The following is a 72,089-nucleotide window of genomic DNA, read 5'->3' on the forward strand; positions in this document are numbered from 1 at the left end:
AAATATTATTAATTTTATAAAATTAATTTCATAAATTAATTTTCTTAATAAAATTAATAAATAATTATTTAAACCATTTAAATATTCTAATTAATTTAATATCAAATATTAAATTAATTTTTAACACAATTCCACCTTCAAATATTTAAATCATATTTAAATATTATTTCTCTAAATTCATTTAGTTCTAATTTTAAAACACTTCAATTAACTTATCACGCTATATTCTAGAACTAATCCATTTACGAGCTAGTAGGGGACCTCGTGGACTTATAGATCATGGGCTCCAAATATTAGAGATTAATCGGCTAAATTCATTAGACCGATCTAACCCCCATTCGTTAACTCATGGTGATTCCACTAAAGCCCATAGCTGAACTCTCTTCACTGTAGATATATTATGTCCACTCGATATAACCATGATTAGTAAATGAACCCTTCACAGGTTGCTCGTAAATAACGACTGGGTCGAATCTCTGTTTTACCCCAAAACTGCCTCTTGTTCCTTAAGTCCCAACGATCCCCTAATGAAAAATTGATTTGAGATCCAATCAACAAATAGAATCCTTCTCAGGCCAATGAGAGTGTGAGGTTTCTTGTTCAAGACCCAAAATTAGTACTTGAAGGGAACAACCTCTCTACTAACCCTAATCGGGTAGGAGTGAATTCGCTCTTGCACCCTATGTTCTCAACTATTCATCCGGTCTTATCCCCAAAATGGTAAGCTTATTGAGTAGAGGCAATCGGTTTACTTTCACCGTTTGCAGATCAAAGGATAATCCTGAACAAACAAGAGTTCATAGTTAGCTCAGGATTAAGGTTAAGTTACCTAGGTCATCACTTTGAAATAGTCAGTCTTAAACAGTAAATAGCGTTATAAAGTAAGAGTGACTGGTTTCGTGGTCCGATCTTGCACAAAACTCATTTGCACAGGACACCCACTCTTCATGTCCCAACATGAACGAATTAGGATCACTTCGTTTGTAGCACTTTACAACTCTTTGTAACAACTACAGAATAGGCCGCATCCAATAGTGTTACCAGAATAAGGTACCCAACCTTATTCCTAAACTATAGATCATTTTGACTATTTACTCGAACCTAATCTATTTGTATGTCTCCACATAAAGTTCAAGTACTCATATAATAATCAAGAGACTTAGGTTTATTAGATTTCTAAAAAACAATATATTCAATAACAACTTTATTGAATTCTCAAAATAAGTTCTAATGTTTCAAACTACGAGTTTTAGGACCTAAATCCCAACAAACTCCCACTTGGACTAAAACTCCAGTGGTAACTTATATATCCGATATATAAGACTAAGTTTCTAAGTTTTATAGATAAATACAATAAACTAGGGCATCCCATACCCACGGTTTTACCATTCAGTATCTCATACCCGATATTTCTCCTACTTCCCTAGGTTATTAACCTCTGGTATTTTTAGTCTTACTAGATGATTTTTAAACACTTTAGTCAAGAGAATCATTGTAAACACAATTAAACTATATGGGGAATGCATCTTAGCTGTTTAAATATCTGAATATTTGAGGTACTCTCAACTCTTTCCTCCCACTACATTGAGGTACTCTTAACTCTTTGATTAAGATGCGTCTGACACGCCTTAACAACTTTTGTTAACAGTCAGACCTAGAAATTTTAAATTTATTATACTTCGATCTTAGCCGTTTAAATATCTGAATATATGCAAATGGCTTTTAACAATTTGATTCTTAACAGAAGTTGCTATGAGATAGAACAAACATATTTCCTGAAAAAGAACATTTCATTCAAAACAAAAATATTTACAATAGGTTCATTACAAGATTTAACAAAAAAAAAACAGGTAATTACATCTTCATGAGTAATTTCTCCTACAGGATGAGCTAAGCAAATGGTCTCCAGGATCTAAGTAGCTTGTTTACCTTTCTCTGCTCTCTTCTCTGCAAGATATTTGGGACAATTTCTCTTTCAGTGCCCTTATTCGTTGCAGTGGAAACATTTTCCTTTCTCTACAGCAGTTTTCTTACTCTTCTTGCCAGCATGCTTCTTTCTCCCTTTCCCTTTGTCTTTCTTCGCTAAAATACTATTAGTCTGCAAAGAAGAAGCAACTTCAAGCTTGGAGAAAATTCCTCTCTTCTCAGCAAAAGCAGCATTTACTTCTGGTTCCAGACTTTTAATTCTCAACATGGTCTAAAAAGCCTGTAGCTCATTCAGTAGAGTGATCAAGTTGTATTCAATTTTATACATTAAGGCATTGGTACAAAATTGCAGAAAATTGGAAGAGATTCTAGAATAAAACCAACTTGACTTCTCTCGTCCATCACAACACTGTTTACTTCAGCCATATTATAATGGACCATCATGTCCAGGACATGTTCACAAACATTGGTCCCCTCTTTCATGCAGTTATTGTAAACATATTTGATAACATCATGCCTCAGGGTGAAGGACGGCTGTCCAAACATCCTTCTTAAAGATTCTATAATCTCTTTGGCAGTTCTCATATCCTTCGCCTGATTTATTTATCAAACACTTCCCAAATAGTTCGGTTGGAGTTTGAGCTAGGAATGGGAGGACATTCCTCCATTAAGACAAATCTCAAATCGTCAATCATAAGTATTGTGTTCAAATTCGATTTCCAGGTTACATAGTTATCCCAATCAGTTTGTCTGAAGCCAACAATTGTATAATTGAACTCGTCATTATGAAATTATAAACAAATTCTATAAGTGAATTGCTTAGAAATCCAATCAAGTTTTAGCAAAGTGATAATGTACCCATAATCATTATTTTTCCAACGATACTTAAGTGATTTAGAACAAATGCTATCGTGGGGCAATCAAGAATTCCTTCACAAAACCAAGACAGTTCTTGATCAAATATTATCTCCAGAATAATTCATATTTCGATAGTCATTTAGTTATCATTTTCGGTCAAGATCATTACTAACACTTAGTAAATCTTGTAAGTGTAGGCCTGCCATTTTGAGATCTTACAGAACGGTATGAGTATGTCTCCGAAATAGAAAACAATACCCACGACGGAACTATAAGACCCTATTCATTTTACTGAAGCCTGAGTTGTTCCGAATCCTATGTTACAACCCTCCTAGGGATCACCGCGATTAACGACTAGCTAGTGCCGCATAAAAAACGATAGCAGTTGTAACATAGAAATTTCACGATTCAAACTAATGAAGGAGATCGTAGGACAATGTTGACACATTTCCTTCACCCACTTACTATGAACGACTTCCCCCATTCACTTTGTTATTGACCCATGCAAACACTTTCCATATGGAGCAGTCGAGGTAGAATCGACAAGAAGCCGAGCATGGATCTCACGGTGTGAACTCTTGAGGACGTGAGAGCTAATAACTTTTATTTTCCCACTGAAGTGTTCTAAATGTTTGGGTAAATTTATACTTAGGTCTTTTCGGCTAATAAAAACAACCCTAAGTTTAGGTAGTTTATCCAAGTATAACTATTATAAATGGGTTTTAAACCTACAATGTCTAGGTGATAAACCATTTTTATTAACTCGCACCACTCACGAATGCTTATAAAACCGGTTACCAAGGCTCAATTATTCGGCTATTATCCTCAGGTAGGAGGTGTTCCATAGACCGTCAACTTAAGTACCCCCAACCTTCAACAGGATTATTATCGGTTGAGTTTGTAACCCTAGTTTTACAAGTTTTAACGATCTATTTTAACTATTAAAATAAGTAGTTAACCTAAGTGAGCATGTAACTGTTCTTTGTTATGGATTTTAAATGTTTAACCCAATTTTATAATAATTTAAAAAATTTTAGACATGCTAAACATCCACGACAGACAACAAAGGCATTCAATATGTAATATAACTATTATATTAAATAAAAGAAACCCTAACATGCATACTATATATTATAACATTTTATAACATACTTTCAATGCATGTAACATGCTTCCTACGGTGGGATTTTAAATCTACATGGCATACTATATGCACATACAAGATTTATTTAATTATAACATACATCACATTCATAAATAATTAAACACTAACTGATATGACTTTTAGGTTTGGCAATTATTACAAAATAGCTTCTGAACTGCTTTCAGACTGCTCGAACCGCTCCAAAACGAACCAAAGTAGCTTGAACTGAACCCGAACCATCTGAATCGGATCAGTCAAGTCTGAACTGGACTAGACCTCAAGAGAACCGGTCGAACCAGCAACTCTTGCTCATGTTCAACATCTCGCTAAGTCTCATCGTTTAGCAATGACGACCATCATCTTGCATTTTGTCTGATCGTTTAGTAAATTTTAATCATTTAGCAAAGCTACACGATCGTTTGTATTTTCGTTCTATCGCATAATGTCATCGTCTAATGCCAAAGGAAGATACACGATCGCTTAGTGTCTAACACTACCGCATAGCTCCATCGTTTAGCACGGACAATTTACTACACGATCGTTTAGCTCCATCGTCTAATGCCTGAAGCTGATCGTTTAGTGCGCCCAAAAGGTAAGCGATCGCTTAATGCCATCGTATAGCATTCAACACATCGCTCAGCTGCCGCACATAGGTAAACGATCGTATAGTGCTATCGCTTAGCATCTCGACACATCGCTTAGCTGCCGCATAGAGATAAACGATCGCATAGTGTTATCACTTAGCAACTCAATGCATTGTTTAGCTCTCGATCAAAGGTAAAGGATCGTGGTAAGCGATCGTTCAATGCTATTGTATAGCTCTTCACCGTATCGTTTAGCTCCCACCTGAAGCTACACGATCGTGTTGTGCCATCGTATAACAATACAACACATCGCTTAGCTCCAGCAGGTACACGATCGTTTAGCGCACAACACCTCAGCATCAATGCCAAAGCTACACGATCGCTTAGCTTTTATTCATATCGTCTAATGCATGAAGCTAAATGATCGTTTAACAACTGAAGCTCAACGACGATATGAACAGAGGCTGATTTTCTGGAATCTACAACTCGACCTCTTCGCTTGTTTCTTCAATTTAAAGCTTAATTTCAACTCTAATGACTCCAAATAAATTAAAAACTCTTGAGAACACATTAAAGCTCATCAAGCAAGAGCCAATTAAAAATTTAAATAAGAAATTAAAGGTCAAAACTGAAAGAACCATATCAGTACAACAGTTTCATATTTTTTATATAAAACATCCACCAAATAAAAACTAAACCGAATTGAATGCTTATTAGATGCTCTGATACCAGTTGTAGGAAGGTACCAATGCGCAGCAGAAGAAACCAAGATCCATAAGCACTCTAATTCATAAATTTTGGTAGAAAAGAAAACATGCTTCAATAGAAATAAATGGGTTTAATGACATACCTTTGAAGAACTTCCTCTAAGCTTTGAATCAGCTACAAATCTCTACTGAATCTTGTAGTAAACCCCCCAAGATCTTCCCTACTATCCTCTTGGTGCTCAAAATTGAGTAGTGGGACTCAAAATAAGCTAGTGTGGGACAATCTACCTTGACTCGTTTTTATAGTTTACATGTTTGAATTTGAAACTTGTTCTCAATTTTTTAGACACAAAAATTTTGCGGAGACAGGATTTGAAGCTCTTCTTTTTTGAGGGTTTTGATGTAAATAGAATTTTTGGGCCTAATCATCTCGTGGTCTAGGTCTTATACAAGCTTTTTGTATAGGACACCCCCGTTACATGTCTCCACATGAATGGTCAGGATCTACCATCTGTAGTAGTTTACAACATTTGCAAACCTCTACAAAGCGGGTCGTATCCGTAGTGTCACAAGGATCAGGTATCCTACCTTAATCCTTATACTATAGACCAATTTAGGTTATCACTTAAGGCATGATCCACTTGTATATCACATATACATGCTTAAGTTTACATAAGATAACCAAGGAGCTTTGTTTATTGGATATGAGTAAATGACAGAATTAAATAACACTTATTTTATTCATTGAACAATGTGCATCTTTATAAAACAACGAGAATCCGGGAGAATTAGGACACCAATCCAACATGAATTCCCTCTTGCACCTATGTTCCCAACTATTCATCTGGTCTTATCCCCAAAATGGTAAGCTTATTAAGCAGAGGCAATTGGTATACTTTCACCGTTTGCAGATCAAAGGATAATCCCGAACAAACAAGAGTTCATAGTTAGTTCAGGATTAAAGTTAAGTTACCTAGGTCATCGCTTTGAAACAGTCAGTCTTAAACAGTAAACAGTGCTATAAAGTAAGAGTGACTGGTTTCGTGGTTCGATCTTGCACAAAACTCATTTGCATAGGACACCCTCACTTCTCATGTCCCAACATGAACGAATTAGGATTACTTCGTTTGTAGCACTTTACAACTCTTTGTAACAACTACAAAGTAGGCCGCATCCAATAGTGTTACCAGAATAAGGTACCCAACCTTATTCATATACTATAGACATTTTGACTATTTACTCGAACCTAATCCACTTGTATGTCTCCACATAAAGTTCAAGTACTCATATAATAGTTAATGGACTTAGGTTTATTGGATTTCTAAAAAACAATATATTCAATAAAAACTTTATTGAATTCTCAGAATAAGTTCTAATGTTTACATACCACGAGTTTTAGGATATAAAACCCAACAAGGATACCCCCACTTCTCATGTCCCAACATGAACGAATTAGGTTCACATCGTTTATAGCACTTCACAACTCTTTGTAACAACTACAGAGTAGGCCGCATCCAATAGTGTTACCAAAATTAGGCACCCAACCTTATTCATATACTATAGATCATTTTGACTATTTACTCATACCTGATCCACTTTTATGTCTCCACATGAAGTTCAAGTATTCATATAATAGTTATGGATCTTTTAGTTTATTGGATTTCTAAAACGAAATAAGCAATTCATATATTCAATAGCAACTTATTGAATTTTCAGAAATAAGTTTAAATGTTTACAAACCACGAGTTTTAGGACATAAAACCCAACAATTATGACTTCTGTTATAGCAATTCACAAGACGGTTATAAAAAAAATGCAGAAAGATGAAAAATAACACCAGAGATTGATTACCCAATTCGGTGTAAATCACCTACGTCTGGGGAGCAGAGTGTCCGAGAAAGATAACTTTACTAATATCAATGATAAGCAATTCACAAGACGGTTATAAAAAAAATGCAGAACGATGAAAAATAACACCAGAGATTAGTTACCCAATTCGGTGTAAATCACCTAAGTCTAGGGAGCAGAGTGTCCGGGAAAGATAACTTCACTAATATCAATGATAAGCAATTACAACGTAGTACTTATCTGTAATAGATGTATGATTATAGTGACTCTCATACAACTTTATCACTCAACTGATAACCTAAGCTCCTCTTAGGTGTGAAACTCCTTCTCACGTTGTCTTAGGCTCCCCCTAAGTTGAATAATTAGTGAAGCAAATCTTAGGCTCCCTTTAGGATCGAGACTCCTTCTCTAACAAGCTTGAGTTCCTCTCAAGACGTGAGACTCCTTCTCACTTATGTTGTATCTTTCCCTCTAAAATCAAAGTTTCCTTTTCTCGAACAACTTAGGCTCTCCCTATGCTTAAGAATCCCTTCACAATAGATTTTAGCTTGAAAATTCCTTCTTGACAGATCTTCTTACCCTCGATGTGAGAAACACAGAGAACGTCTTTAGAACACAAAGAACACAGATTCGTCAATGCACTCTATTGTGGCCAAATAAACAGTCGAGCTTTTCACCAAAAGAATAATACGACTAACCCTTTTCGAAAAGACAGAGAACCCTTTAAATAAGAGCAGCGAAAACACATCGGGCAAACCTAACTTCTATAGCAATCGAGAGCTAAACATGTTAAAAAAAATAATGGCAGAATAAAGCAGCGAAGGAGACCACCAATAAGGAAAGTATCTTACAAAATTAGCATTGTTGTAGACATTTCTTCTTGAAACCAAAAATGCAGAGACACATCTCATAATATCTGAGATATTTAAACAAATATTGTCAACCATACAAAATCTAACAGGCGCGATAATACACAAGAAAATTTTCAACCATTTTCAAAACTACTCCTCATAAAATAATTTTATGCATTAAGTGTATAAATTGAACAATAACACAATATATTAAATCACTACTATATATTTTGAAAGATAAAATAACACTTATATACAAGTTCAATATAAAACATATCAATAATAAATAACAAAACATATATAAAGAATGGTAAGATAGCATTTATTATAATTATTATAATAATAACTACTATTATTATTATAATATTCAAAATACATTATTTTACCATTCATTGTATATGTTTGACAAACTATTATCACAAAAGTATATATAAAAAGCAATCTTAATTAAAATTTAAAAATAACTTACTTTTACTTATAAAAAAAAACTGTACTTAATTTTACATAATTTGTCTAATACTTAGATTTAAAAAAAAAAAAAAAAAAAAACGTGCATTTGCCCATGGTAGAATACTAACAATCTTAAAAACTTTGAAACATCTTCATTTCCTATCCTACAACTATAAAAAAACTCTATTCTTCTTTTTTCTTATTCTCAACAAGAGGTTGAGAGGTATACCATCAAATTATTCATTTTCTACAACCTATGCAACTACTATTTTAACTTTTTGTATTATTTTTTTTCTCACATTTTCATTTTCTACAATCTACACAACTATAGAAATGCTTCTTATTCTCAACAACAATTTGAGAGGTATATCATCGACTTCTTCTTTTTATGTTTTTCTAAATTACTTTTTCAATTTCTACCGGTATAGAAATGTCATATTCTACATATTTTAAACGATAATATATATGTTGTATGTTTCCTTTTTGTTAGGTATGGGACATTGGGGTCAAGACAAGGTTTAAACTTCTGTGTTGATTGTTCCGCATTGAGTTAATTAAAATTTTCTCCCGCTAGAATTCATTGTTTCAGTTATATACTGTGTACTAAATTATGTTGTTATTGGTAGTCCAACAGATTTGTCTCTTATTGAGACACTACTTCCAAAACACACATGGCCTCATATTAGTTGTTGATGCCAATGACAGAGATGGGGTTGTTGACATCAAGGATGAATTGCATAGGATGTTGAATGAGGTAATATGAAGGGCTTTATGCAAAAATATGTAAATACCACATTTGTGTGAGAATGTGTGAAATGATCTCATTAATTATAAGATTAAATTGTTTTTGTAAACTAATTCTAAAATTTATCATGTCAAAAGTTTTAAATTTATAATAGTTTTGCAAATAAATAAGCAACTACCTTTTATGTTCAAACTTGATTAAATATTAAAAGTTTATTTGGTTGGTTATGATTTTTTTTTCCTAATTTCTTTTTGTAAAAATAAGATAGAAATTCAAACATTTTCAAACTTTAAGGGGACGTTTGGGGTAAGGAGTTGTTATTATAATCCTAAGTTACTATAGTTGGATTATAATAGTTTGTGTTTGGTGTATAGATTATTTTAGTTTAGGTTATAATAGTATGTGTTTAATGCGTAAACTATTTTACTTTGAGAAGGAAATAGTAAACATTATAGTAAAGAATACAAAATTGATGAATGTAAAATAGTAAAAACTGTAATAAATAGTAAATACCGTAACAAATGGGGTTTTGAAAGTGTTGACTGTAGCTAATTCAGAATACAAAATAACATTTACCGTAAAGAGGTGATTATTATAATATTAGGATAGCCCTTGTTCCAAAAACACTCTAAAAGTTTACTTACTCTTTTAGAATGATAGTGCTAAAATAATTCAAGTTAATCACTTGAACACATTCATAATTTTTATAATAAATCTAAAGAATATTTAATAAAACCATTTACAATTTTAAAAATTACAAATAAAATAGCTAAAATTTTATGAATAAATACAATCATTTACAATATGAAAGACTTTATGATGTTGAAATATGTAAAGATCATATTTGCGTGGGATCATAAAATTGTGGATCGTGTATATTAATTACACCTAATTTTGGGAAAATGCTTGATTTTTGTTTAAATTCAATTTGAAAATTTTCCTTTTATGTTTTGTTAAAATGAGTTTGAATTTAAAGTTATAAATTTGAAAGTGGATGGAAATTTAAGAGTTGGCGGTGAAAATTGATAAAATTGGTCAAACTCACGATGGTTAAATTTGAATTTCTTCCTTCAAATAAACATTATTATATATTCGTACGGTACTTTACTTTATTTATTTAAGGGGCAAAATCAAAGTTTTATAATTAAACTTATCAAATTGTATTACTTCTTACCGTAAATTTAGTGTGAATGACTAGTCAATTAGCCATTTATTAGAATACATGTCATAAAATTAGTAGAGATTTATAAATGTATTTTTATATTTAATTTAAATTTGAAAACGATTTTATGTATTTAATTTAGATATGAAACGTTTTCCTATTTAATTTAGATATGAAACGTTTTTGTATTTAGTTTAGAAAAATGTTTTTGTTGGATTTTTATAAAAAGAAAAAATGGTTGTTTTGATCGAGAGGTAAAATTTGAGATTTGACTTATTTCTCTCTACTTTAATGATTTAATCTGGACAAAGTTGTTACTCGATTCTAATTCTTCTTCGAGAGTGCATGTCTGAGAAAGGTGTTGTGTTAACCTTGGAGAGCAACTGACTTCTAGCGATTTAGCATTGAGATCGCGTTAGTTTTTCTTTCAAGGTAGTGGTTTCCACGACACAAAATTGAGATCCAAAATTGATTTTTTTGACCCTCCATTTTTAACAAAACTTTTAGCTTCACTAGACGACACCAAAAAATTAAATAAGTGTTAATAAATATTAATCATAGATGTTGAAGATGTTATGCAATATTTTCACTCATAAATTTTTCGCTCAAAAGATTGTTAAGAAAAATATTCACATTGTTCAATGAATTATAATATATAAATGTGGTATAAAATTGATAGGATTTCAAAGAAGACAACATTAATATTGTTTAATGTTTAATTTATGTATAAGTAATCAAATTAAAACCATAAAATTTATGCAAAATTTGATACTGTAAAATTAGTGTTTGGGGAGCATTTTTCATTAATAGAGGGATAAATAGGTCTAATTAAACTGATTTCTACCTAAATATGGAGTTAGCTTGAAATCAATATCCTTTTAGTTTCTTTTGTTTGTTTTTTATTTTGTTTTTTTTACAATATTGTATGAGGAAACATAACTCAACTAATAATTTAGGAAGGGTAATAATTTTATTGATATTGCATGTGAAGAGTGTTAAACGAAAATATGATTAAAGACATTTGACTAATCCAAACTGGTGGTGAAAATTTCATAGTAGTTCCTTTACCCAAATTTTAGAAGAGATAAGGAGATAGACAAATGAAGATTTGATAGTCTTTCAAAATCTGCACTGTCGTCTGGTTGAATAGACGAGGTGAGTGCAATAATAATTTTTATTATTATTATTATTAAAAACGCTTTTCTTTAATTAATTATTAATTTTGTGACCCATGTTAATCATATGTTTTTGTTCATTTTTTCCTTTAATGGTGCTTCGATTCTTTAGAGGAAATATGGAAAAAAAAAATCATAGTTCTTCCCTCGTTTTGTTTTTTTTTTCAATCGCATGTTTCTTTGTCAACGTTTTTTAAGCATAGTCTAGAAGAGTGTGAGAATTTCCGATCAATTTCCGATACAGTTCCGATCGAGACAGATTTGATCCGAGTTGTTTTATCCTAGAGACAGTGTGGCATGACAGTGTGACATTCTTTCTGAACTACTTGCACATCTTAAAGAAGGTGTGATCTGCGACTCAGCCTTTCACAGGTTTCTGTTTTGCAGGTTTTGTTTATTGTTCTTCAATTCTGAGCTTCCGATCTTGTCACTTTTCGTCAGGTGGTAGTTATAACACAAACTCAAATGGGTATATTGGTAGAGTTCACTAGTTCAGTTATGAACTCCTTAATTAATTTAGTTGATCATGCCCGAAAGTTCTTTGGATCTATACATTGAGAAGTTCTTTAATTTTTTTAATGTAAGATTTTCAATATGTTCATTTGAATTTAAATGGACTGTGATATTATATTAAATAATATGTGATTTCATCTAAAAACAAATTGTCAATATAGAAAGTTTCTTGATTTTTTTCAACGTGAGATTTTCAACCTATTAATTTTCATTCTACGAAATCATTTCATTTAACTTTTTTCTAGCGGCCAATAAATTATTTTTAAGTCCAAAGAGGCAAAGAGTATATCTTCTTCTCATATAAGCTAAGAAATTGATAAACTAAATTCTGTTCATTATTTTAAAATAAGTAAAATAGTACATTTTAACAATGGGTTAAATTAAGAGTTTAGTCTATAAATATTTTAAATTTGTATTTATTTGATACTTAAATTTTCAAAAGTGTCTAGCTAATAGATCCCAAAATCTTATGTTCTATTTGGTAATCATTTGGTTTTTTTATTTTTGTTTTATAAAATTAAACCTATTTTATTCACATTTTTTACAATGATTTGCATATTTCTTAACTACAATGATTCAATTCTTAATCAAATTCAAAAAACAAAAATAATATTTTAAAACTACTTTTTTTAGTTTTCAAAATTTGGCTTGATTTTTTAAACCATTGGTGAAAAGTAGATAACAAAGGAAGAAATTTGGAGGTGGAGGTAGTGTCTATAGGCTTAATTTTCAAAAATAAAAATAAAAAACAAAATGGTTATTAAATGGGACCTCAAATTGAGTTTAATATGTCTCTAAACTTTAATTTTTGTGTTTATTGATCCCTAAACTTTCAATTTTCTATATAATAAGTACCTATATATATATATATATATATATATTTATGAAAAATAATTTAAAATCAATCTATAGATAGAAAATTGAATTATATGTCTGATGGAACCCTAAAATCTCGATTTTATGTTTTATTAGATAAGTGAATCTTTAAAAATAGATTAAATGGGTCAAGAATTTATTAGATATAAAATTAAAAATTTGAAGGATTTTATTGGACAACAAGAAGAAAGTTTAGCAAAACTTTTTTAAAATTTGGGATCTTAATCGACATTTAAAATTCTATTAGGCACTTCGTAGAACAGGTCATTTGGATAAAAATCATGCGAGAGTTATGATTTTATCGACTAAACTCTTAATTTTTCCTAAACAAAATCAATTTACATTCTCAGTTGTAATTTTCTTTAAAAATCGTCTATGCATAATCTCTAATCATCTATTCTATTTAATCCAACGTTTTAAGAAATCTACATGTGTAAGAATTAATGTATTGACGATTTTCAAATGGTAATGTGAAAGAAACAGTCTCAATTGATTCAATTACAATAATTTAAAAATCAATTTATAAATAGATTAAATGGATAAAAAGTTTTTCAGTAAAATGTTAACGTCAATGTAAATTGATACAGTTATAAGAATCGAGAATTTTAATTTATATGGTCTTCCGTTTTAGAGGTATAATTTGTCGTAGAACGAAACTATTTGTTAATGTAATCAAACTGTTTTTGGGTTCTCTTTAACATCCCTCGAGAAAACTAAATAAAGATAAGAGAAAAGATGTGAGATCTTAGCATAACGTACTCTTTAGAATCAAGTCATAGTCAAAAAAGCCCATAGATCTTAGCATTTTCTTTTACCCTTCAAATCTTGGAGAACACATTACTTGAATATTAAGCAACTCTAACCATTTACATCATTGCTCCCCTATCCTATAAAACACCCCCATCCCTAAAAGAATTCAAATCAGGCCTTAATCAAATCATCACATTACCAAACAAAAAAACATATTCCCACTGTAATTTTAACATTTTTTCTTTCTAATTTTAAATTTCTGGTTTGATCCACGATATCTCTCTCTACATATATATACACACATAAATTGTAATAAATAATGGCATGTTATACAATTTATTTGCTACATAAATGAAAAATGTAGCACCCTAAAACCATATATTAACATCATTTTATTCCATAACTAATAACTTATAGAATCCAGCTTATGTTGGGAAAACATAGACATATAATTTTAGTGCACAACTTTTAGTGTCCCATATATCTAATTTTTTTTGTGTGTCTAATTTAGCTTTGAATTTTGTTAAAAACCAACGAAGTATGAGTAAAATACTAAAAAAATAGTTAAACAAAATATTCAATATTATTATGTTTATAAATCTTAAATCAAACTAATAATATTTTCTTTTTGTTAAAGTCCAACTAAAAACTAGATACCAAAATGTTTAAATTCAACCAAATACACTGTTCAATATAATAAAAACCAAAAAAAAAAAAAAAAAAAAAAGCAATATTCTCTCATCTAATTAACCACAGTAGAAACCGTTTTATCTTTTTAATCCTAATTCTACTTATTATTAAGTTCAATAAGACAAAATTATAAATTTTAGAGGTTGGTTTTTGGACAATAAGTGAAGTTGTTTAGTTTAAAAATTTGTTTAATCATGGAAGTCATAATATAAGAAGTTAATAAGTTATGAAGTCTGATATAACGTAGTTGTAGGGTACACAATGAGTTATAACTACCACTTCTATTACAACTTCAAATATGGAGTTAGCGATATTCTATTTCTAGAAGCAAATTGTAATAAATTATAACATCATAACCTTCTTATAAGTAAATTTAATAGTTATAAAGTATTGTATAGAAAATTTTGAAGCACCATGCTAGCATGAGTGTAGCTCAATTGGCACCATGCTTGTACTATCAACGTCGACGTTAGAGATTTGATCCCCCACCCATTGTTTAATACAATACCTTTGTTAAAAAAAAGAAAAAATTAAAGCATCGACTTCAAATATATTGATTGATACTTTGTTCCTTAAATTAGGCTAGAGTTTAGAATTAAAAAAAAAAAAAAAAAAATTGTCACGTGATAAATTTTTATTAGACGATTTGATGGAATACACGAGATGCACTAACTAATTTTGTTATCCAAATCCAAACTAGGTAAAAGGGCATTATGAGAGAAGAGAGAGAGGCCCCTTGGAAGAAGGGAAGGGGGAATGAGAGAGGACAAAAAATGGGATATAACTTTGACAGGCGGCTTGTTCGGGGTTATACCTACAAACTCCCTTTTCAAACTCACATCTTCTCTCTTTGCATATTATTATTATTTTTTATTATGATTTTTTTGCTTTTTCTTTTTGGACTATAACCAAAACTTAATAATTAATATATGGAGACTAACCGTAATTGATAGTATTTTTAAGGATAATAACTAAATGTATGAGATCATTTTTAAAAGATTGCAAATATAGCAAAGTCTATAGCGATAGGCTTCTATCATTGATACACTATTTAAATTTTATCATATATATAATTTTTTTATTAATATATTAGATCTGATTACTATATCTACAACTTTTACGAGAGGGTTGGATGGGTGTAGATCGTTGGGTTGTTTATTACTTTAAGATAAGTTGGGAAAAAAGAAAGAAGATCCAGTCAACGTACGGCAGAATCGGCCCGAAGCCACCCCGGCCCAACTAACAAAGCTTCCCACAGACATTCCAGTTGTACATTTGTTGCTTTTGAGGAACAAACAATATCGTCTTCATTCCTTTTTAAACTCACCATATTCTATCTTTTATTCATATATTAAAAAAAATTTACAACATACTGACATTTTTATTGATTTCCTTTATTTATAAGATTTTACACGTTGATATAATGAATGAATTGATACATTTGTGTAAAGTAATAAAACGATGTTTTTGTTATATCATTACAAAAAAAATCAATGAAAATATTAAAAATAAGCCACAAAATATCATCAAATGTGAATATAATATAAATAATATGTGTTTCATTTTTTCTAAAAAAACGTAAAATATTTATTCTTTAGTTTTTTTATTTTATAAAGTTTTCATGATTATCTATCAATGTGAAATTGAATCCTCGACATTTTAAATCTTGTATTATTTATTTATTTCTCTTGTGACTTCTTTTTCTTAGGGTGTGTTTGATTTTACTTTTCAAGTGTTTAATTTTGAAAATAAGACATTTCAAAAAAAAAATTTGAAGTGTTTGACAATCACTCAAGATAGATTTTGAAACACTTTCAAGGTGTATTTTAAACATTTTTTTTTCCAAAAGAAATAAAATAAAAATGACAATATTTCTCTAATAAATCCAAACAAGCTCTTACTCTCTTTCATATTTACCCTAAAAAAATCAATTTAGATCCTTTTAACTTTTTTTTTTTCAAATGTTTATACAACTTAACTTTATTAATTGTATTAATTAAAAGATCAAATTTTTGTAAGTGAATCAATTTAGATATTTTGTTAGCTATTTATGACTCTTTTATCTTGATTCCATTTAAAATATAAGCAAAAAGCCACCAAAAATAAATTTTTTATCCTCTCAATATTTTACCAAAGTAATAAGAAAAATCATCACGTGCTTCTTCTTAAAGAGGTAGAGGAGGATTAGAAAATAAAACCTATTCATAGAACATAATTCCAACTTCTTTTTTATAATATACTAAGTTAATTCCCGCATTTAAACAACCCTATATATGTATTAAAAAAAAGAATCTAAATTGATTTGTTTATATATGAAAATTCATAATTTAGTAGATATTCACATAATTATTAATTTTGAGTTGTACTTGAAATTTACAAATACAACTTTAAATTTGAAAGGTATGAAAAATTATTTATTAGTTTGATATGATACGTTATTTTGTATTCCCCCATTTGGATTTTCATCATCATTGATTCCTCTTCATCGATGTTCTGATTAATTTTACTGTCGTTTTATGCATGCATGCAATACACTCCACGTGCCCCATTTCATATTAATTATATTCCTTTACTGCGTTGGAAATATTAATTCTCAACTCCAAGAAGTTCTCTTTTTAATCCTTTCTTGGCATGCAATACTAATAATTCGGTCTTTTGAGTTGGTATTTCAATAAAATTGTATGCCTTATTTTTATTTAGTATATGTAATAAAATATTACGATCCTATAAATGTTGTTAGTGGGAACCATCAACATCAATCTCTCATGTCCCCTCAACAAATAAAAATAAAAGAAACATAACCCCTTATCAATTGGGTACCACTAACAACATTTATAAGATCATTAGATTCTAAAACTTATGTCCAATTCCAATTATCAAGAAACTCTATTAAATGAAACCACCCTAAAATTTTAATGGGATATATATTCAAAATATATACTATAATTTATCTCTCTAATATATATTCAACGTAACATTAATAGTCACGTATATATTGTAGCAACCTTCACTAACATTTTTAATTACATTACAAATTTAGCCTCTATACGTTGTGGTTTATGTTGATTTGGTTTCTAAACTTTTAAAATTATAAATTTAGTTCCTAAACTTTGATATTTTTAAAAAATCATGGATTACTAGAACACAAAATTAAAAGTTCGAAGTTATATTAGATGTGAAATTCAAACTTATATGAAATAGATCGATATAAAAAAAAAACTAAAATTATTAAGAAACCATGACTAAACTTATAATTTATAATTTAATCTTCAATTTATTAGTAAAGAACAACAATATTGCTAACATTAAATAGAGAAGAAAATTTTAATTTATATCCTTGAACTTTAGAGGTTATATTGATTAAATTAATAAATTAATAACCATACCAATTTACATTTTTCATTACATTTCATAATTTCATTTGATAATGATTAGTGTAGGACTTATAATTGCATCAACTAAACACTTAAAATTTCATAATTAAATATAATTTTTAAAAAGGATGAAAATGGATTGAATTGATAAAGATGTACTCAGTAGATTTCTAAAAATTGAGAACAAAATTTCGATACATCTACATATATCGTACCGACAAAATAAAAAAAAAAAAATGGATAGTACAAAATGTAATTCATATGTAGAAGAAGATCGCCACGTAAGCTGCAGATAATGTGGCACTTTTTATGGTATGTGGCGTTTAATCATAGTTTGTTCTCTCCTAGTCTTATAAAGCAAAGCGAATAGAGAGAGAGAGAGAGAGAGAGAGAGAGAATCTCTTTTTTCTGGGTACAGAAGAGAGCACATCATCAATCTCAAGACGATCTGATTATATATCTTTCCATTTTTTTTTCTTTTTTTCTTTCTTTTTTATTTTTCTAAATTTGAAAAAAATTAAAATAAAAATTAAAAAAACAGAAGGAAGAGTTGGTTGGTGGGGTCCGGGTTTTCAGAGGGGGAGTTTGGTCGGGGTTGGCTATGATGATTCATGATTTAGTGTATGGGATTGGGGGGTTTTCTTCACAGTTTTTTAAGCTCTGTTTTTTTTTGTTTTTAATAATTTTCCATTACTTTCAGTTGTAATTATATATGTTTCCAACGCTTTTCCTTTTTTCGAGTTTGTATCTTTGACTCAGAATCTATTTTTGCACACACCCACAAAGCTAAATATTACGACACCAAAATCACTGTCCTTTGCTTTGATCATTGCTTCAGTATCTCAAGTATCGCATCTCTTCTTCCCTTCATTACTTCTCATCATATTCACCCTATCAACAAAACCACGTGATAAAAGCCCCCCATTTTCATTTTCTTTCTTTCCCTATCTTTCGTGTTCTCCAAGCACATTCATATGCAAACCAACCTCATTTTCATTTTCCCTAATTCATTGTAGCCTTGTAGCAGCCACAACACAGACATCAACGGAGGAAATCTTAGTATTTTAGTTTGACTCACATTTTCCATCTCGTGATTGGAGAATGGACAAAATCCATTGGAGACTGTTCCATGCCCTTTCACTTTTGACCTACCAATTGCTTAATCCCACTATTTGAATATTAGTTAATTAACCATCACATTTTTCGATAACACTCAACTTAATGAAATGTCACACGAGATCAAAAATTAAATTATGTCAACTGATTAAGACGTTAGCAGTCTTTTATGGATCGATGGATGGAATGAACTTTTGAATTTAGACTAGGACGATAGTGATTATTGAATGGAATAGAAGAATGGAAGGAAGAATACAAATAGAATAGAACATTAAAAACAGAGTAAAAAGTGAATTGGGGAGAATGAGTGAAAACAACATAAAATAAAATATAAAAAAAAAAAATGTGACATAACAGAAGAGAAGACCAAGGATTGTACTCAAAAGAATCACTCACACAAGGCTTTATTCGAACCCTACAACCACATTGACTGAATCAAACTGACAAGACCAGACAATTAAGACATCGTTTTCATTATCGTCTCTTTCTCTCTCTGGAACATGAATGTGGGGCCGACCTTGTCTTTGAATTAAAACAAAGTACTCCGTATATTCTTCATTCCGACAACGTGGACTCCTTTTATTTTTATTTTTTATTTTTGCTCAATTGGCTTTCCTCTTCCTCCCTTATAAATTCCCCTCCCACATTCTCCCATTTCTTCATTAGTTTCTACTCACTCCTCTGTTTCTTCCCTCATTTCATTTTCCTCCCCTTCAACAAAAACCAAACCCCCACAACCCCAAAAGAGCACCCTTTGCTCTGTTTTTTACCACACACAAAAAAAAAAAAAAAATGATGCAACGCTGTGGCAGTTACCAATGTTACTCTGCTGGAGAATGTTCTTGTGGGGGATTTTACGGGCAGCAGGGCAGTTACTTCTCTATGCCCACTTACAACAATTACTACGAAACCGAACATTATTCTTTCGAATCTTCTTCTCCGGTCGATTGTACACTCTCTCTCGGTACGCCATCAACTCGTATGACGGAGTACGATGAGAAACGCCGTGAAGAACAACACCCTGCTTCTAATTTCACCTGGGATTTACCTCGTACCAAACATCCTCATTCCTCTAAAACCACCCGCCGTGGCGCTAATAGTGGCGCCGATAAATCTAATGCCAATGCTGATCAAATGTTCGCCCGCCACTGTGCTAATTGCGACACCACCACTACCCCTCTCTGGCGCAACGGCCCTAGCGGCCCTAAGGTAAATGAAATTTTACCCTTTCCAAAATTTTTGCTCTGTTCTTCTCCAAAATTAATCAATATTGATGGATTACGGTAAATTTATATTACAGTCGTTATGCAATGCGTGTGGGATTAGATACAAGAAGGAAGAAAGAAAAGCAGCAAGTTCAGGGCAACCAGCGAATGCAATAATGTATAGGAACGAAGCGAGTTCATGGCTTCAGCATCATACTCACAGCCAAAGAACGCCCAGATTCGCACACGGGATCACCAATGAACTCAATCCCAGCGTTGCCTTTCTTTCATGGAGTCTCAATGACACAGAGCAACCTCAGCTTTACTATGATTTCACAAGTTGAAATTACCATCCCACAAGAAAAAGGGGAAAAAAAGTTTTTTTTTTTTTTTTTTGGTTCTCTGCCAAGATAGCCAATCGGACGATGTGGGGGAGTTTTTCTTTTTCTTTTTTCTTTTTTCTTTTAATTTGTTATTAAGTATTTACTTTTTTTTTTTTTTTTTTTTTTTTTAATACTCGGGAGAGAAAAAAAAAAAAGAGAAAAGAGAAAGAAAGGGCACCATTATAATGTTGTTGAGGATTTTTAAAAAGATGGTGAGACGGTTTTATGGAATACTGTCTCCTCCAAAGATCCACCATGATCAAATTTTCTTTCTTTTTTTTTTTTTTTTTTCTTTTACCCTTTCAGAATTTTTTGGCTGCTATTTATTATTTTTCCATTATACGTCAATGTTTGTGAAAATCGAAATATTAAAATTATATAAATATATAAATATATATTTGTCATCTCTTTTTCTCTCTCTTACTTTCTCTTTCTTCATTCCCAGTGGAATAGTACAGTTAAATTTGCTTCTCGTCTTCCTTGCATGTTTTCTTCTTCATTAAGAGTGTTCATATTTAATATTAATATTTTTTCAGTTTAAATCTTTGTGGACTTGTCCATTATTGGGCTGTGCAGGTGGGCCCATGCTGGATTTGGAATATTGGCAATTCAATACATACATATATTAAAGCAGCTGTTATATATTGTTTTTTGTTGAGGTAAAATGCAAGCACGATGTCTGTGACCAATTGAGAAATATTGAAAACGAACAAAAACAAATTGTCGGTTATAGTATAAATTTTTATGTGTGTTTTTTTTTTTTTTTTTTTTTCGTATTTTGAATAATTTCGTGGAATAATTGCCTAACCCTATAACATAGGATAGGGGGAAAAGTTGTGGGGTTTTGTAGTATAGATGACTCCAAAACTCTCCATTCCAAAATTCTTGTCACGAAGTATGACGATGTCAAATGTTGTTTGGTAGGTAGTTGAATAGGAAGATGAATCCTTTATTTTTTTTCATGTTGAATGTTGTCTATTCACTGTATGTGAGATCATGAGAATGTTGTAAGTTGATAGAAATTATATATATAGGCTGTATCTCTAAGGATAGTGGCACAACCAATCATCATTGTAAAAGTGAATCAATTGACCATTGCCCAATCAATGTTTACAACTGTTGAGAAAAAGGGAGAAAAACAAAACAAAATAAGCTTGATTTTGGTGGGAATACGTGTACACAGTGCAATTCTCACACCAACTGGAAAAGGAAAAAATACTTCCATTTAAGGAAACGAATATTGACCGTCTATAATTTCTTACAAGATACTAGTTCTTAATCATTTTGCTAAGTCATTGGTTATCCAAAATATGGATTAAAACTGGACGCTTAAAATAAGTTTTAAAGGCTTAGGGTTTATTTCTCTATCAAAAATTGATAGTAAAATTTTGTTCTATTTATAAATATTTTGATTCATTTTTTTATATTCGAAAACAACCCTATTTTCAAGTCAATTTTTTGTCCGTGGTCTAGTTATGTAAATGGAGAAGTCCAATCACATATAACATGAAAAGAAACCGTAGTAAAATATTTTTAGATTTAATACTAATGGAAGAAAATTTTTAATGATTTGTTTGTATTTTATTACTGTTAAAGTCTTTATTAATAATGTCATTAATGAATTTTCTTCCTAAATTTCGACCATACATCTACTCTATCCCTTTACCAACTTTCATTATAGCATGTCACCTATAAATATATATATATATATATATATTGTGTTTGAACTCAATAATTGAGGAGTAGCCTACCAAGCTACTTGAGTTAATGCCCAAAATGAGCGTAATTTTACTAGCATCAAGTATGAATTATCAACCTTAAATTAGAGGTTTGATCCTCCATCTGCATATTGTTTTCTTCCTTTTTTTAAAAAAACATGAATTGGGTGGAATTGGTTAAAATATTAAAGGACTATTGGGGCAAGGAGTTAGGTTATTATAGTCATAGGCTATTATTATAATTGGGTTATAATAGTTTGTGTTTGGGGTTTAAATTATTTTAGTTTAGATTATAACTGTTGGCTTTTTTGTCCTTAATCCCAAATTAATTAACTAATGTTTTGATGATATGATTTTTATTTACTAATAATTTTAGTGTTTGGATGAGTCCATTATGTAGAACTCGAATTTACGGATCAAACACAATTCGAATCACTGAAATTGAAGCTCAAACGAAGAAGATAAAGCCTAAATAAGAAGGGAAAAATACTCGTGTCATTGATGTGGCAGCCAAATTAATCAAATTTGACCAAATTATAAGATGATATGTAGAGCATAGAAGGAGTAACACATGATGCACTTTTGATTTTTGGATTTTTTTAAAACAATAATGAATTTAAAAAGAAAATAAATTTAATATTATTTTATGTTTGTGTCAATTGCTAGTTTTGGACACATGATGAACGCTTGCTTTTGTTGGTTTTTTATTTTATTATTTATTTATTTATTTATTTTTGTGTCTAAAGGCTAGTTGTTTCAAAAAGATAAAATCTTCATCATTGATTTTTCTTTTTGATCAAGATCTAAAGGCCTAAATTTAATTTGGTTTTCTCCTCTTTCCACTCTTTTTAAACTCACATTCTTCTCTAAAATTAAACAACAAATTTCATAATTTTCAATCCTCTCCAAGAACACAAAGCCCCTGTTGCTCACAAAGCCCCTGTTGCTCTCTTCAAGCTTCAATATTCTTTTTTTCACCTTTTTCTTGAGAGATACTTTATGTTATAAGGATTGATTTGTTGTGTACTACAACTTGTAAATCCACTATATTGAGAGAGATGTAAGTGTGCTCTTTAGTTTTTTCAAACTTTTGTAAGGGTTGTTCTTGATCTCCGAAAAAGAGTTGTTGTAACGGTTTGATTCTCAACTGTGGAAAAGATTAGATTTGTTCTTGTTGGGTCTTATGTCCTAAAACTCGTGGTCTGTAAATAACGGAACTTTTTCTGAAAGTTCGATAAGGTGTTATTGAATAGATATTTTGCTTATTAGAAATCCAAAAAACCTAAAAGTCCCTTGACTATTGGATGAGTACTAAAAACTTTACGTGGAGACATAAAAGTGGATCAGGTTCGAGCAAATAGTCAAAATGATCTATAGTATATGAATAAGATTGGGTACCTTATTCTGGTAACATTATTGGATGCGGCCTGCTCTGTAGTTGTTACAAAGAGTTGTAAAGTGCTACAAACGAAATGATCCTAATTCGTTCATGTTTAGACATGAAGAGTGGGGGTGTCCTTGTGCAAAAGGGTTTGTACAAGATCGGACCACGAAATCAATCACTCTTACTTTATAACGTTGTTTACTATTTAAGACTGACTATTTCAAAGCGCTGACATAGGTAACTTGACCTTAATCCGGAGCTAACAATGAACTCTTGTTTATTTGGGATTATTCTTAGATTTGTATAGGTGAGGGTTGGTTCAACAGTGCCAGCTCAATAACCTCCCATTTCAAGAGTAAGACCGGATAGATAGTTGGGGACATAGAGAGCAAGATGGAATTCACTCCTACCCGCTTTTAGAAATAGTAGAGAGGTTGTTCCCTTAAGTATTGATTCTGGGTCTTGAATAAGGAGCCCCGTCCTCTCATTGGCCTGAGAGGGACTCGGTTTTGTTGATTGGATCACAAAACAATTGTTCATTAAGGGATCAGTGGGACTTAAGAAACAAGATGTGATTTCAGGGGTAAAACAGAGATTCGACCCAGCTGTTATTACGAACAACCTGTGAAGGGTTGACTTACTAATCATGGTTATATCGAGTGGACATAATAGATCTACAATGAAGGGAGTTCAATTATGCGCTTGAGTGGAGTGACCCCCATTAGTTAACGAATGGGGGTTAGTTTGGTCTAATGAGTTTAACCGATTAATCTCGGATCGTTGGAGCCCATGATCTGTAGGTCCATAAAATCCCCCTACTAGCTCAGAAATGGATTAGCTCTAGAGTAGCATGATAAGTTAATTTGAATTGTTCAAATTAGAATCAAGCAGAATTAGAGAATTTATATTTAAATATGATTTAAATATATGAAGATGGATTTGTGTAAAATTAATTTAATATTGGATATTAAATTAATTAGAATTATTTAAATTGTTTACATAATTATTTATTAATTTTATTAGAAAATTAATTTGTAAAATTAATAAATTTTTATTTTTAAAATCAAATTTAGATTTTGGAAATAGAAAAACACAAAATGGAAACATGGGATTTTCCATTTTCATCTTCAAGTAGCTCACACTAAACCCACCATCTTCAAGCTTCAATTACTCCAAGTATGAGCTACATCTCATGCAGTCATTCTCTTGCATGATGGTCTGCAATATATTGAAGAGATTGAGTGAATTTGAGGTAATGCAATCATAAGAATTCTGCTGAAAATTCGGGTTGAAGAAGGAGTTCTTCATGGGGTTGCTCTGTGAGTATTTTTCAAGTTCCCTAGATTCCATCTTATTTTGAGTTCCACAACTCAATCTAGAGCACCAAAAGAATAGTAGGGAAGATCTTGTAGTGGTCTGCACAAAGATTTGGAGAGGTTTTGTAGCTGGAAATCAAGATTTCAAGAGTTCTTCAAAGATATGTCTTGAAACCCATTAATTTATGCTATAGCATGCATTCGTTTCTACCAAAATTAATGAATTAGAGTACTTATCGATCCTCGTCGCTTCCACTACATGTTGGTACAATCCAAAAATTGGTATCGGAGAATCATATACGCATTCAATTCTGTTTAATTTTAGTATGGTGGGTGTTTTATATGAGTCATATGAAACTGCTGCACTAATATGGTTTTCTGAGTTTTGGCTTTTAATTTCTCTTTGATTTCTCATTTAAATTTGTAATTGGCTCTTGTTTAATGAGCTTATATATATTCCGAAGAGTCTGTAATTTATTTGGAGTCATTAGAGTTGAAATTAAGCTGTAAATTGAATAATCAAACGAAGAGGCCTAGTTTCAGTTCCAGTTTTTCAGCCTCTATTCATATCGTCGTTGAGGTTTAGAGCTAGACAATCATTTAGTTCATGTATTAGACGATGTGAAGAAAAGCTAGACGATCGTGTAGCTTTAGGCATTGATCGTTGAAGTGTTGTGCGCTAGACGATCGTGTACTTGCGAGAGCTAAATGATGAGTTGAATTGCTATGCAATGGCACTACATGATCGTGTAGCTTTGTGATGCATTGTGGATATGATGAAATAATGGTGTATATTGTGATGGTGATGTATGCGTTGTGCATGCAAGTTTTTCTAGCAAAATCCAAGTATAAATCTTTCTAGGTTGCCTGGTAAGCCCAAGGTCGAACACAGAGACAGTATGCGACAGTGATTTTAGATTCCTTTGCGGTGACAAATAAAACAATGAGTTGGTTAGTATGTTTGTCTAAGGTATAGATTCTATGTGGCAGAATTGAGAAAAGATTTAAGAACAACGAAAGTTACAATGAGTATGCGGGGGAACTAGTTGATAAGGGATTTTGCTAGTGCTTCTTGAGATTCCGTTCAAGCTATGCAATCATGCTACACACACACAACAACAATTCATCTTCTAATGCAAAAGACATAGCTCCTATTTCTAGGACGCATGCGATGTATACGATGATGTCGATAGGACTTATTTTTAAGTCTCTATTCTTGTCTATGCGATGATAAATGATGCACACATATACAAGGTGACCGCATACTATCTTATCCTATCTCTAGGATGCATGCGATGCGTTAATAGCAAACATAACTTATTCCTAAGTTTCTATCTCTTGCTTATGTGGTTCTAATATGACTCTCCCAAGCCTAGGTTCTAATCTGTCTTTTCCAAGCCTAGATTTTATCCTTAGAGCACCCTCCCGAGCATCTCTAAAGAACGAATGACACATACATAATACAAGATGATCGCATAAAGTGAAGATGTCATGTTATGCTAGCTAAGTGCTTCTCAACCCATTTGACAGTTTAGTTACTCATGCGTAATGTAAAGAGAGTGAACAGATGTAGAGATACAAATTCCATTTTATAAATAATATCGGAATATAGAATGACAATGGAAAATAGGGATAGAGAGCATGGTAGCAATGTCTTGCTTCCCAAGTCTTTTACACTATGTTTTTCTCTACTCTCCCAAAAGAATATTCTTGCTTCCGTAAGAGTCGGCCCTCTCTCCGTTCTCAACACTTCCCAGCACTCTTCCGAGCTAACCAGGACGATCTTTCGACGTCTTCTCTCTTCAATCGCCTCCGCCTTCTAAGTATAAAAATTACAGACTAAGGCTATCTATGTATATGGCGAAGAAAGAATTCCAACATTCTGAACAGCTGAACCCCTTTAATGAAGGTGGCCTTTGGTATTTATAGAGCTTCAAGGTGAAGAGCTTTTCTCTCAAATCATTGCACTGATGGATGTCATCAAATTCTTTGTCTGATGTGCCGATTAATTATCACCAAAAAATTGAGTGTACTTGCTACAGTGTGTTGTTGACGGCTTGTCAACTAAATTTCGGATTCGACCGTCATCAGCTTTCTTCCCATCGTGATTTATTAATCTTTCACCTTGATGTGCCGTCTCTATGCGGCCACCTTCTTGAGTAGATCTTTGCGAACGCATACGATCGCATAGCCTTGCGGTCACAATCGTTTAATGCGCTTGGACGCTAAATTCCTTGGATCGCAATTTTTCCTTGCGCCAACGCATTTTCCTGCACAAAATTACGTAATTTAGCTGCTTTAATGCGATGGATGCATGCAATCGCAATGTTCCAACTTAATGCTTTTGGACACGATTTTACATATTTTTACCATCACAATCTACATTATTTTATATCTTTGCGTTGTAATAACGTGCATTTCTGCCCGTTATCACTTCGCGAGGGAACACAAAGCGATGCGTCGAGGTGCTATGCGATAGCACTACACGATCACTTACCTTTGTGTGCGTGCTAAACGATCAAGTTGGGGCACTAGAGGATGGCACTATGCGATAGAAGGCAGACACTACACGATCGTGTAGCTTGGTCAGGCGCCATGCTTTGGTGCTACATGATCACAGCAAACACTAAACGATCAGGCAAATGCATGACGATGGTTGTCATTGCTAAACCATCTACCTTAGCGAGATTTTGAGCATGGAGCGAGAGCAGCCGGTTCAACTGGTTCTCTTGAGGTCTGGTTCGATTCAGCCTCAAATGGTTTTTGGTTGATCCGGTTCAAGCAGTTTGGAGTGATTAGACGGTTTCGAAACTATTTTTGTAATAATTAGGTTTTTGTTTGCTTGTTTTTGTCAAAACTAAAATCATATCAGTCTGTATTTAATTACTTATGCATTGGATGTATGTTATAATTAAATAAATCTTGTATGTACATATAGTATGCCATTTAGATTTAAAATCCCACCTTATGAAGCATACTACTTGCATTGAAAGTATGTTATAAGTTGTTATAATATATAGTATGCATGTTAGGGTTTCTTGTATTTAATATAAGTGTTATATTAAATATTGAATGCCTTTATGTATGTTGTGGATGTTTAACATGTCTAAAGTTTTATAAGCTGTTATAAAATTGGGTTAGACATTTAAAATCCATAACAAAGAACAGTTGCATGCTCACGTAGGTTAACCACTTGTTTTAATAGTTAAAATAGGTCGTTAAACTTATAAGACTAGGGTTACAAACTCAATCGGTGTATATAATCCTGTCGAAGGTTGAGGGTATTTAAGTTGACGGTCTACGGAACACCTCCTACCTGGGGATTATAACCGAATTATTGAGTGTTGGTAATTGATTTTATGAGCATAAGTGAGTCATGTGAGGTAATAAAACGGTTTATCACCTAGATATCGTAGGTTTAAATCCATTTATAAGTGTTATACTTGGATAGACCACATAGACTTGGGGTTGTTTTTATTAGCTAGAAAAGAACCTAATTATAAATTTACCTTCGTTAAATAGAACACTTCAGTGGTAGTCCAATAACTTTTATATGATAAAGTTATTAGAAAACGTCAGTGGGAGATTAATAACATATACAATACGTTATTTTTAGCTCTCACGTCCCTAAGTGTTCACAATCTGGATTTAAGCGATACTTCATATCACTTTGAAAGTGACCTCCATTCGGAAATTATTTTTTAGCTTAAATTTAGATTTTGGTGAATAAGGGGAAGTTGTCCAAATAGAAATCAAGTGTATGATTTCAACTTCCACGTCTCCACATAGTTCACACCGTGAGATTCATATGATGCTTCATGTCACCCTGGAAGTGACCTCCATTCGGAAAGCGGATGTATGAGTCAATAACAAGGTAAACGAGAGAAGTAGTTCATAGTAAGTAGGTGAAGGAAATGTGTCAACATATGTTGCAGTCTCTTCTGTTAGTTTGGACCATGAGATTCCTATGTTGCGCCTACTCGTTAGCTTTAATCGGCCCTTTGCTCGTCATTTAACAACGGTTATCCCCACGGAGGGTTGTAACATAGGATTCAGAACAACTCAAACTCCAGATATGGATAAGATTTCTTAGGTCTATTCCCAACCTTGACTGTCCACTACGGTAGCATAGTTCGGGTCGACTTCTGACGTCTGAAAACGGAAGGTTACACTTACAGAATTATTAAGTGTTAATAATTTCTGACCCAAAGCAATACCTAAATGATTATCGGAATATGAGTTATTCTGAAGATAGTATTTAGTCAAGAATGTCTTGTTGTTGTATTGTTGCAAAAGAATAATCTTGGTTACATTCTGACCGAAAGTGATACCTAAATGACTATCAGAATATGAGTTATTCTGGAGACAGTATTTAGTCAAGAATGTCTTGTTATTGTATCGTTGCAAAAGAATAATCTTGGGTACATTATTAAAATTGTTAAAACTTGATTGGATTTTAAAGCAATTCACTTATAGAATTTGTTTATAATTTCAAAATGACAAGTTCAATAATACAATTGTTGGCATCGGATAAACTCATCGGAGATAATTATGTGACTTGAAAATCCAATTTGAACACGATACTTGTGATAGACGATTTGCGGTTTGTCTTAACAGAGGATTGTCTTCCCATTCTTAGCTCTAACACAACCCGAACTGTTCGGGATGTGTATGATAGATGGGTCAAGGCAAATGATAAAGCCTATACTTATATCCTCGCCAGCCTATCTGATGTTTTGGCAAAGAAACATGAGGATATGAGTATTGCCAAAGAGATTATGAAATCTCTGCAAGGAATGTTTGGACAACCTCCTTCACCCTGAGGCATGATGCCATCAAGTACGTTTACAACAGCCGTATGAGAGAGAGGACCTCTGTTCATGAACATATCTTGTACATGATGCTCCATTTTAATGTGGTAGAATTAAACAGTGTTGTCATGGACGAGAGAAGTCAAGTTGGTTTTATTCTGAATCTCTTCCGAAGAGTTTTCTGAAATTCTGTACGAATGCATTGATGAATAAAATTGAATACAGCTTGACTACTCTACTGAATAAGCTATAGGCTTACCAGACAATGTTGATAATAAAGGGTTTGGGATTAGAAGTAAATGTTACTATTGCTGAGAAGAGAGGAACGTCCTCCAAGCCTGATGTGAAGAAGGCAAAGGGAAAGGGAAAAAGAAACCTGCTGGAAAGAAAGGCAAGGATAATGTAGCAGAAAAAGGGAAGTGTTTCCACTGCAACGGAGAAGGGCACTGGAAGAGAAACTGCCATCAATATCTTGCCGAACAGAGAGCAGAGAAAGGTAAATAGGCAAACTAGTTCCTGGGGACCGCTTACTCAGCTTGACCAGTGGAAGAAGTTACTGCTTGATTTTACTACTTTTGTAAATCTTGTAAAGAATAAATGGTATATATTTTTGTTGTGAATAAAATGTTCATTTTCAGAAAATTATGTTTGTTCTAATCCGTTCATGTTGGGACATGAGGAGTGGGGTGTCCTTGTGCAAAACGGTTTGTACAAGATTGGACCACGAAATCAGTCACTCTTACTTTATAATGTTGTTTAGACTGACTATTTGAAAGCGATGACCTAGATAACTTGACCTTAATCCTGAGCTAACTATGAACTTATATTTATTTGGGATTATCCTTATATTTGCATAGGTGAGGGTTGGCTTAGTAGCGCCGGCCCAATAATGTCACACCCCGCCCCAAATCACCCTCTTAGCCTAGGAAAGGGTGTGACTACAACAGTTATAAACCCTGTGGCTGACACTTACTGCCTACTAACTGTTGCGGAATAACTCTGATACCAATATAAAACTCATATACAGCGAAATATCTTTAGGCCAAAATTTATTAATTCAGAAACATAACATATTTAGAGTCATTACAACACTAGATTCACAAGTCCTAAAACCCAAAAACTCTAGTCCCTATATGAACAACCGTAACATGTGTATAATATTAACAGTAACCAACTAAACAGACGGGTTACAAATCTCTTTATCCTTTAGTGGCAGAGCAGATGTAGAGCTATCTTTAGAGGATTTGACCGCTACCTGTGGGGGGGGGAGGGGGGGGGGGGGGGAGGAAGAAAACATTTGAAAATGGGGTGAGCTTGCGCCTAGTGAGTGACTTAAGAAAGATAATTGATTCTCATGCAAAATCTCAATAAAGAGTTTAACTGGAATATAAGCTTCTACAGTACTTGTACTGCAGTATAAAACATTTTTCCAAGCATAAAACATATAAAGTTGTTTTAATCATAAAAACAGTAAAACTATTTCTCAGTTAGAATAACCCTTACTGTGGATAAAACAATCCCAACACCAACTGCTAGTCAAGAGAGAACCTTTTTTGCTCAATCTCTGACACTAACCTCTGTTTCAATACTTTGAAAACTTATGCTCGCATTCTGGCGACCACTCAAACTTCGCATCTTTTCTGGTCAGGTTTGTCAATGGTAGAGCTATCTTAGAAAAACCCTCCACGAATCTCCTATAATAACCTGCTAAGCCCAGAAAACTGCGTACTTCAGTTACATTCAGGGGTCGTTCCCAATTAACTATTGCTTCTATCTTTTGGGAATCAACGTTAACTCCGTCAGTTGAAACTATATGCCCAAGGAATACGACTTGATTTAACCAAAAATCACACTTACTAAATTTGGCATATAACTTCTTTTCCCTTAGAATCTGTAACACCATCCTCAGATGTTCTTTGTGCTTCTCTACACTACTAGAATACACTAGTATATCATCTATGAAAACTATCAAAAACTGATCTAGATAATGATGAAATATCCTATTCATCAAGTCCATAAATACCGCAGGAGCATTTGTCAATCCAAACGGCATTACTAGGAACTCATAATGTCCATACCTAGTTCTGAATGCAGTCTTTGGAACATCAGTGTCTTTCACCTTCAACTGGTGATAACCCGATTTCAAATCTATCTTAGAGAACATCGTGGCTCCCTTTAACTGATCGAAGAGATCATCTATACGAGGTAATAGGTACTTATTCTTAATGGTCACCTTATTCAACTGTCTATAGTCTATACATAATCTAAGAGTACCGTCTTTCTTCTTAACAAACAAGACTGACGCTCCCCAAGGCGACACAGTGGATCTAATGTACCCCTTATCTACAAGTTCCTGTAACTGAACTTTTAACTCTTTCAGTACCGTTGATGCCATCCTATATGGTGCCTGAGATATAGGTGTTGTACCCAGAACCAACTCAATAGTAAACTCTATTTCCCTGTCAGGTGGTAAGCCTAGTAACTCTTCAGGGAACACATGTAAGAATTCTTGTACCACAGGTACATCCTCAGGTCTCAGTTTCTTATCCTGTGAAACTGCTACATAGGCTAAATAGGCTTCACATCCTTTACTCAACAATTTCCTAGCCTTTACTGTTGATATTAAGCTTCCTGGAAGTATTCTTTTACTTCCTACCAGGGTTATTTCTTTTTCACCTGGTTTCCTAAACACTATTTCTCTCTTAAAACAATCCATAGTGGCATAGTGTTTACTTAGGAAATCCATACCTAAGATAACATCAAACTCTAGTAATTCTAATGGAATCAAGTCAACCCATAAACTCTGATTTCCAAGAATGACTTCACAATTCTTGTAATACTCATGTACAACTAGAGTATCTCCTACAGGCGTAGAGATAAACAAATCCTCATTCATACGCTCAGGCACTCTATCTATATGTAACATGCTAGATATGAATGAGTGCGTAGCACCAGGATCAAATAATGCATAAGCGGATTGATTACATAAAGTTATCGTACCAGTTTACGACATCCGGAGCCTCTTCCGCTTCCTGGTGTCTCATTTAGCGTATACTCTACCCTGCTGCTGCTGCTATTGGGGTCATCCAGCTACCCCTTTCTTCTTAGCTACACCGGATCCCTCACCTCTAGTTCTGATCGATCTAGGTTGGGTAACTCCCCTTTGCTCACTCTGTGCTCCATGACCTAGTTGAGGATAATTTCTCTTGAAATGTCCCGCTTGTCCGCACTGGAAACACACATTTCTATTACCATAACATACTCCTGTATGAGATCTACCACAGTTTTCACAAAGTGATTTCCTCCCTGTACTAGCTATTGACTCGCTAGCACGACCTGATACTGATCTATCACTCGGTCCAACTGCAGATCTTGACCTTTTTCGACCTGAACTTTGCTGGTTCGTGCCTCAAAAACTCTTTATACCTAACTGTCCAGAGAACGGGGGTCTAAATCTCTTATTTCTCGTTTCTTCAGGCATTCTAAACTGTCCCTCACCTGACTGGAGTACATCTTCCCTTGCTACACTATGCTCTACTCGGATAGCGGTCTCAATTAACTGAGTGAAATTCACCCAATTGGATGTAGAGGTAACGGGTGTACGTATCTTTCTTCTTAGGCCATTTTCAAATCTCCTACACCTCTCATTTTCTTCCCGATGATCGGAAGGGTATACTGAGATAACTCAGTAAATCTTTGTTCATACTCAGCAACCGTCATCACTCCCTGAGTTAGCCTCAGGAATTCCTCCCTCTTTTCTTCTTTAAAAGAACTAGGGTAGTATTTATCCTCAAATACTTGTCTGAACTCAGACCAAGTCATAGTTTCCGAACTATTCCTTCTGGCTTCTATCACTTTCCACCATTTCTTAGCCCCTTTCTGCAACAAGAATGCCGCTAACTCGACCTTACGGTCCTCAGGGTATCTCATAACTTTAAAACATTTCTCAATCAAATCCAACCAGATTTCAGCATCTACTGGATCTATAGCTCCATCGAACGTCGTGGCTTCTAAAGCTTTCAGACTCTCGACACTGAATTTATTTTCTGAATCGATCCTACACTTGTCGCTAATCTTTGAGTGATTCTATCAAATACTCGTTCCTCCATCTGGAGTTCTACATCTACCCTTGGTGTACTCGACTCGTTTGCAGAAGTTGCTTCCTTCTCTACTGAGTCTCTAACTCTTTTCCCCTTCAGATCTGGGTCCTGTCTAACTTCAGGACCTCCGCTGGTAGGGTCAACATTCCTCTACTCAGTCTATTTGCTCTGCTTGCCACTTCTCCTCAACATATTTGCCTAATTATTAGGCACACATGTTAGGGACTTATCTATGGGACATAATCTAATGCATGAACTCTCTCTTTCACCCAATAGCTTATGCTTTAATACTAAACTAGCTTCAACCTTTCCCAAGTTTATGTATACCTTTTCTCTAATACCAAGCTGTCACACCCCGCCCCAGATCACCCTCTTAGCCTAGGAAAGAGTGTACAGCAGTTATCAACCCTGTGGCTGACACTTACTGCCTACTAACTGTTGTGGAATAACTCTGATACCAATATAAAACTCATATACAACGGAATATCTTTAGGCCAAAATTTATTAATTCAGAAACATAACATATTTAGAGTCATTACAACACTAGATTCACAATTCCCAAAACCCAAAAACCCTAGTCCCTATATGAACAATAGTAACATGTGTACAATATTAACAGTAACCACTTAAACAGACAGGTTACAAATCTTTTTATCCTTTAGTGGCAGAGCAGAAACAGAGCTATCTTCAGAGGATTTGACCGCTACCTTTGAAAACATTTGAAAACGGGGTGAGCTTGCGCCCAGTGAGTGACTTAAGAAAGATAATTGATTCTCATGCAAAATCTCAATAAAGAGTTTAACTGAAATATAAGCTTCTATAGTACTTGTACTGCAGTATAAATAGTTTTTAAATAAAACAATAAAACTATTTCTCAGTTAAGAATAGCCCTTACTATGGATAAAACAATCCCAACACCAACTGCTAGTCAAGAGAGAACCCTTTTGCTCAATCTCTGACTCTACCTACGTGCACGTGGCCATACTAAGTACCGTCATACCTTAGGTACTTCTGTTCAGATAACTTCCCAAACGTTCTTCAGTATCTGGTTGGTTTGGTACCTTCTTAAACGTCCTTCAGTAACAATAGATACCTTCTCAAAGTCCTTCGATATCTAGTTGAGCGGATACCTTCTCAAATTTTTTTCGGTATCGTGTTTTAAGTAAAACTAGTCATAAATGACTTTCTCTCTTTAAAGCATGTAAAGTATAACACATAAAAACATGGATTTAAAGGTACTAATGCATGCTGAGTATATTTAACACATATAAATTGCTTTTCAACAATTTCTCACACATGCATGCGTAAAAAACATAACTCATGGTTTGCTTGGAAATCACTTTGTAAAACTAGCTGGCATGAGAATAATCTTCTTTAAAACATGCTTTCTATAACACGCTTTAATCAAAAATTTTAAGCAAATGTTTTAGTCAAAACTTTTTAGCCACTCACCTTGACTACTTAGGAGCTTTTCACTCTAGTAGCTCCCTTTTCTACCTCGGGCTCCCTTTTCATCCCTAGAATCCAGATTCAACTTATAGCTTTGATTACTCATAGTTATGAACCTTATTTTGAGATGCTTCTTTCTACAAACATGTTCTAAAATGTCTCAAGAAGATTACCCTACAATTTGAGCTCATAACTCCTCGTGGTTTGGCTGGAATTACAGAATCTTCAAGACTGGACCAAGCTTATCCTACAGCCTGACCCTTTTGTCTTCTTCTCAGTTTCCAGCCCGATCCCTTCGAGATTTTCTTTCGACAGCCCTACCTTGAAAACTAGACTTTCAGAGGTTTCAGTTGGCTTTGGAATCACTCCAAACGAACTAGTAAATTGGGAGAACTTCTCATCCCAAGTTGATGCGTTCTCTTCAGACCTCACTATCCAAGTTGAGATTAATAATATTCACCCCATCGATGGTTGCCATATTGCTCTATAATAACAGAATGTGTTTGATGCGTGAACTATTTTAGTTTGAAAAGGAAATAATAAACATAGTAGAAATTTTTTTAAAAAAAATGATAAAGGTAAAATAGTCTAAAATATAGCAAATAATAAATACGATAGCAAATGAGGTTTTGATATAGTGTGAACTATAGCTAATTAAGGAGTACAAAATAGTATTTACTGTAACAAGATGTGGTTATTATAATCTTGGGATATTCTTTGTCCCAAATATCTATGTAGATTTGATCCTTATTTAAATAACTTAAATCTATCAACTTTGAAACAATATTCTTTTATCGAAAATTTACACATTTATGGATTAATATCATTTTCCTCTCTCTTCCTCCCATCTGTTTTAAAAAATCTCGCTAAAAAAAAAAAAAAAAAAAAGAAAAAAGAAAATTAACAATTTGGAATCCTAATCAAATTTATAATTTTGATTCAAATATAATTTACAAGTTGGTCATGTTTAAATCCTAAGATAAGTTAATAAATTTTGAATTTGATCCAATTTGAATCAAATTTAACTTGGAGTAATCAAAATTTCATTCCAAATCAAACTCCACGAGTCTATCTAATAATTATCTAATAGTTCAATTCGCAATCTAAATCAAAATTTGAATAGAATCTAATATTTATTTCTATTAAATTTAGAAATATTTTAAATTAAACTTAGTCCTAAATACTTTAAGAAAATGTAACTTTCAAATTCAAGTCTTCTGAAGTTAATATCAAATTAAAAAAATTTGTTACATTTATAAATTCTAAATCAGATTTTGTTGAATGCTCCTTTGTTCACATCAAGAGAATTTGAATTCTTTTGCACAAGAAGCTGCAACAAGAGCAAGACGGTATAAGTTGTCTGGGTTTTGGTTTTGTAATTTTTTTTCATGATGTACCTAAAATTTACCTTTGAGGTTTAATAAAATGATTTTTTTCTTAAAAAAAAAAAAAAAAATTGAAGGGACAATAAATAGTGTAGGACAATTTTTGTATAATTCATAATAAGGAAGAAAAAATACGAAAACAAAAATTAAAAAACAAAACAAAAAAAAACCAATATAATTACAAGTACTCCAAGTTAAACTTTTGTACTTATAACTTACAACCTAACACAAATTAATTAACTCTCATACTGAACCGTTATAAATTTAAAAATTCAACTTATAACCCCCAAACATCAATTTGGGAAGCTCTAAGTAAATTATTGTTCCAATGAAATTCTGTTGAGATTCATCTATTCCATGAACAAAATTCATCTACTGGTTGGAATCCTCCTTTGTTGAATATGTGGAAGCTAAACATTAATGTTGCTTGGAGTCGACCAATGACTTAGAGTGGGTGTTTCGAATACATTTGAGTCGTGTTCCCTTGGTTGGTTAGTGCAATGTGGTTAAGATTCTAGAAGCGTGAGCAATTTGTGATGACCTTTGTAATGTTACTTCACTCAATATTCATCATATTCTACTTGAGCTCAATCGTCTATAGGTGGTAAATTCAATTAATGACATCTTAGTGGATCTTAGAAAATTCTCTTTTTTTTCATTTAAGAGGTGGTATCAGTTGCACATGAGACAATTGGTGTTTCCTTCTCTCATGTTTACAATGAGTTGATACATTCGACTTTAGAAGAACAAGCATTACCCTTCTTCAAACCTCTTGCCTTGAGTGGTTTAATTTTATTAAAGGTGATAATAGGTTTGGTTTTCTCGATTTTAAGGCCAACCGAAATTCAAACTATTGTTTTTATAAAATAGAGAATCAAATCGATGTCCAATAAATGACAAAATTAATGATTTGGATTTTGATTGGATTGGTTTGGTTTTTGGTTTTGAACCCAATTGATCATTTTCCTTATTTATTTGTTTTTTTTTTTTTCAATTTTTTGTTTTGAATGGGTTATTTTTGTTTATCTCAAATTAAAATTTGGCATACTCATTTTTGTAGATTGAAATTAAGTATTTTGGTTTCTTTTCTTCTAGATAATAATAATAATGGGATGTTTTCTAAATAGTAAATATACACTTACACCCTAATAAGAAAACTACTAAAGCAAAACTAATAATATAATCCATCATTCATCTAATGAAATAAAATACCAATAGTATATTGTCCATCAAAGGTGATGAAAGATGGTTTTTTTGACCGACTTAAATTATAATTATTACTTGGAAATCCAATCGTTGCTGACGGAGGAGACGATCTCATCTCGGCCAATCACAACGACACATCTGTACTTCATTCCTCCTTAATCAAGGATTCTAAACCTAGCTTTTCCTCACAAATCATTCTCCGCCGCCCATGGCCAAAAGAATCCGCCGGAAGTTCCTCGTACAGTCCGATTCTCGAATCGACGCCGATCCTCTCCCTCCGTCGTCTTCCTCTAAGATCCCATTCCCATCCACTAAAGTACGGAAGATTTCCTCCAAACAAGAACCAGCCAAACCACAAATTTCAACTTCCGGCGGAAATGACCCGACCCGAGCATTCCAGAACCTGGCCAGTCCCCTCAAATCGTTATCGTCTTCGGATGAAATTTTTACAGCTATCGATCATCTACGTCGTTCAGATCCTCTCCTGATAAGTATATTAGAATCATGCGAATCCCCCAATTTCAAATCCAATCCACCGTTTCTAGCACTAACGAAGAGCATCCTCTACCAACAACTCGCTACGAAGGCCGCCGAATCGATCTACAATCGCTTCGCCTCGCTATGCGGCGGCGAGGTGTCGGTACTGCCGGACATCGTGCTCGGACTCTCGCCGCAACAGCTACGAGTAATCGGAGTATCGGGGAGAAAAGCAAGTTACCTCCATGACCTAGCGACCAAATTCATAGAGGGGAATTTATCAAATTCAATGATTCTGGAGATGGACGACGAGACTCTGTTGGAGGCATTGACGGCAGTGAAAGGAATCGGGATGTGGTCGGTGCATATGTTCATGATATTTACTCTGCACCGGCCGGATGTGCTGCCGGTGGGGGATTTGGGGGTGAGAAAAGGGGTTCAGAGGTTGTACGGATTGAAGGAATTGCCGAAGCCGGCGGAGATGGAGAAACTGTGTGAGAAATGGAAGCCTTACAGGTCGATGGGGGCTTGGTATATGTGGAGGCTAATGGAAGTGAAGGGATAGCTTTGTAATGTGAACTTTTAATCTCTGATTGTGAGGGTTAGATTTTGGATTAATTTGTGTTTGTGTAATTTTAAGAACTCAACTCTAAACAAAGTGTTTTCAGTTCTTGGATCATTGTTGCTTCTCATCTTGCCATTCTTGAACTAAAAGTTAAGAGTTTGAGTTGCCTTTTCTCCTTTATCCTCTCCCATATGTACATATTCAATCTACTTTTTTTTTTTTTTAATCATTTTGTTTTTTAAAATTAAGTCTATAGACATTATTCCTACAAATAAGTTTAATTTTCAAAAACAAAAATTGATTTACCAAATGGGGTCTTAGATTTCTAAATTACTTTTTCTCTTTACATTTAAAGATACCAAGAACATACATGAAAGACGTAGTGCCTAGACTTAATAATCAAGGTATTTAAGTGTATTAGTTCACCAAGTTCCAACCATTTTTGTTGTTTCCCCCAATTATGGATTTGTATGAAACAAAACATTTTATTACTTAGATTTTTGTTTGTTTATTTTGTTAAAATGCCTTCTAAATTTGTCATGCTTTTGTCTTTACTTGAATTTTATATCTCAATTAGTTACTCCTAAATTTTAGCTCTCAATCAGCATTTATATTTTAAGGTACTCTAATCATATAGTAAATTGAATTTAATACTAAAATATAATAAATTAAATTAAATTTGTGTATCTTTTGGTTTTTGAGTCGTTGGCCCAAGCAAGAGTGTTCAACAAATGAGGCCCCTATAAAGTAGGTATAAAAGACAATAGGCCCATCAAAGTTGGAAGTAAAGTGGAGGCGGCCCAATAAAGAATACCCAAAAAATAGAGATTCCTGATGGGCCAGAAATGAGCCCACAACGAAGTACCCCAAAAGATTCCTCATGTGATGGGCCCAGAACAGTCCACTAGAGCGTCGGCTGGGATTCCATTGAATGTTAATTTGACACGTGTAGTAATTAGTGGTTCGCGCATAACGAATTTTGTCGGGATCACAGAGAAAGTGGAAAGAGAGAGAGAGAAGGGCTCCCGACAGCTACGTACCAATCCGACAATGAAAATGCCTAAAATAAGGAATTACCAACCAAAAAAGAAAAGATACACATCAATTTATATCTCTAAACTTTAAATTGTATCATTTATTTATGTAATCGAGTCAAATCTTCAATAATCATAATTTTCAACATGATAAACTAAGTCATGATCGACAAAATTAGTTTTATGATTGATTAAAATGGACCCTTTAATAGATCCATAAATATAGAGATCATGAACTTCGTTTGTTATATGAATTAAAACCATACCTTAATAAAGTATCAAATATATACTTCATTGTGTAATATATATATATATATATATAATTATGTCAATATAAATTAATCTCATAAAATTTACTTAAGTGTATCATTTTATATTCTTAATTAGGGTTTTAAAATTTGTAATGCATCGATAAAATTCTGCACACATGTAAAATTGATGTTTAGATGATTTTCAAATGTAGTTATAACGAATGCCTTACAGAATTTAATTAATTGATACAATTATAAAATTCAAACAATCATTTTCTAATCGGATTTAAAAGAAAGTATGAATTGATACACCAATAAAAATATTAGTGAAGAAATTTAAATTGATATAATTTGTAATTAATAAAATGTATGATTAAAAGAAAACATAAAAGACAACAATGATAATGTGGAATTATGGATTAGTTGGTTGACTAAAAGTGTGTGTGTGTGTGTTTGTGGAGCTTCCACTGTCTTCATACATAGCAAACTCCTTTGTTTCCAACAAGATTCCATCTTTCTCTTTATCCCAACAAAAAACAACCATCTAATCCATTGCTTTTCCATAATCAAACGGTTCCATTTTTCATTCCAATCATCATTTCAATTATATTCTCAATGTATTTCTTCGACTAACGATAAAATATAATTGTTGATGAAAATTTAAATTTTAAAAGAAAAAGAAAAAAAATCTTTGATTGAGAATCCCACATTACTTAATTTTGAAAGAGAAGCTTTATTCTTACTCTCATCTTGGGTTATAGATTTGGTCTTTGAGGGATATCCATGTTTTAGAGGGAGTAAGGAGATATATGCAAATGTGACATTGCGTGTGTGATTATTTTTTAAAGAAAATAGAAAAAATTATTATTATTATTATTATTTTACTTTTTATTTTTATTTAATTCTTCATTCAACAGCTCCACGTGTCGCGAGCACAGAGCATTGGTCAAGTTTCCGCACGTCTGCATATTCAATGGCTCAACATGTTTTTCACAACTACACATCCAGTGGCCGTGCGTTCTTTGCGTCGACTTCTGTTGGCCCATGAGGCCAATAAAAGATGCAAGTCTTTTGGCATTTAGACACAACTCAATTCTCCATATTCTCTCTCACCCCCTTTCTTTCTTCTGTTATCTTTTTTCGAGTTAGTAAGTCTGAAGGGTGTGAGTTTTTGATTGGTCACGATGCTACTCTAATCAAGACAGTATTATCTAATTTGGGTTGTTTTATCTTGGGGACGACGTGATAATTCTGTAGAACTACATGCACATTTTGGCAGAGCCGCAAAACAACTTAAAAAGAGCGAGATCTGCAACTCAGCTTGTAACAAGTTTCTGTTTTGTAGGTTACATTTACTTAACGACTGTAATTCGTGACTATTCGCTGCCATCAAATCCTGTTCGTCGGAGGGTAGAAGATTTCAACAATTTTAAGATGATCCATCTGCCGCTACGATTATGGCTCTTTCAAATCAGAACTAAATTATGACCTCCGACCTCAACCGTCCATTCCAATTCGAAGAAGCAAACTTCAAACGATGGAAGCAGAAGATGTTGTTTTTTCTTATAGTCAAGAAGGTTTTCAACGTTTGCACTATGAAGAAGCCAACTGTCTCAAAAGAAGATCCTATTGAACAACAAATCAAAGAAACTATTAATTGAGAAGAAAAAGTTTTTCTATGTAAAAATTTCATATTAAATGGTTTGACTAATGATCTATATGATTACTATAGCTTAATGAAGATAACAAAGGAAGTTTATGGCGCCCTGCAGAAGAAGTACGATATCGAGGAGGCTGGATCAAAAAAGCATGTCGTCAGATGTTACTTTAAGTTCCAGATAACGGATGACAAATTTGGGGAGACCCAGTCCCACGAGCTGCAGAAGATAGCCCACGAAATAATAAGTGAAGGTATACCCCTGAACGAGCAATTCCAAAGTCCTGTTATTATTGACAAGCTGCTCCCTTATGGAACTATTTTAAAAACACCTTGAGGCACAAGACCAAGAAGCTTTCCTTGGAGAGTCTAATTACCCGCCTGAGAATTGAGAAGGAAGCCCTGAAATAGGACCAAAGGGAGGAGGTGAACATCGTTCCTAGAAAATCTGCCTCTCTTGTGATAAAGTCAAACCAAAAATCCAAAGGAACTAAGAGGAAAGGTCAGAACCATGGTTCCAATAACCAGAACAATCAGAAGAAGCAGAAACCCCCATCGGGAGAAACGGTATAGTTCCTTTGCTTTAGCTGTAATAAACTTGGACATATGGCTATGAGTTGTAGGAACAAGCATCTTCCTGCTGATTAGGCAAACCTGATAGAAGAACCATTAGTTTTCATGATCACAAACGTAAATTTGATCGATGGTTCTGAGTGGATGGTGGATAGACACTAACGCTACGCGCCATGTCTATAAAGACCTTAGTCTGTTTAAAACTTATACTGAAATTAAGGATAAGAACATACTGTTGGGGGATCACCACTCAACGAAAGTTGTTGGAACCGACGAAGTGGGACTGAGTTCACATCCGAGAAGACTCTCACCCTGAAAGATGTCCTGCTTACTTCGGAGATAAGAAAAACTTGGTCTCAGGCTATCTCCTCAACAAGGTCGGATTTACTCAAATTATATGGGCAAATTTATATACACTTACCGAGAATAATTTATTCGTAAGGAACGGCTATGCAACTGGAGACATGTTCACATTAAACCTAGACATAAATAAAATGAAATCTTCTGTTTATATGTTGTTTTTACTTTATCATGTTAATAAGAGATTAATTAGTAACATGATTAGGCTGGAAATGATACCTAAGTTATCCATGAATGAATTTGATAAATGTGATGTCACACCCCCCTCCTAGACAATTCTTTTAACCTGGAAGTAGAAATGACTACAGTAGTTACTAACCCTTTTATTGACATTTATTGCCTACTAACCTATTAACTTGCCTAGAACCCCTGATAACATTAATCATGCATAAAATACCCAATGACCAACAGTTGCATCTATCAAGGTTTCATATACCAATAACATAAATAGAGTGAACTTAAACAAGATCTTAAGAACCCCAACTCACATACTAGTCTCTATATGCACCAAAACATATGTACAAATAATTACAGACAAACACCTAAATGGTTCGGAAAACTAAGTCCTTTTTCTTGAGTGGCGGAGTAGCAACAGAATTATCTTCTGGGAAGTTGACCGCTACCTAAGAAAAAGAAACATATAAAACAGGGTGAGCTACTAGCCTAGTGAATGATTTAACAAAACATAGATCTCATGCTTTTGACTATACTAGTAAATAGTATACTGAAAGATAAAATCTTTCCAAGCAATTAAACATAAATTTTTTTATCATAACATGTCTGGTCATAAGCTTAAAACTGATTCTTAGTTGAGAATGAACCCTTTTGCTCAAACCCTCAACAAATAGCCTTAGTCAAAAGAGAACTCTTTTGCTCGATCCCTCGACGTCAAACTACCTATGTGTACATGGTTATAACTAAGTACCATCATACCATAGGTACTACTACTCAGCTACCTTCTCTAAGTCCTTCAGCTATACCGAATCATGTAAGCATAAATCATAAATCATAATAACTTGAGCTAAGTTCAACATATAAGCTCAAAATATAACTACCAACGCATGCCTCATATTCTTGAAATAGTTTCTAACTAAAACATGTCATAAAGCTTTACTTTGAAGAGCTAGTATGCGTTTGAAAACATCATTCTTCATGACTTCTTTAACTAGCATGCATTGGACTCATAAATTTGCTTGGAAAATTCCTTGTAAATTAACTTAGCATGAGATAAAACTTTCATTTGAAACATGAATTTCTAAGATATCATAAATACTTAGTCATTCACGGCTTGTGGCAACTCCTTAGTGGATGGTAAGCCTCCTCTATTGGTGTCAACCCTGTGGACACAACATTACACTTTAGCTATTGGAAAGGGTCTTCCTTTTGAGACTAACATTCATAAATAAACTTATGATCTTCTTAGTAAAGGTCTTCACCTCCCAACGCACACCTTCTAGGTGCTCAACACTTAGAAAAATTCTAGGTTTCAAGCTTGGCTAGGCGGCAACACTAGTGTCAACGCATGCCCCACCTTCGGCCTTGCCTTGTCTTAGGCGTCCACTTATTGCACTCTAATGCCTAGTCCTTCCCTTGGGCGTCCATGACACTTATGGTCACCTACACAACCCCACACACAGCCCCAACGCATGCCAAGGCTTGCTTTAGCCCATACTCATGCATTCAGCCTCGAGCTGCCAACTTGTTCAACTCAAGCAGCTGTCTGCTTGTTCAAAGAATTTCATATTCAAATTTCTCATTAAATAACTCCTTTTCCAGAGCTTTTCTCAAGAAAATTCCTTCTATAAACTTGTTCAAAAGTATCTCAAGATGTTTACCTTAAAATTCAAGCTTATAATTCTTCGTAATTTGGCCGAAATCTTCAAAAATCTAGCACTGGCTCTGGATTATCCAAGAGCTTGACCTTCTTTCACTTTCTTCAAATTTTCAGCCCGTTCCCATTAGTTTCTTCTTCCGGAAACCCTCTACTATCAACTAGACTTCTTCTTCTTTCAAATGGCTTTGAAGTCTCCTCAAATACTCGAGTGGTTTGCTTAAAACATCCCTTTGAATTCAACTTTCCCCTTTTATACTTGAATCTGCCAGCCATGCATCCTCAATAGGCTGCCACATCAACCACTTAGTGGGTTGATCCCACTAAACCATCACAGCTGAACTCCTTAAACGGTGCTTATGGTTGATTAGCTTCCCTTGCCATCAACACAAGCCTTGCCTTCAGCTAGCTTCAACGCACAATAGCCCTCACACGCACGCCAAATTTAACACACAATAGTCGTTGATCTATATGATTTAATATATATTTTTTAAAGTTTAAGAATTATATATGCACAAATTTAGAAGTTAGCTGAAATTTTAAACTTATATAAATTTGTGCCCCCCTAATATGAAATTCTTGATTTACTAGTGTTCATATGCAAATTAGTTATGCTTGTTTTGGCAAAATTATATGATTTGAATATTTTATCAATGTAATTAAAAATTATGTTTATGTGAACTTGTGCCCATATATAAAATCCTGGATATGCCACTGATTGGACTAATCAGATTCAATCCTAACTTATTTTAGATTGAAAAAAACTTACATCCTAATGCTAAGAAGATTAAGGCAAATCCAACATTAATTCCCTTATAAATACATAATTATAACTCCATATGAGGTAACTAAAACTTATGACTTCATCTTTATTTTAAACTTTATCATCTCTGTCTTTGGATTCGAAGCCATTTTTCTTAATTTTGCAAGTCATCTCTTCTCCAAATTATAAAACTAATTTAGCATCATCGTAATGTGATGTTAGACATGCATGCATTTTTTTTTGTCAGAATTTTGGCATCAACTTAATGTAATTGTTATTAGGAGACATGTAAATTTTAGAGTCGATAATACTTTTATCGATAAATGGGTGTGTAGAGTGATTATGACAGTGATGCGACGATTCTTCCGTCTGGTCAGAGCCAAATAATCAGTTTTGTGGATTTAGTTGCCTAAATTTTTGGACCAAAAGCCCATAAGAGACCGTACCAATTGGGCCCTATTCTCTATCCTCCACTCCCCTCTCTCATTCTTTCCTTTTCTCTTCTTTTCCAAATTTCTCAAATAAATTAAAGGGAAAATATATAATTTTTTATCCTAAATTTGACAAATCACATGGGTTTAACAACAAACTTTTAATTTCCTCGATTCAAACATCAAAAACTAAGGAGATTGTTTTAATTTTACCCCTAAATTGACTTAATTTGGAAGTTAGAGGTTTAAAAATGGAAACAATCTGTCAGATTTGAAATTTAAATGAATAAAATTAAAAATTGAAGATAAAGTCTATGGTAAAAAAATAATAATAATTGAACAAAATTTGAAATATATGAAAATGAATGGGAATTGGGATGGGATGGGATGGGAGGTTAGATGATAGATGATGTGAAGTGGGTGTTGGGAAATGGAGTGGGCTTTTTGCCACGTAAGCAGTTGAATTTTTTTTTTCTTTAAAAAGAAAAAGAGAGATATTGGGAATTGTTCCCTGCGGCAATGGGACGCGTGTTGCTTTTGGATAACTTAAAATATAAAGTATGAATAATTTATTAAAATACTTAAAAATAAATAAATAGAAGAAGGAAGTTTGGTAATTAGGGTGTGAAATTTGAATTAAGAATTTCAGATTAAGAAAGTGGTTATGTTATCACTTAATGGGCACTCTTTGTTATTTGACTTACAGGTAACAGACAAGGAAGATTATTAGCAGCCACTTAAGTTTTTTTTGCATACGACAAAACGGTGCGTACTGCCGCCGTTCCATCAAATTGACTGCGCTCTTCACTTTTTTTTTTGTATTATTATTATTATTTTTTTAAACAATAAATTTCAAGATAAATTGGTTTGAAGATCTTTGAAGTTTGACCTATGGCTTCATAATCAGATCTTTTTATCTACTTACGTTTGTAAAAAAACGAGAAATGTAGTTTAAAACCAATCAAAAAAAGTATATATATTATTTAGGTATAAAAATTAATATGGGTGTTTTGTAAGTGTAGAATTAAAATCAACAAAAGTAAAAATATTGCTTTAAAATAAATATCCTGAACAAGTTAATGTGTGGATATTGACAAGTTGCTTAAAGATTGTTTGAAATGTAGGTGAATTGACCAACAAAAAAACTCACAATGTCGATTCATACATACTTCGATAAAGTGTTTAGTACAATTAAGCATATATTATGTACATCTTGAGATGATGTCATTGGCCATCACTAACCCATACTCAACACTTGCACTTTCTATAGTGTTAGCATATGAGAATATTGTGACGTCACTATGTGGCTAGTGGGTAATAGTCAGTTAAGCCTTCTCTTGTCAATTTAGGTCTAGTTGTAGTGACTCTAAAATACACACGCACATACACTATACACACAATTATAATTATAAAATACTTGAGTAATTGATCAATCTTTTTAGGTATTGGAATACTTGAGTAATCGAATTGTAGTTATAAAATACTTGAGTAATTGATCAAGCTTTTTAGGTATTGGTTGGCTAAGAAAATGAATTATAGGGTTTTGTGAATAGTATAATTTCATGTATAACATGAAAAAACAAGTTTCCACAAACTTGAGTTAATAATGCCTTATCTACGCATAGGATAATCAAGCAAAAATTTCTAAATAAGCAAACTAAAAAATAGATAGTTAATCTAAGAAGGACTTTATCAGACTTAATGCTACGAACAAGTAAGTCCATATAGTAGAAGACAGAGAAGAGAAATAACGCACAAAATTGTTAACCCAGTTTGGTGCAACATCACCTGTCTGGGGGCTCAAAACCCAATTGAAAAGGCGTTTTACTAATATTCAAACGGTTTACAAAGAAACAACTTATCTGATAGATGAAATATCAATGTGTTACAATAAACCAAAGACAAGTGCATTGTTTAGGCTCGCCCTAAATTTGATATTCCTTGTCTCAAGATCTTATCACAGTTCAGGCTCCCCCTGAAATTGAAGCTTTTTGCTTGTCAAATCTTATTTTTTTAGACTCCTCCTAAACTCAATATTCTTTCTCAAGAATCATACACATATGATCAACATGCAGAAAACTACATAGAGCTTTTTTCTCAATTGCGGGGCATAGACCCAAAAACCTAAAATGACACCCTTAAAGCCTTTAGGAAAAAAAAAAAAAAATAGGAATAGAACCAAGATCCACCAATTTGTCACACCAGACCAATAAGGATAAAAACAACAAAAGTAAAAAAAAAATAGAAACTACCAAAAATACCAACATCCAACACAAAATGTCACAAAGGAAAGAACCAACAACCAATAAAAGAAAATTTACAAGCCAACCAACTACAATAACAAGCTCGCCTCTTGGCAAAAACATTTTCTTTTATTGGCAAGCAATAAAACAACAACCTTAATCAAAGACAAACAATCAAAACCAAACCAAAACCAACCAACACATCACCCTCCCCCTTGATTACCATTAAAAGGAATTAGAATGAAGGAAATGTTGGGATTGGTGTCCAAATTTTCTCAGAGTCTCGTTGTTTGTAATGATACACATTGTTTTATGAATAAATAAATGTTATTTCATTCTGGCATTTACTCATATCCAATAAACAAAGCTCCATGGTTATCTTATGTAAACTTAAGCATGTATATGTGATATACAAGTAGATCATGCCTTAAGTGATAACCTAAATAGGTCTGTAGTATAAAGATTAAGGTGGAATACCTGATCCTGGTGACACTACGGATACGACCCGCTTTGTAGAGGTTTGCAAGTGTTATAAACTACTACAGATGGTAGATCCTGACCATTCATGTGGAGACATGCGAGTGGGGGTGTCCTATACAAAGAGTTTGTATAAGACCGGACCACGAGATGACTAGACTCTGTATATAACGTCGTTGATACTGGAGACATACATCTCAACTAAACAACCATAGGTGACACGACCTCAATCTTGAGTGTTTTGGGAACTCCTACCTTTGAAGGCGGTCCTTTAATTATTATGGGTGAGAGTGGCCAGATTACCAACTCAACATGCCTACCTTTTTTGGGACTTGTCTGATTTGGGAGCTGAAAATTCAATACACAAGATGAAATTCACTCCTTCCCCAAAATAGGGGTAAGTAGATAGATTGCTCCCTTAAAGACTGATTCCGGCGCTTGAACATAGTGGACACAACTTCTTTTTGGAATAGAGGACTCAGTCATAGTAGGACTATGACTTATGTTCATTAAAGGGATCAGTGGTACTTAAGAAGTTAGATGTAACTACAGGGATATAACGGTTAATGGCCGAGCTATACTTACGAGCGATCTGTGAAGGGTTGTCACACTGTTGATTGGTTAATATGAACACATCATATATCTGTGGTAAAGAGAGTTCAGCTGTCGGTCTTTAGTGGAGTGTCTAGCAGTTAACAGATGGTGGATCCCGTGACTAAAGAGTTTAGACAGTTATTCACGTATTGTTGGAACTTCGAGCTATAGGTTCATAAGGTCCCCTTGGTAACTCAATGGATTCAAGTTGAGGATCAGTTCTTGGTGTTGATTTGAAATATTCAAATTGACAAGAGGTAATTCGATTATATATGATATGATTGGTATGATGTATGAGATATATCTAGTGGAGAACTACTGTAAATGAGATTTACATTAAGTACCATGGAATAGAAAAAGAGTTATGGTTTGTATGTTTCATGAGATGAAATATTAAAACTATAGGTTATAAATATATTATGGTAAGTTAGTTATCATTTATATTTATAATAATATTAATTATTGGATAATTATCTTTCTTTCTTTAATAACCAATTGAGTGGAAGGTTATTGGTGGTTTCATGGTAACCGTGAGATAAAAAGAAAAGCATTTTCCTAATTTTAGTAAGGTTGACAAAAAAGAAGTTGATTTGAGATTTTCAATCTCGAAAAAATTCTCACGAGAAGTTGTCAAGTAAATAAGATTTACTAAGCGCCAAAAACTTGATGCGTTGTTTTATGCGATGAAATAATGGTAAGAATTGCGTTGGTGGAAAATGCGTTGAGCATGCAAGTTTTCTTAGTAAGATCCAAGTATAAATCCTACTGAGTTGCCTGATAAGTCCAGGGTTGAACTTAGGGACTAAGGAAAACAATATGCGGTGGTAATTTTTAGATCTCTTTACGGTAACAAATAAATCAAGGAGCTGGTTGGTTGGTTGTTTACAGTATAACAAGTATGCGGCGGATTTGAGAAAAGAGTAATTAGGCGACAGATACACTAAGTATGCAGAGGAATGGGTTGAGAAGGTCTTTAGCTAGCATTTCTCGAGAATGCGTTCAAACTATGCGATCATGTTACACTCATACAACCGCAACTCATTTTCCAATGCAAATGCGATGACTCCTAATTTTAGGATGCATGCGATGAATGTGATAATGTCTATAGAGATTATTCCTAATTCTCTACTTCTTGCCTATGCGACGATGCAAGATGCACACAAGCACAAGGTGACCGCATACAATCATAACCTACCTCTAGGGTATATGTGATGCGTTAATAGCAAACAGAGCTTATTCCTAAGCTTCTATCTCTTGATTATGCATTTCTAATCTGACTCTCTCAAGCCTAGATTCTAATCTGACTTTTCCAAGCCTAGATTCTATCCTTAGACTACCCTCCCAAGTATCTCTAATGGACGAATGACGCATACGTAATACAAGATAATCGCATAGAATGAAGATCCTAGATTATGCTAGCTAAGTGCTTCTCAACCCATTCGAAAATTTTAGCTACTCATGTGTAATGTACAGAGAGTGAACAGATATAAAGATGCAGTTTCCATTTTTATAAATAAGCTCAGAGTACAAAATGACAAAGGAAATAAGGGTAGAGAGCCTGGTAGCAATTCCTTGCTTCCCAAAGCTTTTACATTGTGTTATCTCTATTCCGCCCAAAAGATGTTCTTGCTTCTGCAAGAGTCGGCCCTCTCTCTGGTTTCGACACTTCCCGACACTCTTCCAAGTTCACCAAAATGATCACTCGGTATAATCTCCCTTCACTCGCTTCCGCCATCTAAGTAAAAGAAAACTATGAACAAGGCTACTTCTATCTTTAGGGAAAATTCTCTAACTGAACGAACTCCTTCACTGAAGGTGGCCTTTGATATTTATAGAGCTTCGAGGTGAAAGGCATTTTCTCTCTTATGATTGCATTGATGGGATGGCATTAATTCTCTATCTGATGCACCGAATATTTGTCACCTAAAAGTTGAGTGTACTTGCTACCGTAGGTCGTTAACGGTTTGTCAACTTAATTCGAAATCGACCGTCATCAGCTTTTTGTCCCATCGTAATTTATTACGCTTTTCACCTAGATGCGCCCACCATGATATGCCGACTCTATGCAGCTATCTTCTTGAGTAGATATTCGCAAGCGCAAATGATCGAATAGTCTTGCGTCAACGCAATCTCTTAATGCGCTTGGACATTAATTTCTTTGGATCGCATTTCCGCCTTGCGTCAACACATTTTCTGCACAAAAATACATAAGTTAGCTGTTTTAATTCGATGGACGCATGCAATCGCAATGTTGTGATCTTAATGCTTTTGGATGCAATATTGTATATTTTTATCATCGCAATCCTGCATTGTTTTATAACTTTGCGCTGTAATAACGTGCATTTCTGCCCATTATCACACCCCCAAATTTAAACAATGTTTGTCCTCAAGTATAAGCTAAAGATTTCTTTTAGAAAGTTGATCATCTTCTCTTTCCTAGATTTCTCAAGGATGCCTTATTCAAATCCTATGCACCAGAATCTCCTTAATTTTTATCCAGGTCTCTTCTTAAAATATTTCTAAAATTTAGTGACCGCAAGTTTAACTTTCAAAAATACTTTACCAGATTCCAGGGCATCGCATGATTTAATTCATAAAAAAAACTTTTTCACTGGGATTTTTTTCAAATGAATTTTATCCTTCCGTAATTTTAGACATACATATTTATTTATATATATATTTTTTCTATGACCTTGCGCTAATCCAAGTGCCTAGCCTTTGTTTTGCCTTGCCCCCATGTGTGTCACGCGGATATCTAACTACGAGCAAGGCGCTTTTTCTTAGTCTATACTCATGCCCATTTGGTAGCAAAGTTGTGATAATTTATTTGTGTGTTGATCATGATTCCTACCTTTGTTTTGGCTTGCCCACACGTGTGTTGAAGACATTCAACTACGAGTAGGATCTGATTGCAATGTTATGACTTTTTTTTTTATATATAAAAATAGCAAGGTCAAAAATGAATATTGCACCCCCAAATTTAAAATATGGCAATGTCCTCATTACTAAAAGATTGAAAGAAGCCATACGATGCTCTTAGGAAGTTTCGTAAAAAGTCAGTTTGAAAGAAAGCTAGCAGACCACTAACTTCTAGAAATATTTCATGAGGTGACTGTCCTAAAATTAAGTTGACTCTAGTACATACGAAAAAAATTGAAGCATGTGTTTCATCATTGAAATCATAATTTGCAAAGAGAAATTATGCGGCGACTTACTAAATTAATCAATGTTAAATGATTGCACCGACCAAAGAGGATGCGATGCTAAAATGATCAAAGTTTAAAATGCGATGCGATAGCGCAAAATTTGGAATAAATAAAGGCAAGGAAAGATACAACCCCCAAATTTGCGCTGTTGCCCGCATTATTTGTGAATGCATCCTGCTTTGCGGCGAACTGCTCTCTTTGATTGTGGTGACGAAATAAAGTAGTTGCGTCTTCGTGTAGCACCTCCGCAATCGTTCACCTCGATCATTGCAAAAACACATTGAGAGGGTCAAATAATAATAAAACAAAGTTAATAAAATCGTTTACCACAATCGTTCACCGCGATCGCATTTTTTTTAGATAGAAAGACAAATATATGATAACAGACAAAAGGCAGGTAATAAAAGTTCATGAAGCATTGATTTATGAAAAAAAAAAGATATTAAAAAAGGATTGCGTCCTTGACGAGTTTGAGTCACATAGTAACTCAAGGACTGCTTATTTCAATCTGGACTTTTTACGTCCATGGCGACTTTTTCTTTTTTTCTCGGTCTTCTGGGATCTTGATTGCCTTAATTTGGAGCTTTTCCTTATTGGCGTTCATTACGATTTCCCCCTTCTACACATCAATTTGAGCGCGACCGGTCGAGAAGAATGACCGCCCCAATATGATGGGCGCATGTTCGTCCGCTTTATAATCCAAAATGATGTAGTCTGCTGGCAAGATGAATTTGTCAATTGAGACTGCGGCATCTTTAAACTCTCCCTCGGGATGTATTCAGGATCTGTCCGCAAGTAGAAGAGTCTCCGTTGTGGGCGTGAGTTTGGCCATATTCAATCGTTTGAATATTGATAGTGGCATTACGTTTATACTTGCCCCAAGATCGCATAGTGCTTGACCAGTATACACCCCTCCAATCGAGCATGGTATCGTAAAGATTTCTGGGTCGCGCATTTTTTGTGGATTATAGTATTTTGCGTTACTGCCTCTGTGCCGATCTTATCCTCATCATTCTGTTTCTTTTTCAATCTTTGCAAAAATAGTGGTAGTTGGACTTCTTTTATCTCTTGTTCTAGAGGCTTGAGGGTGAACGCAACTTTTGGGTCCATCTTCTTGGGCTCTTCTAAATCATCTATCAACAGGTCCTTGCTTTTTACCGCATTCAAGTTGATCGTGATGTCCTCCCCTACTTCTGCTATCATTTTTTCTCTTAGCAAGGAGACTGCTAAGCATTGTTCCTTTCCTGCACCCCTAGAGTTGCGAGGGAGCTCAGTTGAGCTTGGCAACGCTTCTTGTGGTCTATTTTTTAGTTCGCCCGCGATCTGTCCTAGTTGAACTTCAAGGTTTCGGATGGACGTTGCTTGATTCTGAAACACTGATTCATTCTTCTCAATATACTGCTTCAGCAAGCTCTCTAAGGATGAAGATTGCGGTGCCTGTGAACTGCTAGCTTGGTTATGCGTTTTACCGTTGGTTCACGGGAAAAATCTAAGTGGCTCTTCTTTTTCCGCCACTGGTTAAAAGTTTTGTAGTAGATTTTTCCACGCGAAATTGGGGTTGTTTCTCCACCTGGGATTATACGTATCAGAATAAGGGTTGTTCTTTATGTAGCATACTAACTGCGGATTTCTTGGGCATTCTACCATCGGATGTGCTTTTCCACAAATGACACAACTTGTGGTCGTTTGGGCAATTGCGATGACTTGCCCTTTTTGCGCCACCGTGCTATTAATTGCGATGCCTTGTATCAAACTCATCATCGCAGTCATTTGGTTCTGAAGGGATGCGATGGCCCTGTTGTTCGCGTCATTATCTTCGATCCTCAATCTTTGATCGCTTTCTCGCCAATCCTCGTGATTTTTGGAAATGTGATCAAGTATATTTTTTGCCTCGTCGTAAGTTTTATCAAGCAGACACCATCTGTTACCGCCTTGACAGCCGTCTACGATGCAGGGTTCAGTCATAGAAGATCTCCATCTGTAAGTAGTCTAGTAAGCAGTTATGCGAGCAATCTCTTACCAGCCTCTTAAATCTTGCCCAAGCATCGCTAAGCGGTTCGTCATAATTAACTTCCTCCTTCTTGCGTTCTCCGTTGGAGGGAAGTATTTCTTCATGAACTTTTCCACGACTTATTCCCACGATGTTATCTCTCCCGGTTCGAGAGAATAAGCCCATTTTCTTGCTTCATCGCATAAGGAAAATAGGAACAACGTTAGTCGAACCTCCTCGGTAGAGAAATTTGGGAACACAAAAGTGTTGCAGATTTCAATAAAACTCCAGAGATGGGCGTGAGGGTCCTCGCCACGCCTTCCACCAAACTGTCTGGCCATTTGAATCATCTGCAATATATCCGGTTTCATTTCAAACCTCGATCCGTCTAGCGCTGGCCTCATGATTCATAGGGAGAAATCGTAGAGGTTGGGCGACGTATAGTCCCAAATGGGTCTATTACGGTCGTTCACTAATAGGATGGGATGCGCCATGACATTATTTTCATTAGGTGCTCCATTTCCCCGTTGTTCCTCCATGTTATCTTTCTCTTGTTGTTGTTGGCGGCTATCTCTCAATCTTCGTCGGAACGTTCTTTCAATCTTTGGGTCATAATTCGCCAGAGATTGAAAGATGCAAAGAAAATCAGAAAATTACCATTAGCACAATGTATTGCCGAAGTCCCCGGCAACGACACCAAAAACTTGATGCGTTGTTTTATGTGATGAAATAATGGTAAGGATTGCGTTGGTAGAAAATGCATTAAGCATGCAAGTTTTCTCAGTAAAATCCAAGTATAAATCCTACTGAGTTGCTTGGTAAGCCCAGGGTCGAACTCATGGACTAAGGAAAATAATATGCGGTGGTAATTTTTAGATCTCTTTGCGGTAACAAATAAATCAAGAAGTTGGTTGGTTTGTTGTTTACAATATAAAAAATATGCGGCGGATTTGAGAAAAGAGTAATTATGTGATAGATACACTGAGTATGCGGAGGAACGGGTTGAGAAGGTCTTTAGATAGCGTTTCCCGAGAATGCGTTCAAGCTATGCGATCATGCTACACTCATGCGACTGCATCTCATTTTCCAATGCAAATGCGATGACTCCTAATTTTAGGACGCATGCGATGAATGCAATAATATCTATAGAGCTTATTCCTAAGTCTCTACTTGCCTATGTGACGATGCAAGATGCACATGAGGATAAGATGACCGCATACAACCATAACCTATCTCTAGGGTGCATGCGATGCATTAATAGCAAACAGAGCTTATTCCTAAGCTTTTATCTCTTGATTATGCGTTTCTAATCTAACTCTCCCAAGCCTAGATTCTAATATGACTTTTCCAAGCTTAGATTCTATCCTTAGACTACCGTCCCGAGTATCTTTAATGGACGAATGACACATACATAATACAAGATAATCGCATAGAATGAATATTCCAGATTATGCTAGCTAAGTGCTTCTTGATCCATTCGATAGTTTTAGGTACTCATGCATAATGTACAGAGAGTGAACAGATATAAAGATGCAGTTTTCATTTTTATAAATAAGTTTAGAGTACAAAATGAAAATGGAAATAAGGATAGAGAGCCTGATAGCAATTCCTTACTTCCCAAGGCTTTTACACTGTGTTATCTCTATTTTGCCCAAAAGATGTTCTTACTTCCGCAAGAGTCAACCATTTCTCTAGTTTCGACACTTCCCGAAACTCTTCCATAGCTTAACCAAATATATCCATTTCTTTCTTTCATGTCATAAGTGTATAACACTTCAATGTTCTATCGGATTTCAATATCCCTGAAAAGAAATATATGTTCATTTCTCAATCCTTCCATGAATCAAACTAACGCCAAATGACCTTATTATGATCCTTCTTTCTTTCCATAACACCAAAACAAAATAGCCATCTCATACTAACTTCTTTCAGGTCGTTAAACTAGCAATAACAATTAGTCAATACATAAAGCTTATACATGAAGGCTTTTAAACACAACTTCCATAAAACATTTAATGAAAGAACATACCTGGCGAGGACGAATGACCTGTGAATAGCCATAAGGGACACAAATAACCAAGACTTACATCGTAAGTCAGTCTACAGAACCTAAAACTTAGGCTCTGATACCAATTGTAACGACCCGACCTTTTGAGTACTCTGATAAGGGTCGTTACTCATAATTACATACTTACATTCAAAACATTTTGATCATTGAGGAAAATAAATTTCATTAAAATAATAAAGACGGTTTTCCAAAATAAATAACAAATAAGTAAAACCTTTGTTCGGGGCCCTTAAAATAATGAAAAAAAATAACTTAAACCAATAAAATTTTGACCAACATTGAGTTTCAAATCAAAACTTTAAAATAGCTTAAAAACGTAAACTGAGCGGAAGCGATTTACATGTCCCATATGGCACGATCACAGGTCCCTCTCGTCACCCATCGGTTCGTTCCTATCATTACCTGAAAAACATAAATTAAAAAAGGTTGAGTATAAAATACTCAGTAAGTGATCCCATTACCGAGATCAGACTATGCATCCACGAGCAAAGAAAGATAGCCCGTGGCTCATACAACTACATCGGTTTTTTATGATGAAAGGAAAATCAAAATACGTACTATCTTGCCTTGAAACGTGTGTCTAGCAGCCCGTAGGCACACCGTCAAACAAGATAATAACATGAACGTGAACCCGTCGACCCACACATGTCTAACGGTCGGTAGGTACACCGTCAAACATGATAATAACATGAACGTGAACCCATCGACTCACGCATGTCTAGCGGCCCATAGGCACACCGTCAAACATGATAATAACATGAATGTAAACCTGTCGGTTCACGCATGTCTAGCGATCCGTAGGCTCGCCGACAAAACATGAAACATGAAAATAAAAGTAACATGAACGTAAACCTATCGGCTCATGTATATCTTGCGGCCCGTAGGCACAACGTCAAACATGATAATAACATGAACGTAAACCTATCGTTTCACGCATGTCTAGCGGCCCGTAGGCACACCGTCAAACATAATAATAACATGCGTCAAGGTGAGACAATAAACCACTCTACTGTTCTATTCATGCATAACATACATAATATCAGTACTGATTAGAAGTTTTAACATGCTCATAATACTTGTAACTAGCAAAACATAATGACAAACAAAAATCATGCTCCATAGTCCACCACGTAACTTTATAGGTCTAATCTAGGTCGCTTGGCACGAAGGCACCGGTAATAGTATCACTTACCTCAACTTGGTAAAAAACGCAAAACAAAATCTCCTTAGAAATTCTTTAGCACACTTGAATCATCCTAAAGTTGTGGCTTGGTTCAAGACAAATTCCAAAACTTGATTCAATTAGCCAATCTGATCAAGAATTAAATCAATAATCAATAACTTAATTTTCCACTATTACTCTCAATCCAAAAGAATAACCATCCAACAACTTACAAAACTTACCGATCTTCACCAATTTTTTGCAAAAAAAAAAAAAAAATGGTCACTTGCTTGATGGTCAATGCCTCAAAACTTCCAAATCTTGAATCTAAGAGAGGTTACTAATCTAATCCAAAATCAAATGGGTGAATTTCACCTCCCAAATTATAAGGAAAAATAAGTCTTACCCAAGATTTTTCTCAAGACTCTGGCAAAGATCGGGCAGTGGCAATAGATGACGTGTCGGCTCGTGGATACCTGTCTCTTATACACATCTAGATGTGTATAAGAGACAGGTTTGCGAGAGTGGGAGAGAAGGAGAACTGTCTCTTATACACATCTAGATGTGTATAAGAGACAGGTTTGCGAGAGTGGGAGAGAAGGAGAACTGTCTCTTATACACATCTAGATGTGTATAAGAGACAGGAAGGAGAATTTCTAATTTTACAGATTTTATTCAGCAGAAATTACGAACAAACCAGAAAATCAAACAACGATCCAACCATTCAAAATGAAAATCTATATGTCTCAAACAGACTGGTCAAATTTGAGCATGATCCAACGGTTCAAACTCCGACAATCGACAGTTTTGTGAAAGCTGCCGCTAAACAATCGAATTGCTCTCTCTCCAATTTTTGGCCTCATTTCACTTCATTTAATTTCAAAAAATCTCAATCCTTTTTTTTTTTCAAATTTTGAAAAGATAAATAAAATATATTATCACAATATCTTCAAAATCTCCAAAGATTCTATAAAATTTATAAATCAATTAACTTTTCAAATTATCTTAATTTAGGTTTCAAAAACCAAAATTAAAGGGCAGATCCATCAATTTGATACAAATTAAATCCTTCCAAATATTTAAATCAATTCAAAATCACATGGAATTAATTATCTCTTTTAATTTTTTTTTTTAAGTTGGCTCTAAAATCCAAAATCAAAGGGAAGCAAAATTCAATATTTTCAAGATAATCAGTTCGAATACCTAATCAATTAAATTCAATTTAACCAATAAAAGTTTTTCAATTATTTCAATTTAATCTCAATTTTCTAAATAAAAGGGAAATTTAAACTCAATAATTTTAGATAATTAACTTGAATTTTCCTAAAATTCGGGATGTTACAGTTCGTAACCTTGGCGATCACTTAGTTCAAGTGTGCGATGTTCATGTAATGTAGCAGTTGTGTTGGACGAGCGTTCGTGTGTTGCTGTGTTACTGTGATTGAGCGTTCGTGATCAAGGAACTTGAAGATGAGTCTACAAAAGTGTGTTGCTATTGTCCTTGATCTATTGTATAACATGCTATAATTTCTGTATTTTATGCATAACCGTATGTTTCCGTTTGTGATTGTAATTGTAAAGTTCATATACGATTGTATTTTCGAAGTAGCTTCATTCGTGGGCAAAGACAAGCTCAACAATTGCACAAGAGTGTCCATAGTGGCGCGATGATCAGTAAGAGATTGAATAATACTACTCAATGTTCTCGATTCGGAGGAAAACACCTATAAAATACGATTTCTTAGCTCAATTGGAATCAAAAGACGCCTCAAGAACATGAAAATTATTAGGAAAAGTCATTTCATCAACTTTGGGAGGCCGAATGTTGTGAATAACGCTAGGCACATGAGACCCTTGAAAAAGCTTGTAAGTTAAGTAGATAGATTTCGTAGCAGAATAAAGAGCATCATTCGAAGTCATAATCGTGGGGCACTGAGACCACATAATGCCATATAAAAGACCAGGAAAACAGATAGGGAGCTTGATGGAAAATGAATCAACATGGTGCAAAATTATACAAAAGACTCCAAAACTAAACTGTGAGTCAGTGCCAATTTGATACAACAATCTTACAAAAGTAGAAGGAAGACCAGACCCATAAACAGAAGGGCACCAACTTGCAATGTCAATCTTATGTAGAATAACATACTTCACACTTAAGGCAGCAACTAGTAATTGATCAGACTGAGGCCAAGAAGGGAAAATTCCTCCAGTCATATTAGACACCAAAACTTTAGTAAATGGGTGAGGAGCAGCAAGAGGAGGAGAATCTTCAAGATCCAAAAAGTTATTAATAACGGTAGGAGAAATAGTAAAGCAAACAACATGAATATGCACCTTTTTGTACTCAATACCGATTGGATCATCAAATGAAGCAATGAGATTAACAATGAAATCATGAATAAGATGAGGATAGAAGGGGCTGAGTTGAGTAACAATCTTCATTAAACCAGCTTGGTTAATTAGCTCCATTTTGGCCAAATAAGACTGAGTTTTGTTATAGACATTGTGTTCACCAGCAATCCTTCGTTGAACAACATATTTTCATTTACAAAATTTTCTTCACAATGAAAAGATACTCCATCAATTGGGACAAAAGAAACATTCTGAAGAATCTTACAATGTCCAATTCTAGTAGTTAGCATTTTTGGAGCAACAACAATTTCTTCTTTAGAAATCGAGAGAGAAGGCACATTTGAGTCAGAACATGAAGATCTCTATGAGACTATCTAGAACGAGTCTTAGTAGAGAGACGACCAAGATTTTGAGACAAAGAGGTTAATTTCATCTTTTTATGCTTACCTAATTCAACAAGCACAATATTGTTGTCAGATGAGTCAAAGAAAAGCTCATCAACATTCAAGCTAGCATCAAACATTGAGGTTTGGGGATTTAGCATCAGCAGAGACAGAAGGATTCAAAATAAATTCATCAACAGGTCAAACACATCATTACCGCACACACTAGCATCCTCAACGGTCTGATTCATCTCAACAACATAGTCCCCAATGTCAATCGAAAAAAATTTACATCTTGAGAAATATCATGCTCAACCACACTAGGAGCACATGCATCCGACGAAACATTCACATCAGAGTCAAGAGCAATGAAAACAAGAAAACCAGGATGATCAGGGATAATGCTATGACTTGGAAACACATGCACAGGGGTAGAGGAACAATTATGTGCAATAGATTCATGAAGAAACACATTCTCATCCAAAGAGAACAAAATTATTAGTCTCATGTGGATTTAAACAACCAGCATATGACATAATAGCAAGAGGACCAATTTCAACAATTGCAATCGGACCAGGTACATGCATAGGGTTTTTCCTATGAACAGAACCAAACAGAATATTACTTTGATCAACGTGCGAACTAGTCGGAGCAGGATAATGATGAGAAGTCGGGGGAGGCCATTCGAAAGGAAAGGAAGAGGAACCTCTCATTCGAACCCCATAAGCATTAACCTTAGATGGAAAAGCATCAATGTTAACAACACGAGACTATTTTTTTCGACTTGTGAGGATTCACCATGAAAGCATGAGCATTATGAACACCGTTTCTTATATTCACCATGATGAAGATAGAAAATATTAGAAGGAAATTCACTAGGCAGATGCAACCAATGTTCAAAAGGAGAGATGTAATCCTGCTATGCAAAGAACAAATGAGAGAGATAACAAGAAAGAAGTTAGAAAACTCTAACCAATTTGAAGAAGGGAAAGCGCGGGCTTTTAATGCCATAATAAAAGGTACATCATAAAGGAAATCAAAAACGAGGATTTCCATGAGTAGCGGAAGGATCGTTCCAAATTTCATTCGAGTGAACACAATCAATTATAGTCTAAGAACGGAAACTAACAGGTCATGCACAAAACGAAATTACAGCACGATTCAATAGAATCAAGGGATAGAGTATGCGTACTTTTGAAGAACCATTCTTCATGAATCCCTCGATCAATCTACAAGCATCCAAGAACAGTAACTCGAATGCAACGACCAGACTTATACCAACAGCACGAACACAATGAACACAACAATCAATATCATGAAATGAGTGATAACGACATCACAACAGTTACCTTGGTATTCTTGGTGTGAGAATCTAGGAGTTGTGGGCTCTGTATGATCTTGGCTTGAGGAAGAGATTGGAGGACAACAATCGTGTAGACGATCGAGCAAGTGGATGATAGAAAGCTGTCTATTGTACAAACAATGTACTCGATCGTTTAGTAAATGGCAGCCTATCGTATAGACTTACCACTCGATCGTTTAGCTACGATCAGCTGAATGACTATCGTATAGTCAAAGCTCCACGATCGTTTAGTCTCTCAACAACTATCGCTTAGTGAAACTCTTTCACTTGATAGCTTGTCCATGAGTTATTTTTGAATGAGGCAACCTTGTAATTTTAGGAAAAACAACTTTTCCTTTTATCTCACGGTTACCATAAAACCGCCAATAACCTTCCACTCAATCGGTTATTAGAGAAAAAGATTTAATTATCATATAATTAATATATTATAAATAAATATGATAACCAACTTATCATATTATATTTATAACCTATTGTTTTAATATTTCATCTCATGAAACATATAAACCATAGTTCTTTTTCTATTTTATGGTGATTAATGTAAATCATATTTACATTAATTCTCCACTTGATGTATCTCATACATCACACCAATTATATCATATATAATTGAATTTCCTCTTGTTAATTTGAACACTTTAAATTAACTCCAAGAACTGATTCTCAACTTGAATCCATTGAGCTACCCAGAGGGACTTGTAGCTTGAAGCTCCAATGGTAGGTGAATAACTGACTAAACTCTTTAGTCACGAGATCCACCATCCGTTAACTGTCGGGCACTCCACTAAAGACTGACAGTTACACTTTTCTCACTACATATATATTTCTGTCTCCATATCAACCAATCAACAGTGCAATAACCCTTCACAGATTTCTCGTAAGTACAGTTGGGCCAATTTATCGTTTTGCTCCTGTAGTAACATCTAACTCCTTAAGTACCACTAATTCCTTTAATGAACAATAAGTCATAGTCTTACTATGACTGGGTCATCTCTTCCAAAGAAAGGATGTGACCACTATGTTCAAGACCTAGAATCAACGATCGTTGCATTCGTTTAGCCAAATCTTAATGATCGTTTACCTTAGGCTACACGATACGACCAACCTTTGGTCTTCTTCCTCAATGAGAACCGCATTTTCATGCTTCGAAACTTCATCACGAACGACTCAACAACTTCAAACACCTTGAATTACAGACTCGATTGCTTGTTAATTATGCCTAAAAACACAGGGACCCTTATAAATTAACATTTTGTAATCGAAATGGAAGCTTTAAATAGAGGCAACTATCCTGTAAACATTCATTAACACATCCACAAATGCATTAAAACCCACCACGATTGTAAAATAATTTCAAAACAGAAGTGAAATTTTGAATATCAGAACAACCTGGCTCTGATACTAATTGAAGGAAATCAAACACGAGGATTTCCATGAAAAATCGAAGGATCGTTCCAAATTTCATTCGAGTGAACACAATCATTTACAGTCTAAGAACAGAAACTAACAGGTCATGCACATAACAAAATTACAGCATGATTCAATAGAATCAAGGGATAGAGTATGCGTACCTTTGAATAATCATACTTCACGAATCCCTTGATCAATCTACAAGCATCCAAGAACAGAAACTCGAACGCAAAGACCAGACTGCTACCAACAGCACGAACACAACGATCAACAACACGAACTTAGTGAGGACACCACCATAATGTTTACCTTGGTATTCTCGGTGTGAGAATCCAAAAGTTGTGGGCTCTGTAAGATCTTGCCTTGATAAAGAGATTGGAGGAAAATGATCATGTAGACGATTGAGCAAGTGGGAGATAAGAAGTTGTCTATCGTATAGAAGATTTGCTCGATTGTTTAGTACATGGCAGCCTATCGTATAGATTTACCACTCGATCGTTTAGCTACAATCAACTGAATGACTATCGTATAGTCAAAGCTCCACGATTGTTTAGTCTCTCAACAGCTATCGCTTAGTGAAACTCTTTCACTTGATAGCTTGTCCATCAGTTATGTCCGAATGTGGCAACCTTCTAATTTTAGGAAAACAATTTTTTCTTTTATCTCATGGTTACCATAAAACCACCAATAACCTCCCACTCAATCGGTTATTAGAGAAAAAAAAGTTAATTATCTTAAAATTAATATATTATAAATAAATATGACAACCAACTTACCATATTATATTTATAACCTATAGTTTTAATATTTCATCTCATGAAACATATAAATCATAGTTCTTTTTCTATTTTATGGTACTTAATGTAAATCATATTTACATTAATCCTCCACTTGATGTATCTCATACATCACACCAATTATATCATATATAATTGAATTTCCTCTTGTTAATTTAAACACATCAAACTAACTCCAAGAACTGATTCTCAACTTGAATTCATTGAGCTACCAAGGGGACCTTATCGACCTGTAGCTTGAAGCTCCAATGGTAGGTGAATAACTGACTAAACTCTTTATTCACGAGATCCACCATCCGTTAACTGTCGAACACTCCACTAAAGACCGACAGCTGCACTCTTCTACCTACAGATATATTTTTGTCTCCATATCAACCAATCAACAGTGCGATAACCCTTCATAGATTTCTTGTAAGTACAGCCAGGCCAATTTATCGTTTTGCCCCTATAGTTACATCTAACTCCTTAAATACCACTGATTCCTTTAATGAACAATAAGTCATAGTCTTACTATGACTGGGTCCTCTCTTCCAAAGAAAGGATGTGGCCATTATGTTCAATACCTGGAATCAGCTCTTAAGGGAGCAATCTATCTACTTACCCTTGCTTCCAGGTAGGAGTAATTCCATCTTGTGTAACTAAGTTCCCAGCTCCCCAATCAGACAAATCTCCAAAAAGGTAGGCTTGTTAAGATGGCAATCTGGCGATTCTCACCCATACTAATCAAAGGACTGCCCTTATAGCTGACTCATGTTCTCCAATATTCCATAATTGACATTAATTGCTATGTCATAAATTTGCACAACCCTAAAGCAACTCTTAAATATTCAAATGTAATAGTATTAAGTGGATTAATAAAAATGTCAACAATCGGTTTATTTGTTTGCACATATTCAAGTGAGATAACCTTGTTTTCAATCATTTCTCGGATAAAATGATGTCTAATGTCTATATGTTTGGCGCAACTATGTTGAACCAATTTTTTTGTATGTTAATGGCACTCATATTGTTGTAGTATAATATCATAACATCTTGGAATATATTGTACTCCATAAGCATTTGTTTCATCCAGAGCAACTAAGCACGACTACTCCGTGCAGTATTATATTCAGCCTAAAAAATGGATAACGATGCACAATTTTGCTTCTTTCTGAACCATGATATAAGATTATTTCCTAAGAAGAAACTATCTCCTAATGTACTCTTTCTGTCTTATGAATAGCCAGCCCAGTCAATATTGCAATATCCCACTAGAATAGGATATGTATAAGAAGTATATAGAAGACCATAATCACTTGTTTAATGCACATAGTTAAGTATTCTTTTAACATTATTCAAATGACAGGATTGGATTAGATTGATATCATGCATAATCATCGCACTGTTGATTAGTTATATGGACACAGAAATATATATGTAGTGCGAATAGTGTAGCCGTCGATCCTTAGTGGACTGTCTGATAGTTAACGGATGGTGGATCTCGTGACTAAAGAGTTTAGTCAGTTATTCACATATCGTTGAAGCTTCAAGCTACAAGTCTATAAGGTCCCCTTGGTAGCTCAATGGATTCAAGTTGAGAATCACTTTTTGGGTAAGTTTGAAGTGTTCAAATTAACAAGAGGGAATTTGATTATATATGATATAATTAAACTGGTTCAATTATATGTGATATAATTGATTTGGTGTATTAGATATATTAATTGGAGGAATTGATATAAATATGATTTATATTAAATAAAGGAGAAAAGAACCATGGTTTACATATTACGTATGATGTGATACTAAAACTATAGGTTATAAATATAATATGATAAGTTAGTTATTATATTTATTTATAATAAAAACAATTATGGGTTGGTTATTTAGTTTCTCCTTTAACTGTGAATGAAGTGGGAGGTTATGTTCAGTTTTTGATAACTGAAGAATAAAATGAAAAATGTTTTCATTTTTTAAAAAGAAATCGCTTCATTATTGGCTTAGCTAATCGTTTACTCATGAAAGACTACACGATAGCCCTCAGTGAGAGACTAAACAATCGTGTAAGTGATTAATTGAGATTTTCTAAACGATCGTGTAAGCGAGATACTAAGCGAACAAGCAAGATTTACTAAACGATCGTGTAAACGATTGAGTGAGAGATTAAACAATCAGCTCTAAATGATTGCTCACGAGAGCAAGATTTGCTAGACGATTGACTGGGCGAGTCTCACAAGAGCGAGATTTACTAAACGATCAAGTACTCTCGGTCTATGTGATAGACAAAACCTTTCTCCCACTTACTTGATCGTGTAGTTCGATTTTTTTTTCCTCCTTCCCTCTACCAAATTCACATAGAGTCCACACCTCCTGGATTTTCATTCAAGAATACCAAGGTTTCCGAGTGGTTGTGTCAAAGGGTTATTGTTCAAGGAGCAGACTGTTTGTGATATAGCGACAGCGAGAGATTGCTTGCTAGACGATTGCAACGAAAGCGAGATATTATTGTGCAATTGTTCACGAGAGTGAGAGATTTCCAGAAGAAGAGTTCTTCAAGGTATGTCTCTCATTTCATTTTGTTATAGTAAGAAAACATGTTCTAATTTGTTATATAATGAATAACTATTCTTGTATGTTTGTGAATGCATTTATTCTTGCACAATGGGCTTGGAAAGATCTTGCTTCCTGTCATGGAGATCTCTGTTTAGATTTCCTTCAGTAGGTTTACTTACTACAGTTAAGAATTGGCTAACAATCCGATTCCAAATGAAAGATTTGGGAGAGGCTCGGTTTGTTCTGGATATTTAGATCTTTAAAGATCGAAAGAATAGAATGCTAGCTCCGTCTCAGGCATCGTATATTGACAAGATGCTTGTCCAATATTCGATGCAGAATTCCAAGAGGGGCTTATTGCCTTTCAGACACGGATTTACATTGTTTAAGGAACAGTGTCCTCAGACGCCTCAAGAGATTGAGAAGATGAGACGGATCGCCTATGCATCTGTTGTGGGCAGCTTGATGTATGCAATGTTATGTACTAGATCTAACATCTGCTATGCAGTGGGGATAGTCAGTAGATATCAATCTAATTCAAGATTAGATCACTGAACCAACATTAAAAACATCCTCAAGTATCTACGGAGATCAAGGGACTACATGCTTGTGTATGGTTCTAAGGATTTGATCATTACAAGATACATGGACTCTGATTTTCAAACTGATAATGATTTTAGGAAATCCATTCAGGATCTGTTTACTCTTAACAGATGGGCAGTAGTATGGAGGAGCACCAAGCAAAGGTGCATCGTTAACTCCACCATGGAGGTTGATGTAGCGGCTTGTGAAGCTGCTAAGGTAACCGTTTGGCTCAGAAAATTCTTAACTGATTTGAAAGTTGTTCCAGACATGTCAAAGCACATCACACTTTATTGTGATAATAGTGGTGTTGTGGCTAATTTCTGATAGCCTAGGAGTCACAAGTGCGGCAAGTATATAGAGCGGAAGTGTCATCTCATCCGAGAGATTGTGCATCGAGGAGACGTGATTGTCACGCAGATAGCTTTAGAGCACAACGTTAATGATTTGTTTACAAAAGCCCTAACGGTTAAGGTGTTTGAGGGTCACCGGTAGAGTATGGGTCTATGAGACAGGCCATGTCTAGACTAGGGCAAGTGAGAGATTTGTATTGGGCGCGTGTTATGCTCTAGTTTATTATTTGTATACTTTATATTTTGACTATATTGTACACTTCTAGAAATACAAGTTATTTATACCGTTTTATTTATATTATGTGGAAAAAAGAAGGAAAAGTTGCGTCGACAGTATAAAAATTGGCTTAGAATCACGAAAATTGTAAAGTGTCGTAAGCACACCCGCTAACCCCATTGCGATGGCAAAATGGAATGTCCAAGTCATTGTTTTGCAGAAAACAGGTCACCAAATGCGACAATCGCTCGAGGAAAAAAATGAACAATGCATTATCATAGCATTCGACAATCATTCAAGAACAAAGAAAGAATAACGCAATTGCAGCACATGCGACAATCGATCATGGACGCAAACGATCAACGCATTTCCATCACATGCTGATGCTTGGTTTTATGAAATGGAAATATGGATGATATGCGTTGATGAAATTACATTGTGCACTCAAGTTTCCCCAGCGGAATCCGAGTGTAAATTCCCTGAGTTTCTGGTAAGTCCAGGGTCGAACACAGGGACTTGTGAAAATAGATTACGTTGGTAATTTTTATGAAGAACTTTGTGGTAACCGGTTAAATAAATAAATCGTTGGGTTTGTTGTTTGCGTCGATAAAAAAATAAGTAAATGCAGCGGAATTTGAAAGGAGTTGATAAACGGGAGATGCCGATGAATATTGCGCGCATGGAACGGGTTGAGAAAGGGCGTTTCGGCTATCACTTTCAGAATGCGTTCATGCTTTGCGATCATGCAACATGCACACAATAGTAAACCATCTCTCGATGCAAATGCTACGGCTTCTAATATTTGAATACATGTGATATATGTAATAAGTCTATAAGACCTACACATAAGCCTCTATTCTTATTTATGCGATGACAGGATAACACACACACAAATAAGGCGACCACATAATATCATTCCTATCTCTAGAATGCATGCGATGCAAGTTGACAAACAGAGTTTATCTCTAAGTCCCTATCTCTTAGTTATGCAAGTCTAATCTTGCTCTTTCGAGTATAGATTCTAACCTAGCTCTCTCGAGTCATTAGGTTCTTTCTTTAGACTCTCTCTCGAGTAACTCTAAAGGGTATTTTGCAAAGCATAAAACAAGACAATCGCAAGCAATGAACTTCCTAGGTCATGTTAGCTTAGTTCTTCTCAACCCATTCGACTAGTTTAGCAACTCATGCATATTAAGAGAGTGAACATATGTAGAAATAGAACTTCCATTGTATAAATATGAAGATGAAGTACAAAATAATAATGTAAGTATAGAATAAAGAGCTTAGTAGCAATCTCTTGCTGCCAGGCGTTTACACTGTTTTTCTACTCGTGCTCAAAATGATAATCTCGCTCTCACGAGAGTCGGCCCGCTCTCTGCTCTTACGCCTTAAGGTTCTCTCTCGAGTTGCCCTGGGCAATTTCCGGTGCCACCATTCTTCTTTTGCTCCGCCTGAAAATGAAAAGGAAAACTATGGACGGCGGCATGAACTTGTGGAACAAAAGATTGTAAAAACAGTGAACCCCTTCTCTGAAGAATGCCCTTGGTATTTATAGAGTATCAACGGTGAAAGGCGGCTTCTCTTTCATGGTTGTACAGATGGGACACCTTTAATTCCTAACTGATACGCCGAATAATTGTCGCCGAAAAGCTGAATGTACCTTGTGACCGTTATCGGCTGTCAACTTAATTTGGATTTGACTGTCATCAGCTTTATGTCCCATCGTGCTTAATTGGCCTTTCACCCAGATGCGCCCACCATGATGCGCTAACCAAGTTACGGCGATCCTTCTTGGGCGAATGTTTGCGAGCACGATCAACGCAAAGCCTTGTGGTGAAGTTGCGCTTGACCAATGATTTTCTATGATCGTAATTCTTGCATTGCATCAACGCATATTCTGCACAAAATACAAAAATCAACTGTTCTAATGCGTTGAACACATGCGACCACCTGATGCTTAATGAACGCAAATTAACATATTTCATCAACGCAATCCAACATTGTTTAAGAACTTAGTACTATGATAACGTGCATTTCTGCCCGTTATCACACCCTCAGATTTAAACAATGCTTGTCCTCAAGCATAAGCTAAAGATTCCTTTAGCAAGTCAACCGCAATGTTCTTTTCCTAGATTTCTCAAGAATACTCCGTTCAAATCCTATATACCAGAATTTTCTTAGTCTTATTCAAGTCACTTCTACCTAGAATTCAAGCCTGAGAGGGAAACTTTCCACTTCATTTCTACCACACGCCGACAAGTATATCATCTCCGATCGGGATCTGTGTCAAGACGTTGATACTTTTTCCGTATTTGTTCTTATTTTCCATTCATCTACTGTGTTCATCTCTAATCTTTTATTCACCATCTGTAACAAACGCTTATCCTTAGATTTTAATATCACTATCATAATCATTATCATTTCTTTGTTCTTCTCCACACATTCATCATCCATTTTCTTCATCATGTGTAACTAATCCCCAGGGTAAGGGGAAGGATTAAGCGAGTAAGTTAATCTTTGCTGAAGAAATCGATTAAGTTTAACTAACACGTGCTCGACGGCATCTTCACCTGTGAGAACAGAAGTGAAGATGTTATTCCGCCTCTCGAAAGAAGGTTGGAAGAATGTGTTAACTAAAGCGAGAAGTATTTTCAGAGATGGAAATAACCTTGCGTTCACCACGTTCATCTCTGTTTCACCATAGACATATGGGAACGCGTCTGATCACTAAAAAGTGTCAGCAAAGGGAAAGCGGAACCTTAGTTGCGTCCTTAGCAAGATTGACAAACTTGCAATGTCCTTTCCCTTAACCCATTCTCTTTCTGACACATTTCACAAGACTTGCCACCACATTCATCAAACATTTTTGCACATCTTCACAGTCAATCCTCACTTTGTATAATTAATTGTATATTTATTTATCGTTCACCGCAATTTACTTTATTGCATTTTATTTACCATCGCATTTTATTCTTTACTGCAATTTACTCTTTACCGCAATTTACTTTTCTCAAACCCAATTCATTATTCTTTATTTTAACCGGTTGCATATACCGCAGTAGTATCGTATTAATCACAACAATCCCCGTGTTCGACCTTAGATCACTCTGAGAAACTTGCGTTGGAATTATACTTGGTTCCAGCGTAAGAAAACTTGTGACATGCACACTACACGAACGCATACTACGAAGCATTTAAGCATCATTGCATACATTTAGAACGTAGTATCGCATATCATTGTCACAAAGCGCATACGTCATCAGCAACCCTAACAAGTTTTTGACGACAACACAATCAAAGCATTCACGCAATTCATTCCTTATAAATTTTTATCATTACAAGTTTTTGGCGCCGTTGTCGGGGACAAGAACTTGAATCATCATATCATAAATCACAGCACATAAGCATAAATCTTCATCAACACTCCACTAGCTTTAGGTAAAGTGGGAGATTGTTGGGGTTGATGCCTTAAATCTCGTATAATCCTATAGTTTGTATACATTATTGAACAAACTCATTGTGTATTTAATAAAATATATGATATTTTATTCAAACTAATTGTCTATTTAATAAAATATGTGATATTTTAATTGCATTAACCACAAACCAATAAACTAACATCCAAGGTTATTTTTGTAACTTAAACATGTATGTAGGTGTTGGGTTTGATGCCCTAAAGTCTCATGTCTTGTAGTTTGTAAACAGTATGTACGAAGCTTGTGTTGTTAATATATGATATTTATTTCACATCTTGTATTTTACTCATTTAATATTTTTATTTGCTTTACCACAAACATATAAACATAAATCTCTGGTTATCTGTATGTGACTCAAGCATGTATGTGGTGACATACAAATGGATCATGTCTTGAGTGATAACCAAAATGGTCTGTAGTATATGGATATAGGAGGGAAACCTTATCCTGGTAACGCTACCGATGCGGCCCGCTTTGTGGAATTGTCACAAGTGTTGTGACTTGTCACAGATGGTCTGATCCTCATCATTCGTGTTGGGGAGATGCTAGCGTGGGCGTCCTATACAAAGAGTTTGTATAAGACCTGACCACGAAGTGTTAACGTCTCATTATAGAACACTGTTCATGACAGAAGTTTCACTTCACTAGGATGACCATAGGTAACATGACCTCAATCTTGAGTGAGTTGAGAACTCCTGCCATTGAGGCCAGTCCTTTGATTTGTATGGGTGCGAGTGGTTAGGTCGCCGATTCAAACCTAACATTTTGGGGATTCGTCTGATTTGGGAGCTGGAAACTCAACTACACAAGATGGAATTCACTCCTTCCCCGAGGCAAGGGTAAGTAGATAGATGACTTCCTTAAGGGCTGATTCTAGGGCTTGAACGATGTGGCGCCACACATCTTCTCCTAGCCCAAGAAGTGTTCACACATAGTTGGACTATGTTGTATTGTTCATTAGAGGAATCAGTGGTACTTAAGGAGTGAGATGTAACTATAGGGGCATAACGATAATTTGGCCCAGCTGTACTTATGAGCATCTGTGAAGGGTCATCGTACTCATGATTGGTTATATCCAATGAACACATAAATATATTTGTGGGAAGAAGAGTTCAACTGTTGGTCTTTAGTGGAATGTCTGACAGTTAACAAATGGTGGATCTCGTGGCTAAAGAGTTTAGTCAGCTATTCACGTACCATTGGAGCTTCGAGCCAT

The 72,089-nt window shown here is 34.6% G+C and overlaps 2 protein-coding genes across 2 annotated transcripts; both read left to right on the forward strand.

The window, feature by feature from the left end:
- Positions 1-19,425: 19,425 nt before the first annotated feature.
- Positions 19,426-20,761, forward strand: LOC120074327 (GATA transcription factor 18). The gene is made up of 2 exons (XM_039027416.1): positions 19,426-19,978; positions 20,070-20,761. The coding sequence occupies exons 1-2, from the start codon at positions 19,562-19,564 to the stop codon at positions 20,316-20,318; spliced, it is 666 nt and encodes a 221-aa protein (XP_038883344.1). The 5' UTR covers positions 19,426-19,561; the 3' UTR covers positions 20,319-20,761.
- A 16,864-nt stretch (positions 20,762-37,625) lies between these two features.
- LOC120072656 (DNA-3-methyladenine glycosylase 1-like) lies at positions 37,626-38,933 on the forward strand. Its single transcript, XM_039025089.1, has one exon. The coding sequence runs from the start codon at positions 37,935-37,937 to the stop codon at positions 38,766-38,768; it is 834 nt and encodes a 277-aa protein (XP_038881017.1). The 5' UTR covers positions 37,626-37,934; the 3' UTR covers positions 38,769-38,933.
- Positions 38,934-72,089: the final 33,156 nt, after the last annotated feature.

Source organism: Benincasa hispida, chromosome 3 (genome assembly GCF_009727055.1).
Source record: "Benincasa hispida cultivar B227 chromosome 3, ASM972705v1, whole genome shotgun sequence".
NCBI lineage: Eukaryota > Viridiplantae > Streptophyta > Magnoliopsida > Cucurbitales > Cucurbitaceae > Benincasa > Benincasa hispida.

Bases quoted from the DNA above. Each gene is read 5' to 3' on its own strand.
- LOC120074327 (XM_039027416.1), top strand. From the start codon at position 19,562: ATGATGCAACGCTGTGGCAGTTACCAATGTTACTCTGCTGGAGAATGT. The intron at 19,979-20,069 runs GTAAATGAAATT...TTTATATTACAG, and splicing joins ACGGCCCTAGCGGCCCTAAG to TCGTTATGCAATGCGTGTGG.
- LOC120072656 (XM_039025089.1), top strand. From the start codon at position 37,935: ATGGCCAAAAGAATCCGCCGGAAGTTCCTCGTACAGTCCGATTCTCGA.